The following is a 72089-nucleotide window of genomic DNA, read 5'->3' as shown; positions in this document are numbered from 1 at the left end:
TTAGTTATAAATCATCATATAATCAAGTATTGAGTTCAAACATCTTACCTTCAAGTGTTACCCCTTGAATCCCTCTTCAAATCCTCTCAAAAAGCTCCAAACCCGTCTAAAAATGGAGGAAATAAGCTGAAAATCGTGAAGGAATGCTTATATAATTTTTGCCCAGGCATTACCATTGTGACGACCCGGCCAGTTGTCTCATGAGTTGTCGCTTTGTTTCCCCCTGCTTCTTATTGCTTTATCTATCGGTTCTATATGTGATCGGGTTGGTTGGCTCGGGTTCGGAAAGGATTTGGTAAGGTTTGAGACACTTAGTCTCTTTTGAGGAAGCTTAAGTTAGAAAAGTCAACTGGATGTTGCCTTATGCATTAGAGAGCTCAGACGTAAATTTCGATGGTTCGGATAGCTTCGAGAGGTGACTTGGGGCTTAGGAGCATGGTCAAAATGTGTTTTGGCGGTCCGGAGTAGATTTAGGCTTGAATTGGCAAAATTGGATTTTTGGCGTTTTCCGGTTGATAGGTGAGATTTTGATATAGGGGTCAGAATAAAATTCTGAGAGTTTCAGTAGTTCCATTGTGTCATTTGGGATGTGTGTGCAATATTTCAGGTCATTTGGACGTGGATTGGTTGGGTTTTTTATCAAAAGCGTAATTTAGAAGATTTTGGAATTCTTAGGCTTGAATCCGATGCGAATTTGGTGTTTCGATGTTGTTTTGAGTGTTCTGAATGTTGGAACAAGTTTGAATGAGGTTATGGGATATGTTGGCATGTTTGGTTGAGGTCTCGAGGGCCTCGGGTGAGTTTCAGTGGTCAATCGGACCATTTCATGTTGTTTGGAATTGCAAACAAACTGCTTTGTGTTGTAGAGAATTTAGACATTCGTGTTCGTGAGTAGGTTCTCGCGTTTGCGAAGGGTTAGCTGGTGAAGGCTAAATCTTAGCCTTCGCGTTCGCGAGGAACGCTCCGCGTTCGCGAAGGGCTGGGTGATTGGTCATCGCGTTCGCATAGAGGAAATTGAGCAGCTAGGTTGGAAGGTGTTTGTTCATCGCGTTCGCGATATAGGCAGTGCGTTCGCGAAGGGTTAAGAGGAGGAGCCATCGCGTTCGCGAGTGGCTGGTCGCAATCGCGAAGAGGAGATTTTGGTCAAAGTTGATTTGTGCTTCGCGAACGCGAGGCGTTGAACGCGTTCGCGAAGAAGGAAATGAGGCATGGGCAGAATGTTTAAATAGTTGTCTTGTCCGCGATTTTGGGGTTTATTTCCACCATTTTTTAGCGTTTTTGGAGCTTTTTGAAGAGGATTGAAGAGGGATTCAAGGGGAATCACTTGCAGGTAAGATTCATGGACCTAAAACTCGATTCTAATGTGAAATCTACCTAATTAATCATGAAAATTAAGCCTCAAATTGAAGAACTAGGGCTTGAAATTGGAGACCTAGAATTTGGGATTTGAGGAATCATTTGTGGTTGTATTTTGATGTTTTTGGTATGAATAAACTCGGGGAGTGATAAGGAATCCATTGATGTGAATTTTATCGGAATCCGAGGCATGGACCCGGGGGTTAGATTTTTGTAATCTCAGGATTTATGCTATAAATTGATTATCTTCGCTTGAGGATTCGTTCCCTTAGCATATTTTGACGCTGTAATTCTGATTTTGGATAGATTCGATGCGAGTGGAGGCTGATTCGAGGGGAAAAGGCATCGCGGACTAGAGTTTGGACTGGATTGAGGTGAGTAATGATTGAAAATGATGTTCTAAGGGTATGAAACCCCGGATTTGCACATCGTTGTGCTATATTGAGGTGACGCACACACTTGATGACGAGCGTGGGGTCGTTCACTATTGGGGATTGTGACTTAGTCCGTCCCGAATGACTATTTTATCGCGTATCTAACTGAAATCTATTTGCTATCATCATGTTTTGGGCTGAATGCCATATTTAGGCCTCGTGCCAACTATTTGAACCCTTAGGGGATTTTTATTGATATTTCCTCATTGTTTTGACTTTATACTTGAACTCAGTCAAGCTATATTCTACTGTTTTCATAACTCAGCCATGTCTACTCTACTTTAACACTTAAAGGATATTTTAAATGATCTTTTGGGCTGAGCATCATGTTTTACTGTTGCCCGAGTGGCTTGTGAGAATTTTGACTGAGTAAGGCCGATGGCCTATGTTGTCAGGAAACACCTGATTTTGATTATGAGGCCGAGGGCTTGCGATTTGTACGCCACGAGGTAGTTTGTTGATATGAGGACAAGAGCCTAATGATGATCCCACGATATAACCTGATATTGCGCTTAGGTCGTAAGGGGCCCCTCCAGGAGTTTGCACATCCCAAGTGAGCGCGGGTACCCATTGTGATGTGAGATATAGCATGAGGGGCTAGTATTGTTCTAAGATATTGCCGAGGGGCAGATTTGTTGACATTGTGCCCGAGAGGCGAACCTTTATGTGTTTATCTTCCTTATTTCCTGTCATTTACCTGCTTAATTGTTAAAAAGGCCTTTTATGACGTTTAAACTGAACTGAAATGATTTTTACATATCTTTACTGATTCACTATTTTACGGGTTTTTACTGCTTCATTATAGCCTATAATGTGCCTTACATGATTTCTTGCTTTCAGTCTTTATTTATGATTATTACTCACTGAGTTAGAGTACTCACTTTACTTCCTACACCCCGTGTGCAGATTCAGGTATTGCTGATCCTGGTAGTGAGAGTTGAGAGCTCCCGCTAAACTTCGGAGTTCATGAGGTAGCTGCTTAGCATCCGCAGTCCCGTGTTTCTCCCCCTTATCTCATTTCTTTTCCCTTATTAGTGACTTTGTAATAGCTTGGTAGGCATTTCAGACTTGTAGTGTATTGATAGATACTCATGACTGGTGAAACCCCGATATCGGGTTGTGTTGGGTTTATTTTCCGCAAATTGTTCTGTTAACTGCTTACTTTTGAATTATTTATTACGTTTTAGACTAAATTCTTATTGTTTAATTGTTTAAAACTGAAATGGGAAAGTGTCGGTTGGCCTTGTCTGCATGAGAGGCACCATCACGATCGGGTCCGGGTTTGGGGTCGTGACAACCGCACCTGCGGCCCCAAACTCGCACATGTGCGACCGCACCTGCAATCAAATAGGTCTGTTAGTTTATATGAGTCCATCAAATGATAGAGTACCTGGTCCTCTCTGAGACTGATACATAGAATGCAGTAAAGACTGAATGTAAAGAAGACAAGAGATTTTCTATGTGGAAAAATCCCATACAAGGGGATCAAAAAACCACGACCTACTCTTGTAGGTTTTTAACTCTACTAACTTGTAATCTACATATTACAAGCCACTTTGCAAACACCCTATTGCAAAGACTTCAAACTAACTTGTGATACAACCATCACAATCCACTCTATAACTCTCCTAGTTACAAAGGATTTAACTTATGACTATCCCTAGTCACAACATAAACTCTGAAGTTTACGAAGTTGGTATGTACCTAAGACAACGCTTCTAAGAAAGAAAACCAGGAATTACAATGATGAACAAATAACAAGATTACAACTCAACTATGGATGTACATAAAACTCATTTGGAAACTGACCTTAGTGGAGTTGTCTTCTTGTTCTTGACACACCAGTGACTTCCATGCTGGATGAATGCTTTTTCGTCTTGAGAGAATATCACTGAATGCACAAGTAGTGGTGTGTCTTGCACCAGGTTGTTTTATCACAAAAGATATCACAATGGATAGTGATGCCAACTCTTGGTGTACTTCTTCCCAGTGAGAAGTGACTGTTGCGCTGTCTGCACAACCACTTCTGGGCAGTTGCATTCCAGCTGGATAGTGGACTTTGTACTTCTGTCAGGACACAGCAACGGACCAGGTCCTAGTTGTGTTCCTCTTCTGTAAAGGTCCTAGTTATGTTCCTCTTCGGTAACAGTTGCCAGATGGTCACTTTCTTCTGCTACATTCCAGTTGTGCACTTGACTTGTACTTCTGTCAGAGAACCCTAAGGGAGCAAGTCCCTGTTGTGTTTCTCTTTATATTAATTGTGTACAGTCACTAACTTGTGCTTTTGTCGGAGAACCCTAAGAGACTAGGGTATCGGGTCCCTATTGTGTTCCTCCCTGTGGTTGTTCATCCATTCACTGATTTTCAGACTTCGACCAGTTCACATGAGATGTGTATCCTATGGGACAAGGTTCTCTATTTAGTTCTTCACGACAAGTTTGTTAGATCATCAAAACATAAGAAGCATAAGGTTAAGACATCAAAAACCCATCAAGGTCGCACCTGCGGAAATCACTTATCCTTCCAAAATCGCTTTTGTGGTCACTAACCCGCACATGCGCCCTCGCAGGTGCGCTCACCTCACCGCAATTGCAGTTTCTGCCCTTCTCAACCTTTGACGCATTTGCGGCCGTTTCTTTACTTCTGCGGGCCCGCACCTACGGTCCTTAATTCGCAGGTGCAGTTATGACAGGAACAACAGCTGAAGCTGCTCAAACTCAATTCCAATCTTTCCGACAACCTTCCGAAATCATTCCGAGGCCCCCTGATCCTCAACCCAAAATACGAACAAGTCGCATATCACCATTCAAACTCATACAAACCCTTGGAACACTCAAAACAATATCGAAACACCAAATCACTCTCAGATTCAAGCCTAAGGATTCCAAACTTCCGAATTCCGCAATCGATCCAAAAACCTATCAAACCTCATCCGAATGCCCTGACATTTTTCACACACGTCACAAATGACACAACGGGCCTACTACAATTTTCAGAATTACCAATCTGACCCCAATATCAAAATTTTCACTACCAACCGGAAAATGCCAAAATTGCAATTCCGCCAATTCAAGCCTAAATCTACCACAGACCTCCAAAATACATTCCGATCATGCTCCTAAGTCCCAAATCATCTCACGAAGCTATCCGAACCATAAAATCTAAGTTCTGAGATAATTTACTAACAAGTCAACTTCCGATTGACTTTTCCAACTAAAGCTTCCCAAAAAAAGACTAAGTGTCTCATTCCACCCTAAGTCAACTCCGAACACAACGCCACCAATACGATATGATGAAATACAACTGAACAACACACAAGGAAGCAGAAATGGGAAAGTCGGGGATGTAACTCATGAAACGACCGGTCGGGTCGTTACACCTCTGAATTTATAGCTAACTCTGGAAATGTCTATTCAATTTTTTGTTTAGGACCATTTTGGATAACATACTGCTATGACCGCGAAATTTAAATCAAAATGTCGCATAAAAATTATCAGAAAAGGAAAAATAAATAAAGGAAAAGAAAAATAATTTTATCAATCAAATCATTTGACCAAATCCGAAGGCGAAGGAGTGATGACGGCAACCTCCATTTTAAAAGGCAGAATTAGGATTTGCCCGGAGCTCACCCAGGGAGAAGCACTCGTAAAACACCCCTAGACTTATGTGTGGGGCTTAGTTCCGTGAGATTTATGCCTCGGCCATCAGGTCTTACGCCCCAGACGCACCCAACGTTCAGTGTACTAGGCTCGCTTAATAGAACTTTATGTAATTGTGTATAACTAACCTTGTAAATCCTCGATTTTTCTTAATAAATCATTGACGATTCAAAATTCCTTTTTTGAAATCATAAATCATTAAGTTGAGAGTATTTTATGTCATAATTAAAATAAAAATTATTGCACGTTATCCACTAAGACTGCTATGATAGTAAATTTTAAATAAATCATTCATTTAAAAAGTATTTATTTATTAACTTTTTTTATGTCTTTATTATATAATAGTCCATAATTGTTTTTTATAATCATTTTTCTAAATATTAGTTTTTTCATGTTTACGAGATACAATACTTATTAATTTAATAGCTCAGTATTAGCTAGTAACTATTTACAAATAATTAGTTATCATGGTATTGTATGGTGTATTATGTGTCACTTTATTAACTTGTTGAAACTTATTAAAAATAAATGATGCTAGAGAATCATATTTAAGTTGTGAATTCTGTTTTTATATAACTTTTATTTCAAATAGAAACCATATTAAATAAAATGAGTATTTAGAAGAAAAAAATCAAATCATAATATCGAAATTCTTTCAAGATTCATTACTCCTTAAGAGATACATATAAGATTTCGTATCTAATACATTACTTTTGATTTTTGAGTTGTAACGACATTGCACCTAATTTGCATATTATGATATATGTCATACTTTTCGTATTATTCATAGTTGAATTATAATTCATAAATATTTTAAATAGATTATTTGTTATAATTTTGTGATTTTAATGTAATTTTTATAATTATTTTTATTTTATACTATCTTAAAATTCGTAAAATTAATAAAATTTAAGGATCCGTGGGACTTACGCCCTATGTCTCAGGGCTTACGCCTCGCTTCACGCCTCCTCCTTTGAAAACATTAACGGCAACGATGTGAGGCTTGCTCTCTTCTCAACTTTTTAAGAGCCGGAAAAAGTGTTTCTCTGTATAAGCATATAGATTTTCTTTCTATTTTTCGACGAGGGATAAATGAGCTTTTTCAAACTTTTCATTCCTCCATACGGAGTAACTGATTTTTCTAAATAAAAAAACCAAAATGAACATCCTCTGAGTTTCTAAAGCTCTTCCAAAATCATCCAACTTAAACACTCGATCATTTTTAGGTCCTTTGGACATTTAAACTTTTTCATAGTTGGCGCATGAATCATTTTTGGCAACTTTTCATATAAAGCTTAAACTCTAGTATTTGAACTTGAAATCAAATCATATACTTCAAAACCAAGCAATACATGAAGACTTGAATCATTAACGTAAACGCATTCATCATATTCATAAAATAGTTATAAATCACTTAATTAACACATGGTAAACATTATCTTCATTTTAAGGCATAATTTAACCAAATAAGCATATGTATGTCATTACTCAAAAGATATTTTATTTGTCATGACTTGGTTGATATTTATTTTTAGGTTGATATAGTTGATCCTAAAGAGCCCCTCTGGTGTATCCCAACTAATACAATACTTCAAAGCAGCAAAACTCAGTGGCGGAAGCAAGATTTTCGCTAAGGGGTTTCAAAAAAAATTAAAAAAATTAAAAGAAAACTATGGTCAATGGGAATTGAACCAGCGACCTTACAAAAGTTTTGAACCCCGGCCTTGACCACTAAACTATTCTTTCAAGCTATGTCAAGGAGATTCAAAATATAATATATAGAGGCACAAACCAAATTTTATCTTATCTACACAATATAATTTTTCGGCGAAAGAACAACCTTCCGTCCCCTAAATCCGCCCTTGGCAAAGCTAGCTTGCCCGACTAATAAACAAAGCATGAAATAAGTATTCCCTAATATTGTAGATAACGACATACTCCCCCTTATCCCGATATATGTGGCTGAGCTAGAATTTCGAAAGTGAAATTTTCTAATTTTGACCGTGAATTTGAATATAGAATTTTTAAATTTTTAAAAGTAAAATTAACATGTTTGGAAACTAAGTAAATAGTATTATAAGTCACAATATTTAACAATTAAAACATATAAAAGGCATATAAAAAGATCACGATAAAAAAAACCTCATTTGGCTCTCAAAATCCGAACTCCATCACGTAAATTGTACGTAAGGAGTACCTTATATCTTCATGGATTTGATATATGGATACACTTTGCTGGTAGATGGATTTGGTAAGTTCTTAGTTTCTTGCTTAACCAGTATTAATAATACCTTCTAGTTCTTAATTTTTTGTTGTTGATGAACATGCACTAATTGTTACCAAAAGATCACAATGGTGCATGAAGTTAATTGCAAAGATCACCTTGTTGAAGTAGCTTGGCCGTTGGGCTCTGCTATTGATGTTGTTTCATCCTCAACTTGAGAATACATATGTTGTTACGACTTGGAATTCTCACCTTCGAAATCGTGGTGGCGCCTAACATTTCACTCCCTAGGCAAGCCAACGTTAGAGAAATTTCTTTTGCCAATTTTAAACACTTTGAACAATTTAACCAATTAACAGAAACGAAACCAAAATAAAGTATGAAATAACATAATAACTCAAATATCTAGTACAATCCGGATCTGGAGTCACAAGTACACGGGCTTCTAGAGGTTCTACAAATAGAGTCTGAAATAGGTACAACTGTCTCGAATAAAATGAACAGTAAATAGGGAAAGAGGAAGGGGACTTCAAGGTCTGCGGACGCCAGCAGATCTACCTCGAGTCTCCAAATAAGCTAATCTGAGCTGATGCATCTCACGAACAGCTGAGATCAGTACCAAAATATGTACAAGAAGTGCACAGTGTAGTATGAGTACAACTAACCCAATGTACTTCGTAAGTGTCGAGCCTAACTCGACGAGGTAGTGACGAGGCTCTGATAGGACACCCACGTAATTAAACCTGTACAAACGAAAATATATGTACAACATAAAACAAATAAAGATGTAACATGTACTATTGGGAGGGAACATGCGAAATGGGATACAAGATACAGTAACTACCATATGAAATGACAACAAGAAACAATCAATAAACCTTCAACCAATAAAACGAATAAACAAAATGAATAACGACTGCACGGTATCACCCTTCGTGCTTTTACTCTCAATCTCTTCATAAAATGTTAAATACAACACGACATAACCCTTCGTGATTTTACTCTCAATTTCATCATGAAATGATATATACGGCACGACATCACCCTTCGTGTTTTAACTCTCTTTCTCACTATGTATAAATCAATAAATGATATAATAATCGGCACGACATCACCCTTCGTGCTTTAATACTCTCTCCCTTACCATGAAGCAATGAATATATAACCTTTGGGACAATGAATAATCAAGAATAAACCTTACGTCAACAACAGTTCCACAATACCGAGCCTCAACTTCCACTAATACTCAATTATCACAAATAATTCGTAAATGTGGAAAGAACGATCTATTAAGTAATAAACTAGTCTAAGCATGAATATCATAATCAAAGAAGCAAATAAATTACAAGAAATAAATCCCAACCGTATGCCTTAATCCAACAACAACGCGTAAGTACTTGCCACCTCATATATACGTTGTACCCAACATTTAAACATGTAGAAAATAGGCAAACAAGTCCTAATCGCTCAAGTCAAGGCTAACCACGACACTTACTGTAGCGACTCGACCAGTCGTTTTGAGCTCTAGCACGTCGTTCAACAGTTTGAGTCCATGAGCAGCTTCACTTCATGTATTATAACTTGTACGCATGGTCGGAATTGAATTTCGGGAAGTTCGGAGTTGATTTGGAAAGAGAATTCTCATTTCGGAAGCTTTAAGTTGAAAGAATTGACTAAGATTGGATTTTTGAGTAAATGAACTCGGAATCAGGATTCGAAGGATCAAGCAGGTTCGTATGATGATTTTGGACTTGGGCATATGTCCGGATCGGGTTTTGGAAGACCCGGGAACGTTTCGGCACCTATTGTGGAAGTTAGCATTTTTGGAAGAATTTCATAAGTTTGGGTTGAAGTGCTTCAATGTTATCAATGTCTGTTTGGGATTCCGAGTCTGGGAATAGCTCTGTATGATGATTCTGGTGTTGGGAGCGCTGTCACAACCCCGGTTCGCCCTCCATAAACCATTATGATGTCACCTAGTCTCTACGACTAGGTAAGCCTAAACTTGCGGAAGATAACCAAAATTTGCGAAAGATAACCAATTTAAAAACAGAAATAAGGCAATAACAGCGTTAAATGTGCCGCTCGCCATACACCATATTCATATAGATCTCAAAACCAATATCTAAATCCAAGATCCGGAAACCCACGAATCACAAGCTAAGATCAATACTACATGGCTCTAACTCCGGAATGTCTAATAAGAACAGAAAAATACAGAAGGGCTAAAATACTAAAACCAGGAATAGAAAGGGACTTATCGGTCTGTGGACGCGACATGTGTACCTCGAAGTTTCTCGAGCAATCGCCTCTTCAAGGATGATAGGCCTGAGTAGAAATACCTGGAACTGCACATGAAAAATATGCGTAGAAGAGGCATGAGTACACCATAGCGGTACTCAGTAACTGCCAAGCGTAACCTCAGTTGTATAGTGACAATGAAGGTTAGGGCCCTACTGAGATTAAATAAATATAAAAATGACAGGATAAGATAATCAATGCAATTAAAAATCTACAGTAAGAATATACACATGATTATAAGAGTACAATAACGGAAACAGAGATGAAGACAAACCACAAGGAAGTACCACTTATAACAAGGATGATAACCGGGGATCTCTTGGTATCCTCAATATGTGCTAGGGATCTCTTGGTATCCTCAATATATGATAGGGATCTCTCGGTATCCCGAGAATCTCTTAGTATCCTCAATATATACTAGGGATCTCTTGGTATCCTCAATATATGCTAGGGATCTCTTGGTACCCCGAGGATCTCTTGGTATCCTCAATATACGTGCCAGGAAACTCTTGATATCCCGCACCTCAGTCTAGATCATAAATACATACAGGGGATCTCCTGGATGTCGTCCTGTAGTCCCAAAGTAAAACACACAGCAGCAACACAAGAGTACCCAATTAAGCTAAATTTCGTACCAAGTAAACAGTTAATCATAGCCTAACATACTTCACGTAATGCAATTAAGGCAGTTTAAGCAAATAGGCAATTAAGTCAACTAAACATGCTTTTCTAAACTAGCAACAGGCTAAATTCACAAGTAGAATAAAATAGGAAAAAGAACTCAATTGAAATACTTAAGGAAAAACCGGATTTTCAACAATTAGCTCAAGTACGCGCTCGTCACCTCACATACAAGGCATTTCAATTATCAGATATATCATATCCTAAGGGAAAGGTCCCCCACACAAGGTTAGACAAGCCACTTACCTCGAACAATCTCAAAATCAATCCGACACCACTTCTTTGCCACGAGTACTCGACTCCAAATGGCCCAAATCTATCCAATTCAATTTCATAATGTAAATAACACTTCAAATAATTGATTCTACAATTAAAGTCTAAGCTAATGCGCGAAATTATGTAAAATGACCAAAACGCCCCTTGATCCCACATCTCTGAATCGGGTGAAATTTATATTTTTAGAAACCTTGTACTCTCATGAGTCTATACATAATAAGAACACTGAAATCGGAGTCCAAATGGCCCCTCAAATCCTCAATTAAAGGCCTTTTAAACTCAAGCCCTAATTACCATTTTTCCCAAATTGCTCAACACTAATTAGATCTTTAATCACATAAAAACGAGTTATGAAGTCAAGGACGTTACCTCCAAGCGATTTGCCTTTGTTTTCCTCAAAAATCTCTCTCAATAGCTTCAAACCCGGATGAAAATGGTGAAAGAATCCCTCAAATTCGCGAAGGCAACTATTTATATGTTCTGCCCAGCGATTTTCGCCTTTGCGACCCTGGGACCGCATCTATGGTCCCGCTTCTACGGAGACTTAGTCGCATCTGCGACTTTTTATTAAATGGACAATTTCCGCACCTGCGGTCTCCAACTCGCAGGTGTGATTCCGCTTCGGCGGAAATATCCCTTGGAACCTGCTAACCTCCCTCAATTTTGCTTCTGCAGCCTCTTAGCCGCTTCTGCGGTGCCGCATTTGTGATCCCCAAACCGCAGATGCAAAAATACCAGAAGCAGCAAAAAATATAGCAGCTGCAACAATTTCTCAAACTTCCCGTCAACCATCCGAAATCACCCCGAGGCCCCCGGGACCTCAACCAAAAGCACCAACATCACCTAATACCTCATTCAAACTTGTACCAATCCTTAAAAGACCTAAATCAACATCGAAATCTCAAATTAATCAAGGATTTGAGCCTAAGAACTCCAATTTTCCTCAAAATACGCTTTCGATCAAAAAGTCTATCCAACCTCGTCCGAATGACCTGAAATTTTTCACACACATCCCAAATGACACAACGAAACTACTGCAACTCTCGGAATTTCATTCCAACCTACGGATCAAAATCTCGCTATCAAACTGGAAACTTCAAAAATTCAAACTTCGACGTTTCAAGCCTAAATTAGCTACGGACCTCCAAAACACAATCCGAACACGCTCCTAACCTGAAAATCACCCAACGGAGCTAACAAAACCATCATATTTCTATATCGAGTCCGTCTTCACACTGTTCCGACTACGGTCAACTTTCCAATACTTAAGCTCTCATTTAGGGACTAAGTGTCCCAAAACTCCGCGAAACTCAAAACCGAACATCCCGACAAATCACATTAGCAGAAATAAACTTGGGAAAAGCAGTTAATAAGGGATTGGGGCATTAATTCTTAAGACGACCGTCTGGGTCGTCATATCCTCCTACACTTAAACATTTGTTCGCCCTCGAACGAGCATAGAGACATACTTGAAGTAGTGAAAAGATGAGGGTAACGGCTGCGCATATCCTGCTCGGTGTCCTAGGTCGCCTCCTCAACCGGCTGGTCCCACCACTGAACCTTTACTGATGCAATGTTCTTTGACCTCAGCTTTCTAACATGCCTGTCCAATATTGCCGCTGGCTCCTCAATATAAGATAGATCCTTGTCCAACTGGACTGAACTAAAATCCAACACGTGCGACTGTGAGCACGTGATTTTTTTCCTATATGAATTGCTCCTATAAAATCAAAGAAAATATATTTTTACAATTATTTGCCATTTTATAGGATTTTGTAGGATTTTTGTTTAATTATTTGCATTTTGTGCATGTTTAAGTTTTATTTAAATCATGAAAAATATCAAAAAATATCATGCACTGCATTTAGGATTTGTTTCTATATTTTTAGAATTAATCAGTAATTATTTGTTTTATAAAAATTTAAAAATCACAAAAAATAGCTCATTGTTACATTTTTATCTTTCAATTTTTAGCTTATTGATTTTTCTCTTTTAATTTAGATTTAAGTGATGTTTATAATTTTTTATAATTAGTTAATTACTTAAATTTCACATTTTAGATGATTTAGAATTTTTAATCCATAAGGATTTTTAATTAAAAAAAAAGGAAAGGAAATTAGAAACAATTGAGAAATTTGAAAGGAGTCCATTTTTCAGAATTGGGCCATCCTCTAATACACCCAAATTTGGCCCAATATTTTGTCTTTAAATTAATTCCCAGCCCACTTCCCTCTCTATAGACCCAGCCCAAAACCGGATCAGACCCAACAAAATAAACTGACCCTCCCCGTTTCCCTCTTAATATAAAATCCCTCTTATAATTTTTCCCCATCTCAAACCCTAAATCTAGAGAACCTCAGACATGGCGCACCCCACTGCTCCTTCATCGTCTTCCTCTTTGACTCGCCATAACTCGTTTCCGAGTTCACCCAAAATGGTCCCCCCCCTCCACGTCATTTGATTCCCAAAGATTTTTGTCAGAAGGAATTCGAATATTCTCTCCTAAATCGCACGATTTCTGTACAAAAAGGACAATTTGTTGGATGAATGGGAGCCGTGGATAGATATAAATCGATCCACGCCCTCCATTTGTCCCAAAAATTGTTCAAATATTTGAAAGATTTTCGGATTTTTGGGCAGATTTTGGAGTTCGAAGGCTATATATATGAGGTAAGTTCTATGTGCAAAAAAAGGAGAAGAAACAAAAAATTGAAAAATGATCTTCAGAAAAAAAATTTAGTAGTAAATTTCTAGGGTTATGAAGTTTTTCTTCTTCTGAATCCTTCTCTTCTCTGATTCGACACCCTTTGTTCGAAAACGAAAAAAAATGGTATGAGTTTGTTTCTTCATTCGAGTTTCATTTTCAAAAGAAAAATCAGAGAAAAGCACAAAAACGTTTTTTTTGCATTCTTTGTTGATTCTGGTTTTGTCAAAAAAATGAGTTTGGATTGAGTTGATTTCTGGTCCTCGAGGTTGGGGATTTTCCGTTTGATTCCTGTAGATTTTTGCAGTCGATTTTGCGATTGGCTGGGCTCGATTCATATCTTCTCTGTCGTTATTTGGTTGCTGCAACTTCCTTTCAAGTATTAGAAGTCTATTATCTTCTGTACGATTGATGTGACCAGGTATCTCGCTAATCAAATAAAAATGATGTAAAACTCGGTTCTGTTTAAATGAGAGCAGTATAATAGGCATGATGTTCTTGTTTCTTTTTCTTTCTTTGTTTCGAAATTGTTCAAAGTTCATCGTATTACATTATGGTCAATCTTTAGGTATAAGTATGATTCTGTGATTATCTTTGTCGAAATGTACATGACTTCTTTTAGATTAATGTGTTAGTGTACTGAAATGGACATACTGCTAAATGAAAATTAGAGTTCAATCTAGAGATTTTCGAGTGGTTTTCTTGAAATTTCAAAAGGCTTTTACACCAAAGCCATGAACCAAACCAGTAGATCTGGAAAATAATTGAAGTCAGTGCTTAGCGTACTAGTTTAATCTAACTAATCACCCGTCCAGTTTAGAATTTTCTGTAAATTGATAATTGGTATGATGATGCATCTGAGGTCAAGTCTATAACAACTAGTGACTACATTAGTGTTGAATTGGCAAAGAAAGCTAGTTGTAATTCATGGAATATGCAGAAATGTTGTGGAAGACAGCTTTAGAACAGCAAGTTAAATTACTGACAACGCTAACTGGTGCTATTGATTTGTTGATTTTGTGCCGTGTACATGTTTCAGCATCATAATGGTATTCGACTCGGTGAAAAATTTACCGGGGACATCACATAATAAAACTGACCTCATCACTTGAATGGCCATCTTTGATAAATTGTGACCCTACTAACTCGAGAAAGTTTAGAATACTACTATTGGGTGCGAGGAGTTGTTTGTTTGTCAAAGTGTCTTGGGTTTCATTGCATCCAGTTAAGCTTCTGATGGATCCTAAATGTGAAAGCTGATTCTCTCGTGCTAAGTATAGCAATGAAATAGCTTAGCTTTTCTGAATTTAATGTGGCAAAATATGCACTATGTTCATATATGGTGTATGTTAAGTACCTGATATCAAAACGAAAGTGGCAAGGTCTTATATTGTCTAACATAGGCTCATTCGATTGCAAAGATTATGCTGATGGGAAGTTTTTGGCCTTTCATTGATGTGTCGCCCCCCTCCCCTAACTTCTACTATCAATTTTTTCCCCGTAATGGTTAAATTCGTTATTTTTTCCTGAAGTTTTGATGGTTTATTTGGGGGAATTGATGACCTGGGTTTTCATAAAAATGTTAAATTGACAACCTATGTTCTGGTCTTGAAGCAATTCTCTTAGAAGCAATTATCTGTTTCTTTTCGGGAGTGTTAATGGAATGAGTATAGCAATATAGAGACATGTTGTTTTGACTAATTTCTCTTCATGTTCTACTAATCTTTCCCTCCTACTTCATATCAATGCTTCTGCTGTAAGAGTAGTTTCTGCGCTAAGCCAAAGGCTAATCCAATATTTCCATAATCAAGTCCAAATAATAATTCCAGTGATGTTGCTAGCATGTAGTGATCGCTGTTATTTTTTTACAACCATTTCGCCTATAATATGATGCTCTCATATAATCCAAAATTAATTTAGGAAATAATTGATTAAATATCGTAGTTTGCTTTAAGTATGCGATTTTCTAAACTTATTACGATTACGGGTACGACTCCCGTGACGTGGTTGTGATGATTAGTTTTAAATTAGTTTAAACTAGGAATATCTTTGGTTTGCCTTTAAAATATATATAACTTTTGTTTCTTTTTTTTTTTTAAAAAAACAAAACCTTGAGGTGTGCCATACTTTAAATCTATAACACTTGGCCCTCACAAATTTAATTCAAGAATTAATTCTTCTTAAAATAATTTGGGGCGTGTCATACACAAATAAAATCCTTTAATCTATGGCCTTCACATAAGTAAAAAATTTTGGTGTAGAAAATGCCTTGAACTTTCGTAGTTTACTTTAGGCGCGTTAATTAAATAATTGTCATAGCTACGGGTACGGTTCCCGTGACGTAGTCGTGACGCTTAATCACTAAAATTCGGGGGTACATTTATGTGACCCGGTCACAATTTAATTTTTAAAATTAAACATATTGTAGATCGTGGGTACGGTTCCCGTGACGTAATTTGCAATATGTAACAATAATTATTAAAGGCGGTTAATACGTTAAAAATGCACCATAGGCTTAAACATGTATTCAAATTAGATAATAGGCCAATTATAATAGTTTAAGCGACCGTGCTAGAACCACGGAATCCGGGAATGCCTAACACCTTCTACCGGGTTAGTAGAATTCCTTATTTAGAATTTCTGGTTCGCAGACTTCAAAAGGAAAGTCGAATTTTCTTGATTTGGGATTTTAAAATAAACCGGTGACTTGGAACACCAAATAAATTATTCCAAGTGGCGACTTTGATTAAATAAAATAATCTCATTTCAATTAATGTTACTTTAATTGGAAAAAAACCCCATATACCCTCTCGGGTGGTAAAAGGGAGGTGTGACAGCTCTGACGACTCCGCTGGAGATCCAAACCCAGAACTTCGGTTCAGGGTTCAAGAATTCGAGCTTGGAATAACTTTTATAATTGGTTTTTATTTATTATCTGATTTTTATTGTATGTTTGAGTCTAATGTGCTAAATGTCGTTTTTTACCGCTTTGATATTATTTGAAATGTATATAAACTGTTATGAAACCCTTCTCTTCTCATCTTCGAGGATGTGCACGCTGGCGTGACTCCTCTTCTGTTAGTGTCATACCTTAAATTAGAAAGAGGCTCGGACAAGTTACAAAGCCGGATGGCCTTTTGGTTCCCGGTACGTAGCGCCCCTCCCCCTCGGCTCGAGTTGTCCGCTCGGGTACACCAAGTCTAGAACAATATACCTAGGTTTTTAAACTTAGAATAACTCAGCCTCATGCCGGATCCCTAGTAGGAACGCTTGTTTGCATCATGTGCATTTGACTTTGGGGACTCAACATAGGGGTTGTGTCCGTCTAGGACATGTGCACCCGAAATAAAGGCCATCTTGATGCATCTTTCGTGCTACATGTGCATCTGCTTGGTTCGGCTTGCATGCTGACTGACTTCTAGAATAGGGAAAGAAAATAAAAAAAAAGAGTAAGGTAGATATTTAGAAAATTTTGAAACTCTGCCGAAATTTTGAAGAAAAAAGATAAAGAAAAAGAAAAGTCATTTCAAATTGAGCCAAAATTTTCAAAGTCATGTTTCCCCTGTTCCGTCAAAACTGACCGAACTAGCGGGTCTGATTCTCACCGGATGTGAGATACGTAGGCAAACCTTATCGGTTCCGACTCCAATTTTCAAAAAATCCAAAAAAAATATTCTCCTTTAGTTCCTTCTTTAGAAATCTTTTCTTAGAAAATTCAAAAAAAAAGAAGAAGCTTTTAAAACTAAAAAAAAATAAATAGTTTCCTTCTTTCTAAAGTCTTTCATAAGAAAAAAGAAATAAAAAAAATCAAAAAGAATAAAAATCCGAAATACGAGTTTCCTTTATTTTGAAGTATTTTTCCAAATTTTTAAAAAAAAAAACGAAAAAAGAAGAAAATATTTTTTTTCCTTCTTTAAAAGTATTTCTTTCGTAAATGTCAACAAAAAAAATTAGAAAAAATTGAAGTCCAAAAATAGTTTTCCTTTTCTTTAGAAGTGCTTTCGTAAATAAATAAAAGCTCAGAAATTCAAAACATTTTCTTAAAAGTATCTCTTTCGAAATTAAGAGGCAACATCCAAAATTCAAAAAATATTTTTTTTCTTTCTTCTTTAGAAAAAGAGATAACAAATGGAAATTCAAACAAAAATATTTTCTTTTTCCTTTTAAAAATCTCAAAGTTCCAATCAAAAGAAGAGAAATTTTTAGAAGTCTTTCTTTCGAAAATAAAAGAAAAATCAAACTCAAAATCAAAACTCCCAAAAAAATCCCTTCTTTTAAAGCATTTTTTTAGAAAAATCCAAAAAAAAAAGATCAAAAATCAAATATGTTTTTCTTTTGCTTAAAGCTTTCAAGGTCTGAGTTTTATAAAAAGTAAAAAAAAAAGAGTTAGCTTATTTACTCCATTTTTGATTTTTTCGAACTAAGCAAGATCTGATTCATGCAGCGTCATGATACGTAGGCAATCCCCATCGGATTCGATCATAGCCATAAATAAATTGAGTGAAAAATAAACTGAAAAAAAAAGAAAAAAAAATTGGAGTGAAAAAGAAAAAGTGAAAAAAAAAGAGCGAAAAGAAATAAAAGAGTGACAAACAAAAGAGAAAAAGAAAGTGCCAAAAATAAAAGAGTGCAAAAACGAGATAAAAGAAAAAATCAAGAGTGATTAAGGAGAGACAGGAATGAAGAAAACATGTATAGAGTGAAAAGGGCTAGTTAAGGCCTAGATGAAGCATGCAACCGTTCAAACACATGGTAGAAGCGTTTAACTGTTAGATGCATTGCATCCCAACATGCGATTTCCTATATGTTAATTGTTTTAAAACTAACAAGATTGTTGGATGTGCAAACTAGCCAGGTTTTGGTGGTTGGTTTTGTTGGTAGTCTAGCTTCCCTTCCTTCACATAATCCAAATGCATAGATAGCCTCCGCAAGCAATCTACCAATCATCGGTCCTGAGGATAGCCCAGCATCGGCTATTCTACAGCTAGAATCAGCAGCTGCTGAAGAGAATAAGATGTTGCGTCTCCGCATATTGGAAATATGGGACGCCTGGTCTAATGATAGGGAACTGCCAAGTGCAATCCCTGGGTTTCCTGAGTTGATCACCAGATCAAGTGAGGTTACCAATGCCCATGTGCCAAACCCACGCATTCCATGCAGGCACCTTCCAATGCCCACCAATGATCTTGGCATGCCTTATGTGGCTCACCCCCAGGCACCGGCTTCAAAGGCACCGCCTCCAATATTCACCTTGCAGGGTCCACAGTTTCAATCAGAAATAACACATGTGAACCCATACTCTTTCATTCAACCTCCATAATATGATCTCTCGGGGAAGCAAGAAAAGGTTGTTAAAAGTCCCGAGTAAGAAGAGATGGCTCGGAAAATGAAGAGCCTAGAACAAAGCCCGAAAAACATGCAAGGTCTGAGTGGCCAAAAGAGCATCTCATACTTTGACCTCTGTATGTTTCCCCATGTCCACTTGCCAGTTGGTTTCAATATGCCAAAATTTGAAAAGTACAACGGGCACAGAGACCCGGTCGCTCATCTGAAACGATATTGTAACCAATTAAGGGGTGCTGGTAGAAAAAAGGAGCTGCTAATGGCCTATTTTAGGGAAAGCCTCACCGGAATCGCTTCTGAGTGGTATATAGATCAAGAAATTACTCATTGGCATGTGTGGGACGATATGGCTCGAGATTTTGTCCGCCAGTTCCAATATAATGTGGACATTGCTCCCGACAGAAACACTTTGTTCAATTTAAAAAAGAAAACCACGGAAAGCTTCCACGAGTATGCTGTCAAAAGGCATGAGCAAACAGCAAGGGTAAAGCCTCCAATAGACGAAGTTGAAATGGTCACGATCTTTCTGCAGGCCCAAGAGGCTGACTACTTCCAAAACATGATGGCTGTTGTGGGTAAGCAGTTCGCTGAGGCTATCAAAATTGGGGAAATGATTGAAAACGGTTTAAAAACGGGCCGAATCTTGAGTCGTGCTGCCTTTAAGGCCACATCACAGGCTGCTTAGAATGGTTTGGAGGGTTTGATGAACAGAAATGGGTTTGAAGAGGGAGCCATGATGGTGTCAAGCTCGAGGGGGGCCCGTAGGTCATTCAGCTAATCATATGTGCCTCCTATTGTCCCACCACACTATTATCCCCTTCAAGATAATGCTTATGCGGTGACACTGCGCCCCCTATGCGGTGATGAGCACGCAATCTCACCCGTGACCACAACATTATACACAAAACCGAACTCCACCTCTCAGAAATGCCCATCCTTACCAAGCTCCATATAATCCTCAACCAAATGATTCCCAATAAAATCCTCGCCCAAGAGAGCCTTTCAGAAAGAATCAATTCACACCAATTGGTGAATCATATTCAAGCTTGTTCTAAAAGCTAATCAGGCTAGATCTATTGCAGCCAGTGGCCCCGAACTGGACAAACCCCGAGTCCCCCTCGCACCGAGCTAACGCTATATGTGAATACCACTCTGGAGCAGTGGGACACAGTACAAAGGACTATTGGACCCTCAAAAGGGCAGTTTAAGATTTGATTGAAGCTGAAAGAATTATTTTTCGGGACGAAAAAGCTCCTGATGTGATGAACAATCTGTTGCCTGCCCACAACATCGGGCCAATAGTCGGAATGATTTGTGAAGATGAGGAATTTGATCCGGCACTGAAGGCCATTGCAGCTATTGTCGAGACAAAGGCAAAGCCAAAAAACGGTCACCAAGCCTGAAGGTTCCCTATCAGACGAGAGTCTCGGTAGCCAGTCTTGCTATCCTTTCTGCATCCGGATTATCTCAGGGTGTGATCCGGATGTTTTTATTTTATTGTCTTACTTTCTGATTTAAACCCTTCTATATTCAAAAAATTGAAAAAAAAATCAAAAAATCAAAAAACAATTTAAAAAAATCAAATGAAATTAATATTTCATTGTCTAGGAATGTCTCTTTTTTTAATCTTGTCATTTCTCTTATGCTCTTTTTAGTTCTCTATAATGTAGATTTCAATAACATGACATACTTGTGGACTTCATGCCCAGATCCTAAAACGATGTCAAACTTCGAAACAATGAATCAAGAATTATATCGTAATGAAGATAAATTTGAGGAAATAAAACAATGAGTTGGAACAATTGAAGGAAAATGGGTTCCAGATTGGAAAACTCCATACATTGCAACAAGAGTACTACCAAAAGAGTGTGTTGTATTTGGGACACATCGAAGGAAATGTCCCTCAAATAATTGTCAATGCAAATGCAGTCAAAAGGTACTATGTTGGATCCTCCTTACAATACTAATATTCTCCGATTGGGATGACGAAGGCTTTCATTCTCGCTACCCAAACATTATAAACCCTTTGCAAGCCCTTTGAGCCAGCTCCCATTCTTTGATTAGCATCTTTGGAACTTGAAAGTGTTATTGAAAAATGGAATGAAAAAAAAGAAAAAGAAGGAAAAGAAAAAAAATATATACAAAAAAAAGAGGAAGAAAAGACAAAGAAAATGAAAAAAAACGAAAAAGAGAAAAAAAAGGAAAAGAAAGAGAAAACAAAACAAAACAGAAAAATAAAAGAAAATCAAAAACAAAGTTCCCTGAACTACGTTTGACTTGATTCCGAAAGGATACGTAGACAGCCTCTCTCTGGGGTTCAGTCACACCAAAACAAAAATCCAAAGTCCTCCAAAAATGAAACTGGGGCAGATGTTATAATGGTTCGGCGATGATCCCGCCCAAAAGGTTCCAAAGTTGCAACTCAATCGAAATCATTTTTACCCAAAACCTGTTCAAATCCTTCCTATCAATCGGTGAGAATGTTCAAGGATCAGAAAATACAGCTACTTGGATCCGGTACAGTCAAAATGAGAAAAATAAAATGAGAGAGTCTTATTGGTGAAAACCCACACTGGCACAGTGAGGCGACAGTAAGCAAAGAAATCAAAATTACAGAGCCTTGTTAGTGAAAACCCACACGGGCACTATAAAGCGATGGTGAGAAGAGAAATGAGAGAGGTCGATTGGCGAAAACCCGCAAAGGGCGCCATTGATCGAAAAGAAGAAACCCTTCACTACCATCAGTACTGAAAGAGTCCTGACAAGGTTTCTCGGTTTTAAAACATGGATCGCAATGGGTTTATGAGAAGGTGGATAGTTGTGCAGATTGGGTATCCAGTCCAAAAGGCATGTCATGTCTATTGAAGTCTGCATGCACTCCAGATAAGTCCTTCTTTCCTCCCCGAAAGGGACACTTCTCGTTTTAAATTCATTCTCCATTCCATTATTTGTTTTCTTTGAATCCTTTTCTATCTAACTCTATTCCGAAACTAAGACAAAGAAAGGATAGTAAGACTGATTTACAGGGGTCTCATTTGATACAAGACAATAGGCAAAAATGCACCCAGCCTCGGCAAAGGCATCAAGTCGACTTCGACTGGCCATGTTGGCTGATGTTTTGAAATTGAAAACTCTTAGAAGGAGAAAATCAAATTGAAGTGCCTATAAAGGCAAATGAAGTTGAAAAGGTTGAGTCCTACGTGGCTAACCATCTCGGCAAAGGTTTGAAAAAGCCAAGGTACCCCAAATGCTTTGAAATTGAAATTGGAAGAAGAAGCCAAAAATGAAAGGCATATAAAGGCGAAATAAAGTTGGAAAAGGTTAAGTCCCACGTGACTAGCCGTTGTAGCAAGTTTGAGGAGCCAAAAGTTTAACAATGCTCCGAATGGTTATAAAAAAAAGAAAAAAAAAAGAGGAAAAGAAAAACAACAAGTCAAAAGTTAAAGGCCTACGAAGGAAAAATAAAGTCGAAAAGGTTGAGTTCCACCGACTAACCATCATGGCAAAATCTGGAAAAAACTAGAGGTTCTCATGGCCTGAAATGAAATCGATCCTCAGGGAACAAGTAGTTGCAATTGAGATCTTCATCAAAGAAGTTCGGACGAGATAAAGTGATTGAGACAATCAAGGCCACAAAACCAACCACCATTTCAAACTAACAATTGTCCTTTGTTTGAAAATTTTAAAACAGGTACAATCCAAAGCAACCGTGCAAGAAACAGGTGCAACCAAAAAAGAGGAAAAAGAAATGTGCAAGTGCTAGAAACAGCTTTGCAGCAACAATCCATAAAAAGGGAAGTCCCTTCCAAGTTTTTTCCCGCATTTACTCATTCCTTGAAATAAAATAAAAGAAGTGAAAGGAAAACAAGATGAAAAAAGCGATGAAAGAAAATTCAAACAAAAATGGTAGTTTAGAATTCCCAATCTCAATCTTCTACGTTTTTCCAACATAGGGCCTCCAACCCCTAGTTGGGATTTTTAGACATAGGGTCTCCATCCCCCAGTCGCCTTTTGCCAACATAGGGATCCAATCCCTAGTTGAGATTTTAGACATAGGGCCTCCATTCCCTAGTCGCCTTTTGCCAACATAGGACTTCAATCCCTAGTTGAGATTTAGACATAGGGCCTCCAATCCCTAGTCGCCTTTTGGGAACATAGGGCTCCAATCCCTAATTGAGATTTTAGCCATAGGGCCTCCATAACCTAGTCGTCTTTTGCCAACATAAGGCTCCAATCCCTAGTTGAGATTTTAAACATAGGGTCTTCATTCCTTAGTTGCCTTTTTGCCAACATAGGGCTCCAATCCCTAGTTGAGATTTTTAGACATAGGGCCTCCATTCCCTAGTCGCCTTTTGCCAACATAGGGCTCCAATACCTAGTTGAAATTTTAGACATTGGGCTTCCATTCCTTAGTAACCTTTTGCCAACATAGGGCTCCAATCCATAGTTGAGATTTTAGACATTGGGCCTCCATTCCCTAGTTGACTTTTGCCAACATAGGGCTCCAATCCCGAGTTGAGATTTTAAACATAGGGCCTCCATTCCCTAGTCTCCTTTTTGCCAACATAGGGCTCCAATCCCTAGTTGAGATTTTTAGACATAGGGCCTTCATTCTCTAATCGCCTTTTGCTAACATTGGGCTCCAATCCCTAGTTTAGATTTTTAGATAAAAGACCTCCATTCCCTAGTCGCCTTTTGCCAACATAGGGTTCCAATCCCTAGTTTAGATTTTAGACAGACCGCCTTCATTCCCTAGTCACCTTTTACCAACATAGGGCTCCAATCCCTAGTTTAGATTTTTAGACATAGGGCCTCCATTCCCTAGTCGCCATTTGCCAGCATAGGGCTTCAATCCCTAGTTGAGATTTTAAACATAGGGCCACCATTCCCTAGTCGCCTTTTTGCCAACATAGGGCTCCAATCCCTAGTTGAGATATTTAGAGATAAGACCTCCATTCCCTAGTCGCCTTTTGCCAACATAGGGCTCCAATCCCTAGTTGAGATTTTAGACAGAGGGCCTCCATTCCCTAGTTGCCTTTTGCCAACATAGGGATCCAATCCCTCGTTGAGATTATTTTTAGATATAGGGCCTCCATTCCCTAGTCTCCTTTTGCCAACATAGAGCTCCAATCCCTAGTTAAGATTTTAGACATAGGTTCTCCATCCCCTAGTCGCCTTTTGCCAACATAGGGCTCCAATCCCTAGTTGAGATTTTTGACATAGGGCCTCCATTCCCTACTCGCCTTTATCCCAACATAGGGCTCCTATCCTTAGTTGAGATTTTAGACAGAGGGCCTCCATTCCCTAGTCGCCTTTTGCCAACATAGTGCTCCAATCCCTCTTTGAGATTATTTTTAGATATAGGGCCTCCATTCCCTAGTCTCCTTTTGCCAACATAGAGCTCCAATCCCTAGTTAAAATTTTAGACATAGGTTCTCCATCCCCTAGTCGCCTTTTGCCAACATAGGGCTCCAATACCTAGTTGAGATTTTTAAACATATGGCCTCCAATCCCTACTCGCCTTATCACAACATAGGGCTCCAATCCCTAATTGAGATATTAGACATAGGGCCTCCATTACCTAGTCGCCTTTTGCCAACATAAGGCTCCAATCCCTAGTTGAGATTTTAAACATAGGGCCTCCATTCCCTAGTCGCCTTTTGCCAACATAAGGCTCCAATCCCTAATTGAGATTTTTAGACATAGGGCCTCCATTCCCTAGTCGCCTTTTGCCAACAAAGGGCTCCAATCCCTAGTTGAGATTTTAGACAGAGGGCCTCCACTCCCTAGTCGCCTTTTGCCAACATAGGACTCCAATCCCTAGTTGAGATTTTTAGACATACGGCCTCCATTCCCTAGTCGTCTTTTGCCAACATAGGACTCCAATCCCTAGTTGAGATTTTTAGACATCGGGCCTCCATTCCCTAGCTGTTTTTTGCCAACATAGGGCTCCAATCCCTAGTTGAGATTTTTAGACGTAGGGCCTCCATTCCCTAGTCGCCTTTTGCCAACATAGGGCTCCATACCTAGTTGAAATTTTTAGACATAGGGCCTCCATTCCCTAGTCGCCTTTTGCCAACATAGGGCTCCAATCCCTAGTTGGGATTTTAGACGTAGGGCCTCCATTCCCTAGTTGCCTTTTGCCAACATAGGGCTCCAATCCCTAGTTGGGATTTTAGACGTAGGGCCTCCATTCCCTAATTGCCTTTTGCCAACATAGGGCTCCAATCCCTAGTTGAGAATTTTACGCATAGGGCCTCCATTCCCTAGTCTCCTTTTTGCCAACATAGGGCTCCAATCCCTAGTTGAGATTTTTATACATAGGGCCTCCATTCCCTAGTCGCCTTTTGCCAACTTAGGGCTCCAATCCCTAGTTGAGATTTTTTAGACATAGGGCCTCCATCCCCTAGTCGTTTTTTGCGAACATAGGGCTCCAATCCCTAGTTGATATTTTTAGACATAGGGCCTCCATTCCCTAGTCGCCTTTTGCCAACATAGGGCTCCAATCCCTAGTTGAGATTTTAAACATAGAGCCTCCATTCCCTAGTCGCCTTTTGCTAACATAGGGCTCCAATCCCTAGTTTAGATTTTTAGACATAGGACCTCCATTCCCTAGTTGCCTTTTGCCAACATAGGGCTCCAATCCCTAGTTGAGATTTTAGACAGAGGGCCTCCATTCCCTAATCGCCTTTTGCCAACATAGGGCTCTAATCCCTCGTTGAGATTATTTTTAGATATAAGTCCTCCATTTCCTAGTATCCTTTTGCCAACATAGAGCTCCAATCCATAGTTAAAATTTTAGACATAGGTTCTCCATCCCCTAGTCGCCTTTTGCCAACATAGGGCTCCAATCCCTAGTTGAGATTTTTGACATAGAGTCTCCATCCCCTAGTCGCCTTTTTCCAACATAGGGCTCCAATCCTTAGTTGAGATTTTTAGATATAGGGCTCCATTCCCTAATCTCTTCCTCTTAAAGACACACAATCCTTATTTTACCGCTTTCAAAAAAAAATATAGTTTAGTTCTTAGTTACAAATAACTCACGAAATTTTCCTAGTTAAAACTGGGGTATAAAAATTTCGTTCATTTGTTTGTTTTGGTGTCCGAGCAGGTTTGACCTCAGGGCACAGGGTTCGAGAAAACCAAAAGAATGAGTCTCAATCCAAAATAAAGAAAAGAAGAAAAAGAGCAAAAAGAAATGAACTCAAAGTGCTGAAGTGGAGAAAGATGCAGACTGCTCAAGATATGATTGAAGTCAGAGGCTTCGTGTGTCCCACCTTGATCCAAAGCTGAAAAGTGAACCAGTGGTTATAGATGATGAACATCAAGATTCATATCGGAGTCTGCAACAAGAACTAGCCAAGACTCAAGATCAAACCTCAAGAGATTTATAGATATGAATCTTGTAACTCGTAGTTGATAGGCTTAGCTAGTTAGTTTTTATTTTTCATTTTGGTGTAATAAGGAGTTCAGCAAGCAGTAGCAGCAGCAACAACAGTAAAATCACAGCTTCCCGGTAGTCCCAGCTACCAAAACTTCCAGAACTACACTGACTTGATTCCTTTAAAGCCAAGGATATGTAGGCAACCTCTGAAGCAAGGTTCGGTCAGACTCTTTCAAAAATACTTCTCATGGAATTTCAAACGTGCAAAAAATGCTCGTAATTGCTCACTTTATCTTTGCCCGAAAATCCTTCGTGTTTGCGAGCAAAGAGGGGCAGCTATGAGCACGTGATTTTTGCCCTATATGAGTTGCTCCTATAAAATCAAAGAAAATAGATTTTTACAATTATTTGTCATTTTATAGGATTTTGTAGGATTTTTTTATTTAATTATTTGTATTTTGTGCATGTTTAAGTTCTATTTAAATCATGAAAAATACCAAAAATATCATGCATTGAATTTAGGATTTGTTTCTACATTTTTAGAATTAATCAGTAATTATTTGTTTTATAAAAATTTAAAAATCACAAAAAAATAGCTCGTTGTTACATTTTTGTCTTTCAATTTTTAGCTTATTGATTTTTCTCTTTTAATTTAGATTTAAGTGATGTTTATAATTTTATAATTAGTTAATTATTTCACTTTCACTTTTTTATATGATTTAGGATTTTTAATCCATAGAATTTTTAATTAAAAAAAGAAAGAAAATGACATTAGAAATAATTGAGAAATTGGAAAGGAGTCCATTTTTTAAAATTGGGCCATCCTCCAATACACCCAAATTTGGCCCAATATTTTGTCTTTAAATTAATTCCCAGCCCACTTCCCTCTCTATAGCCCCAGTCCAAAATCGGATCAGACTAACAAAATAAACTGACCCGCCCCGTTTCCCTCTTAATATAAAACCCCTCTTATAATTTTTCCACATCTCAAACCCTAAATCTAGAGAACCTCAGAAACGGCGCACCCTACTGCTCCTTCATCGTCTTCCTCTTTGACTCGCCATAACTCATTTCTGAGTTCACCCAAAAGGGCCCCCCTCCACGTTATTTGATTCCTAATGGTTTTTGTCAGAAGGAATTCGAATATTCTCTCCCAAATTGCATGATTTCCGTACAACAAGACCAATTTGTTGGATGAATGGAGCCGTGGATAGATGTAAATCGATTATAGCTATCCAGCGGGACGGGACAGGATGGGACGACATTTAAGCAGGACGAAACGATACGGGACAAACGGGACAAAACGTTTGTCTCATCCCGTCCCACACAAACGGGACAAAACGTTTGTCCCATCCCGTCCCACTAACAAACAGGATGGGACGGGATGGGACGGGACGGAACGGGACGGGACGGGTTCGTGGGCCTTAAGTGTATTTTTGTTTTAAAAAACGTCTAGTTTTTTGAAAATTACTTTGTTTTTAAAGTTAGCAACGGCTAGATTTTTGACTAATTATTTAATAAACTTAAATGTTACTATATTAAAATAAAAATTAGAAAACTAAGTAAAGAATTATAAAATATTAAAACAACAGACTTGTAATGAAATATTCTAGTAATTATAAATTTATAATAGAGTTATAATTTATTTAATATAATTTCAAAGTATTAACTATTAAGTAACTAAAACAATTCATAAATAAAATTCAATGCTTAGAGCCTTTTATTTTATTAGTAGAACTTTCAAATCTCAAATATAATTCTTTTGAAGAGCACCTAAGCTACGCATCCACCTTCTAGGAAGGGTTCTGTTTGAACTAGGCCTCTTAATAGCCAATTACAAATTATCATACTAATATTTGTAAGCTCCTATATAGCTTCTTTGTAACTTATCAATAATATCTCTCGGACATTCTGTTGGAATTGACAATGTTGATTGGTGTTCCATGAGCTCTATGCCGTCATCGCTCCCAGTGGTTAGTATCTCATTGTATTCTTCTTCTTCTTCTTCCTTAGTGGTTCATTTTTCAAAACCAAGATTTCTCTTTCTGAATTAATCCAATCTATGAATAATATGGAAATCTCTAGACTGTCTTCCGCTAATGAATGTCTATGATCTCCAATTTGAAATCTTGTCGCGCTAAAAGCACTCTCCGATGCTACTGATGATGCTTGAATAGCCAGGATATCTTGGGCCATAATTGAAAGTATTGGAAAAGCCTTGCCACGCTCCCTCCACCATGATAAAAATTGTTCCTTGCCTTCTTCGTCTTTAATATTTTCCAATCCTTGATTAAGATAAGAATCAAGTTCATCATCAATAGTGGAATCAAAATCTGTTATATTATCCATATCTTCCCATAAAACTTCTGCTCTAGACTTAGAAGTAGAAGGAGCAGTTTCACAACTATTTGTATCCATAGATTTATATTTATCAAACATTGATCTAGCATAAGAATATATGCTAGCTTGGCAGTTTTCGAGAGATGTTTATTTTTTCTTGAATTTCTAAATTCTCAAAATTTTTACGAACAAGTCTCTTTGCATCTCTTAGTTTTAAAGATGGGTTAAGTAGAGTATAAATTAAATAAACTTCGGGAATAGGGAAAAAATACTTTTTAAATTTTAAAATTATTTCTTTAATGGTCGGTGCATAAGTTGGATATGTTTTATACTTACCAAATACAATAGAAATTTCACAAATATACCATAATATTTGTGTAACAGTAGGATAATATATATAGAAAATTGTTTTGTAGCATAATAAATTTTTTCTAAAAATTAAGTAAGCTCTCTGATCGCATCCCAATCAGAATCAACAATTTGATCAACATGGTGAGCATTCTGCATATCAAATACCTTTTGGATAGGCACCCGATAATCATAAGCAACTTTAAGCATTTTATAAATAGAATTCCACCTAGTACAAACATCTTTTGGAACTTTTCTAAATGGAAGGCTAGCCCTAGCACATTGTTGAGCAAATTCACGAATTCTACTTTATTTATGAACACGAAAAATATAGCCACAAGTATGTTGTATTTTACTACAAGCATCAAAAAATAAATTAAGACCATCTTTTACTACCAAGTTAAAAATATGGCATGCACATCTAACATGAAAAATTATTGGATTAATTGGACAAAGTCTAGATTTTAAGCTATTCGCCGTGGTTGTGTTAGCAGAAACATTATCTAAGGTGATAGTTAAAATTTTATTAATGAGTCCATAAAAATCAAGTATTTGTAGAACATTAGTTGCAATATATGCTCCAGTGTGTTTTGAATCAATAAATTTATAACCAATAATACATTTTTGCAAGTTCCAGTGATGATCAACCCAATGACATGTAATAGTTAAATAATCACAACCATTAGGACTACGACCTATATCAGATGTGATAGACACTTTACAATCTAAGTGAAAAAATACACAACGAATATATTGAAGATATTCGGTTTGAAATTTAAAAACATCATTTCTAACTGTGGTCTTAGGAAAACCTTGAAAAGCAGGGTTATAAGTTTCTTGTATATAATGCATAAAAGCAGGGTGAGAAGAAAAAGTAAAAGGTAAGCCACAAACAACCACCATTTTTGCTAAGTTCTCATGATCTCTATCTTTGTTATATTTGCGTAAAACATGACTAGAAGCAGGGTCAAGTTGTTGTTGAATTTGATTAGAACCAGATCCACTAGGAGTGCCAGAACTGATGGTAGGATGTATAATTTTTCCGGCTTCTATGTTAGCTTGTATCCATAAAGATTTGTGATCCTTTCTTAAGTGTCTAGTTAACCCTCCCGTCCCACCACTTGTTGAGTGTGCAAATACTTGCTTACATTTTTCACATATAACACGATGATTGACTTTATCATGTTTAAAAAATTTCCATACAAGTGATGTTTTGGGACGTTCAGCCTTAGGCTTACCCCTTACAGGGGGTACGAGGGGTAAAGCTCCAGACTGAGATTGACTCTGAGTTGGAGCTTGTGTTGCGGGACTAGTGGGTGTTTCATCTAATTCTTCTTCCTCGTTTTCTTCATCCTCTAAAAAATATCATTGCCAAATTGTCTTTGTAAAGTTTCATGATCTAGTTGTTCTCCGACATGAACATCATAAAATGTGGGGGGTTGGGAAAATGAAGTTTCATCAACATGAGTCATTTCATCAATATGCTTTCTAACTCTAGGTCTAGGAGAAGGGTTAGGATTAGGATTACTACTACTTGCACCTTTACTATTTGCTTTACTTCTTTTTTTAAAAATACCAAATATATTTTTAGGTGCCATAATTTAAATATGAAATTAAATTAAAAAAGCGAACACAAATATTAAACACACAAATGAAATACGAAAACATAACACGTAAAGTAAACACAAAAATTAAGCACTAAAATGATACGTAAAAATTATATATTAAAATTAGGAGATGGAACAAGTGCACCGTGATTAAATATTGAAACTTGAAAAATTGCCCAAAATATTGCTCCAAATACTTGACAAATTAATTTTAAGCTTGAAAGTTGCTCCAAAAAATTTGCCCAAATACTTGAAAGTTAAAACTTGAAAGATATCACTTGATACTTGGTAGTTAATACTTGATAGTAACAAAATTGAGAGAATAATATAGAATATAGTTAGAATATTAGAATATAAGAGATTTGAAAGAGAAGATTGATTTTTTGTGGAAAAATATGAAGAAGAATGGAGGGTATTTATAGTAGAAAATAGGGCCAAAGTATAATTTAATAAACTTAGGGGTTATATAAAAAGCTTGGGGGAGGGAGGTAGGGGTGTTTTGGGGGGTGTAGGGGCTGTTTAGACCGTTGGCAATGGCTATTTTTGCCATTTAAGCCGTTGCCCAACGACTAGTTTTTTAAAAAAAAAAATTAATTTCTGGCGAGACGGAGGACGGGACGGGACAAAACTGGACGGGACAAACGGGACGAAATGGTTGTCCCGTCCCATCCTGTGTCCCGTTTAACATTGGCCCATCCCATTTAACTTGAAGCGAGACGGGACGGGACCGGGACGGGATGCGGGACGGGACGGGTCGTCCCGTTGGACAGCCTTAAAATCGATCCACGCCCTCCATTTGTCCCAAAAATTGTTCAAATATTTGAAGGATTTTCGGATTTTTGGGAAGATTTTGGAGATTTTTTGAAGGCTATATATATGAGGTAAGCTCTATGTGCAAAAAAAGGAGAAGAAACAAAAAATTGGAAAAAGATCTTCAGAAAACATTTAGTAGTAAATTTATAGGGTTGTAAAGTTTTTCTTCTTCTGAGACCTTCTCTTCTCTGATTCGACACCCTTTGTTCGAAAACGGAAAAAAAATGGTCTAAGTTTGTTTCTTCATTCGAGTTTCATTTTAAAAAAGAAAAATCTGAGAAAAGCACAAAAACGTTTTTTTAGCATTCTTTGTTGATTATGGTTTTCTCAAAAAAATGAGTTTGGATTGAGTTGATTTCTGGTCCTCAAGGCTGGGGATTTTCCATTTGATTCCTGTAGATTTTTGCAGTCGATTTTGCGATTGACTGGGCTCGATTCATATCTTCTCTGTCGTTATTTGATTGCTGCAACTTCCTTTCAAGTATTAGAAGTCTATTATCTTTTGTACGATTGATGTGACCAGGTATCTCGCTAATCAAATAAAAATGATGTAAAACTCGGTTCTGTTTGAATGAGAGCAGTATAATAGGCATGATGTTCTTGTTACTTTTTCTTTCTTTGTTTCGAAATTGTTCATAGTTCATTGTATTACATTATGGTCAATCTTTAAGTATAAGTATGATTCTGTGATTATCTTTGTCGAAATGTACATGACTTCTTTTAGATTAATGTGTTAGTATACTGAAATGGACATACTGCTAAATAAAAATTAGAGTTCAAGCTAGAGATTTTCGAGTGGTTTTTTTGAAGTTCAAAAGGCTTTTACACCAAGCCATGAACCAAACCAGTAGATCTGGAAAATAATTGATGTCGGTGCTTAGCGTAATAGTTTAATTTAACTAATCACCCGTCCAGATTAGACTTTTCTGTAAATTGATAATTGGTATGATGATGCATTTGAGGTTAAGTCTATAACAACTAGTGACTACATTAGTGTTGAATTGGCAAAGAAAGCTAGTTGTAATTCATGGAATATGCAGAAATGTTGTGGAAGACAGCTTTAGAACAGCAAGTTAAATTACTGACAACGCTAACTGGTGCTATCGATTTGTTGATTTTGTGCCGTATACATGTTTCAGCATCATAATGGTATTCGATTCGGTGAAAATTTTACCGGGGACATCACATAATAGAACTGACCTCATCACTTGAATGACCATCTTTGATAAATTGTGACTCTACTAACTCGAGAAAGTTTAGAATACTACTATTGGGTGCGAGGAGTTGTTTGTTTGTCAAAGTGTCTTCGGTTTCATTGCATCCAGTTAAGCTTCTGATGGATCCTAAATGTGAAAGCTGATTCTCTCGTGCTAAGTATAGCAATGAAATAACTTAGCTTTTCTGAATTTAATGTGGCAAAATATGCACTATATTCACATATGGTGTATGTTAAGTACCTGATATCAAAACGAAAGTGACAAGGTCTTATATTGTCTAACATAGGCTCATTCGATAGCAAAGGTTATGCTGATGGGAAGTTTTTGGCCTTTCATTGATGTGTCGCCCCCCTCCCCTAACTTCTACTATCAATATTTTCCCCGTAATGGTTATATTCGTTTTTTTTTCCTGAAGTTTTGATGGTTTATTTGGGGGAATTGATGACCTGAGTTTTCATAAAATTGTTAAATGGACAACCTATGTTCTGGTCTTGAAGCAATTCTCTTAGAAGCAATTATCTGTTTCTTTTCGGGAGTGTTAATGGAATGAGTATAGCAATATAGAGACATGTTGTTTTGACTAATTTCTCTTCATGTTCTACTAATCTTTCCCTCCTACTTCATATCAATGCTTCTGCTGTAAGAGTAGTTTCTGCGCTAAGCCAAAGGCTAATCCAATATTTCCATAATCAAGTCCAAATAATAATTCCAGTGATGTTGCTAGCATGTAGTGATCGCTGTTATTTTTTTTTTACAACCATTTCGCCTATAATATGATGCTCTCATATAATCCAAAATTAATTTAGGAAATAATTGATTAAATATCGTAGTTTGCTTTAGGCATGCGATTTTCTAAACTTATTACGACTACGGGTACGGCTCCCGTGACGTGGTTGTGATGATTAGTTTTAAATTAGTTTAAATTAGGAATATCTTTAGTTTGCCTTTAAAATATATATAACTTTTTTTTTTTTTTTAAATAACTTGAGGTGTGCCATGCTTTAAATCTATAACACATGGCCCTCACAAATTTAGTTCAAGAATTAATTCTTCTTAAAATAATTTGGGTGTGCCATACACAAATAAAATCCTTTAATCTATGGCCCTCACATAAGTAAAAAATTTTAGTGTAGAAAATGCCTTGAACATTCGTAGTTTGCTTTAGGCGCGTTAATTAAATAATTGTCATAGCTACGTGTATGATTTCTGTGACGTAGTCGTGACGCTTAATCACTAAAATTCGGGGGTACATTTATGTGACCCGGTCACAATTTAATCTTTAAAATTAAACATGTTGTAGATCATGGGTACGGTTCCCGTGATGTGTTTTGCAATATGTAACAATAATTAAAGCGGTTAATAAGTTAAAAATGCACCATAGGCTAAAACATGTATTCGAATCAGATAATAGGTCAATTATAATAGTTTAAGCGACCGTGCTAGAACCACGGAATTCGGGAATGCCTCACACCTTCCTCCGGGTTAATAGAATTTCTTACTTAGAATTTCTGGTTCGCAGACTTCAAAAGGAAAGTCGAATTTACTCGATTTGGGATTTTAAAATAAACCGGTGACTTGGAACACCAAATAAATTATTCCAAGTGGCGACTTTGATTAAATAAAATAATCTCATTTCGATTAATGTCACTTTAATTGGAAAAACTCCCCATATACCCTCTCGGGTGGTAAAAGGGAGGTGTGACAGTGACGGATTGTCGTAATACCTCCGGAGCATCGAAACATGAAATACCGGATGAACTCCTGCCAAGCTGGGAGGTAAGGCAAGCTCATAAGCAACCTCCCCCATACGCCTCAATATCTCAAAAGGGCCAATAAACATCGGACTCAACTTGCCTTTCTTCCCAAATCTCATAACGCCCTTCATAGGCGATACCCGAAGCAGAACCCGCTCTCCAACCATATAGCAAACATCACGAACCTTTCGGTCCGCGTAACTCTTCTGTCTGGGCTGGGCTGTACGAAGTCTATCCTGAATCACCTTAACCTTCTCCAAAGTATCCTGAACCAAATCTGTGCTCAATAGTATAGCCTCACCCGACTCAAACCAACCCACCAGGGATCTACACCATCTCCCATATAAAGCCTCATACAGTTCCATCTGAATGCTGGACTGATAGTTGTTGTTGTAAGAAAACTCCGCCAATGGCAAAAATTGATCCCAAGACCCTCCAAACTCAATCACACACGTACGGAGCATATCCTCAAGATTCTGAATAGTGCACTTGGACTGTCCGTCCGTCTGAGGGTGAAATGTTGTACTCAACTCCACCCGAGTACACAACTTATGCTGAACGACCCTCCAAAACCGTGATGTAAACTGAGTACCCCTATCTGAGATGATGGACACCGGAATACCATGCAAACGAACAATCTCCTGGATATAAATCTCCGCCAACCGCTCCGAAGAATAAGTAGTGCACACAGGAACAAAATGAGCGGACTTGATCAGCCGATCCACAATCACCCAAATAGCATCAAACTTCCTCAAAGTCCGTGGGAGCCCAACTACAAAGTCCATGGTGATCCACTCCCACTTCCACTCCGGAATCTCTATCTGCTGAAGCAACCCACCTGGTCTCTGGTGCTCATACTTCACCTGCTGACAGTTGAGACACCAAGCTATGAATCCAACTATATCTTTCTTCATCCGCCTCTACGAATAGTGTTGTCCCAAATCCTGATACATCTTCGCGACACCTGGATGAATGGAATACCGCGAGCTATGGGCCTCCTCTAGAATCAACTCTAGAAGCCCATCAACATTGGGTACACAAATCCGACCCTGCATCCTCAATACCCCATCATCACCAATAGTCACCTCTCTGGCATTACTGTGCTGAACCTTGTCCTTGAGGACAAGCAAATAAGGGTCATCATACTGCCGCTCCCTAATACGATCAAATAAGGAAGACCAAGAAACCACGCAAGCTAGAACCCGATTGGGCTCCGAAAGATCCAATCTCACAAACAGGCTAGCTAAGGCCTGAACATCCATCTCCATAGGCATCTCTGATGCTGGTAAATAAGCCAAACTCCCTAAACTCTCTGCCTGGCAACTCAAAGCATCGGCCACCACATTGGCCTTGCCCATGTGATACAACATAGTGATATCATAGTCCTTTAGCAACTCTAATAACCTCCTCTGGCGCAAATTTATATCCTTTTGCTTGAACAAATACTGCAAGCTTCGATGGTCAGTATAAATCTCACAAGGAACCCGTATAAATAATGGCGCCAAATCTTCAGGGCGTGAACAATGGAAGCTAACTCAAGGTCATGAACATGATAGTTCTTCTCATGCATTTTCAATTGTTTGGACGCATAGGCAATCACCCTACCGTCCTGCATCAACACTACTCCAAGGCCAATCCTCGAGGCATCACAATAGACAGTATAAGACCCCGAACCTGTAGGCAATATCAAAATTGGGGCTGTGGTCAAAGCTGTCTTGAGCTTCTGAAAGCTCGCCTCACACTCCTCCGTCCACTGAAACAAAGCACCCTTCTGGGTCAACCTGGTCATAGGGGCTATAATCAATGAAAATCCCTCCACAAAGCAATAGTAATAACTGCCAAACCAAGGAAACTACAGATCTCTGTAGCTGAGGATGGTCTGGGCCAACTCTGCATGGACTCTATCTTCTTCGAATCCACCTGAATACCCTCACTCGACACCATGTGGCCTAATAATGCCACTGAATCAAACCAAAACTCACATTTCGAGAACTTAGCATATAACTTCTTATCTCTCATAGTCTGAAGCACAGTCCTCAGGTGCTGCTCCTGATCTTCCCGACTCTGGGAATATACCAGAATATCATCAATAAAGACAATGACAAACGAGTCAAGATACGGCCGGAATACAATATGAATCAAATGCATAAAAGCTGCTGGGGCATTGGTCAGCCCAAATGACATAACAAGGAACTCGTAATGACCATACCGAGTCCTGAAATAGTCTTCGGGATATCTGGCTCTCGAATTTTCAACTGATGGTAACCTGAGCGCAAATCAATCTTAGAGAACACTCGTGCGCCCTGAATCTGGTCAAACAGATCATCAATACGAGGCAAAGGATAACTTTTCTTCACTGTAACCTTGTTCAACTGGCGATAATTAATACACATACGCATAGAACCATCCTTTTTCTTTACAAACAAGACAGGAGCACCCTAGGGTGATACACTGGGCCGAATAAAACCCTTATCAAGCAATTCATGTAATCGATCCTTCAACTCAGGAGGAGCCATACGATACAGAGGAATAGAAATGAGCTGAGTGCTCGGAAACAGATCAATGCCAAAATCAATATCTCTATCAGGTGGTATGCCTGGAAGATCAGCTGAAAATACATCGGAAAAATCCCGTACTACTAGAACTGAATCAACTGAAGTAGTATCAATACTGACATCTCTCACATAAGATAAATACGCGTCACACCCCTTCTCAACCATACGTTGAGCTTTAAGAAAAGAAATAACTCTACTGGGAGTGTAATCTAAAGTACCTCTCCACTCAACACGTGGTACACCTGGTGTAGCCAGCATCATGGTTTTGGCGTGACAATCAAGAATAGCATAATGAGGCAACAACCACTCCATGCCCAAGATAATATCAAAATCAACCATGCTAAGTAATAATAGATCAGCTCTGGTCTCAAAACCACTAAGATCAACCAAACACGACCGATAAACGCGGTCCACAACAAGAGAATCTCCCATAGGAGTAGAAACATAAATAGAGGAACACAAAGAATTCTGAGGTACACCCAAATACAGAGAAAAATAAGAAGACACATAAGAGTAAGTAGAGCCTGAATCGAATAGAACTGATGCATCTCTGTGGCAAACCAATATAATACCTGTGATAACAGAATCGGAGGCAACAACCTTGGTACGAGCAGGAAGGGAATAGTATCTGGCCTAGCCTCCCTCTCTAGGGTGACCTCTACCTCCCCAAACTCCACCTCTAGCTGGCTGAGCAGGTGGGGTAGCAACCATAGTTATAATCATAGCCTGAGAACTCTGCGGGGCACGCTGTGGCAGAGAAGTCTGTGGAGGTGCACTCCTCCCAAGTCTAGGGCAACCCCTCACCACGTGGCGTGTGTCACCACACTCAAAACAAGCTCTGGGAGGATGTGGTAGCTGCGACTGGCTAGGTCCAGGTCTGCTAGACTGACCTCTGAAAGCACCCCGCGTAGGAGGTGCGTTAGATATCGGTGGTGCATAATAAGGCTCTTGAGGTCTAGGAGGTACTGAAGCACTATTGGCTGCTAGAAGAGCTGAATGAACTGGGCGACTCATATAACCCCTACCATGCTGACCTGCAGCTGGGGTATGGGCTCCAGAATAATGGCCCAACTCACGAGACCTCTTGGCCTCCCTCTTCTCTCTCTCCATAGCATGCATACCCTCAATACTCCTAGCAATGCTCACCACCTGCTGATAAGAAATATCCATCTCCAACTTACGAGCCATGCTAGATCTAATGTTGGGAATAAGGCCCTCAATAAATCGGCGAACTCTCTCACGAAAAGTAGAAACCAAGGCTGGTGCATGCCTAGCCAAACTGGTGTAACGGACAACATACTCTGAAATAGTCATAGCACCCTGGCGCAAATACTAAAACTCTGCGCGCCATGTGTCCCTGAGGCTATGAGGAACATACTCCCTCATAAACAGATCCGAAAACTGAGCCCAAGTCAGTGAAGCACCCTCATCTGGACTGTCTAAATCATAGGTGCGCCACCACTCATAGGCGGCTCCTCGAAGCTGGAAGGTAGCGAAAGAAACCTCGCTCGATCCTGAGATACCCATGGTACGGAGAATGCAATAACACTCATCAAGAAATCCCAGAGCATTCTCCAATGATAGACCACTAAATACAGGAGGCTTGTACTTCTTTAACCTCTCAAGCCTTAGCAACTCATCCTCGGAAGCAGCTGCCCAGTCCTCGGGCTGAGCTAGCACTACAGGTGGTACAAGGATAATCTCAGGGACCTGCTCGACATGCACTCACTACTCAAAAATGCGGGCGGCGGGAGTGTGTGCTCCTCCCCCGGCCTGGGATGTGGCTGCAGCAAGGGGAAGCAATCCTGCCTGAGCCAAGGTGGTGTACATGCTCATGAACTGTGTCAGAGTCTCCTAAAGAGCTAGAGTAGTAGTAGTAGTAGACGCGTCAGGTGCCTGGACTCCGGCTGGATCCACTAGTGGTACCTCGGCAGCAGCTCGCGCAGGTGCTCTGGCTGCACCACGTGCGCGTCCCCAGCCTCTACCCCGGCCCCGGCCTCTAACAGCTATAGTAGGGGGTGCGGGTGCCTGATTGTCTCGGGTAGCACATGTACTCACCATTTGTAAGAGAATAGAAGATATAATTTTAGAATTGTGATGTCAAAGTATCGCACGACAAGGAATCAAATGAAGTGGAAATTTTTCCTAACAATTATATAGCCTCTCGTAGATAAGTACAGACGTCTCCGTACCAATCAACGAGACTCTAATAAACCGGCTTGTGATCCATGACTCCTATGAACCTATAGCTCTGATACCAACATGTCACGACCCCGGTTCGCCCTCCGTGAACATCGTGACGGCACCTAGTCTCTACGACTAGGTAAGCCTAAACTTGCGGAAGATAACCAAAACTTGCGAAAGATAACCAATTTAAAAACAGAAATAAGGCAATAATAGTATTAAATGTGCCGCTCAGTATACACCATATTCATATATATACCAAAACCAATATCTAAATCCAAGACCCGGAAACCCACGTATCACAAGATAAGATCAATACTACATGGCTCTAACTCCGGAATGTCTAATAAGAACAGAAAAATACAGAAGGGCTAAAATACTAAAAGCAAGAATAGAAAGGGACTTCTCAATCTGCGGACGTGGTAGATGTACCTCGAAGTCTCTCAGGCAGTCGCCTCCTCAAGGATGATAGGCCGGAGTAGAAGTACATGGATCTACACATGAAAAACATGCGCAGAAGAGGCATGAGTACAACACAACGATACTTAGTAAGTGCAAAGCCTAACCTCGGTTGGGTAGTAACGAGGAAGGTCAGGGCCCTACTGAGATTAAATAAATATAAAGATAACGGGATAAGATAAGCAGTGCAATTGAAAATCTATAGTAAGAATATACACAGGACAATAAGAGTACAATAACGGAAACAAAGATGAAGGCAAACCACAAGGAAGTACTACTCATAACAAGGATGATAATCAGGAATCTCTTGGTATCCTGAGGATCTCTTGGTATCCTCAATATGTGCTAGGATATCTTAGTATCACGAGGATCTCTTGGAATCCTCAATATATACTAGGGATCTCTCGGTATCCCGAGGATCTCTTGGTATCCTCAATATATGCTAGGGATCTCTTGGTATCCTCAGTATACATGCCAGGGATCTCTTGGTATACCGCACCTCAGTCCAGATCATAAATACAGCAGATGTGAAAATACCAGAAGCAGCAAAAATATAACAGCTGCAACAATTTCTCAAACACTTCCCGTCAACCATACGAAATCACCCCGAGGCCCCCGGGACCTCAACCAAAAGCACAAAAATCACCTAATACCTCATTCAAACTTGTACCAATCCTTAAAACACCTAAAACAACATCGAAACCTCGAATTAATCAAGGATTTAAGCCTAAGAACTCCAATTTTCCTCAAAATCGCTTTCAATCAAAAAGTCTATCAAACCTCATCTGAATGACCTGAAAGTTTGCACACACATCCCAAATGACGCAATGGAACTACTGCAATTCTTGGAATTCCATTCTGACCCTCGGATCAAAATCTAGCTATCAAACCGGAAACTTCAAAAATTCAACCTTCGGCGTTTCAAGCCTAAATTATCTACGGACCTCCAAAACACAATCCAAACATGCTCCTAACCCCGAAATCAACAAACAGAGCTAACAGAACCATCGAATTTCCATTCTGAGGTTGTCTTTACAATGTTTCGACTACGGTCAACTTTCCAACACTTAAGCTCTTATTTAGGGACTAAGTGTCTCAAAACTCCCCGAAACTCAAAACCGAACATCCCGACAAATCACATTAGAAGAAATAAATTTTGGGAAAGCAGTTAATAGGGGATTAGGACATTATTTCTTAAGACGACCGGTCGGGTCGTGACAAGCGCGTTCAGAAGTGAATTCGGAGGTTAGTGGGTCATTTTGGAGTCATTTGGCTAAAAATAAAAATTTGAAAGTTTTTGAGGAGTTTGACCGGAAGTGGAATTTTTGATATCGGGGTCAGAATCCAATTCTAGAAGTTGGAGTAGGTCCGTAATGTTGAATGTGACTTGCATCCAAAATTTGAGATCAATCGGATGTGATTTGATATGTTTCAACATCGAATGCAGAAGTTTGAAGTTCTAAAGTTCATTAAACTTGAATTGGGGTGAGATTGATGATTTCGATGTTGTTTAATGTGATTTGAGGCCTCGAGCAGGTCCATGTTATGTTAACTATTTTGTGTGATTGGACGGGGCCTCGAGGGTCTCGGGTGTGTTTCAGATCATTTCGGGCTGCTTTGCAATAGCTGTTGCTAGTGTCTGGTGCTGTTTTTCGCGTTCGCAAGGATCCTCTCGCGTTCACGAAAAAGGGTTTGGCTTCAGGGACTCTGTTCTTCGCGTTCGCGAAGAAGGAAATCTCTGTTGCATAGGTCTGACTTCGGAGGATCATAGCTCGCAATCTATAAAGAATTTGGAGATTATTCAAAAATGAAAGTTGTAGCCCTTTGTGTCTAGTATGCAGAAAGGTAAACCATTTAGCATTTGGATTTGTGTACCAAAAGTTATGGCTGGTACACTACAGGCTATTCAGGAAGATAAAGAAGAAATTTGTGTTGCATAGGGCTAACTTTGGCAGCTTGTATGTCACAATCTTTAAGGAAATGGGATTACAAAAACATGTAAGTGATAGATCTTGGTGTGTAGTTTTCAAAACATTAAACCATTTGTCAATTGGAGTTTTTTACAAAACTTTATGGCCATTATACTAGAGGCTGTCTGAGAAGAGTTTGGAAAATGGTTTTTGGGAATTTTCTTCTTCGCGAACGCAATGGGGGTCTCGCAAACGTAAAGAAGAGTCGCCTGGGCAGTGTATAAGTGTAAAGAGATGTGTTTGGCTCATTTCATCTCATTTCCTCTATGTTAGCTGACCTAGGAGCGATTTTGGAGCTCCATTTTCATCATCTATGTCAAGGTAAGTGATTCTCACCTATTGCAAGTTAATTACTTGGATTATATCTAGATCTTAACATGGAAAATCATGTAAATTAGTAGAAATTTTGGGATTTTGAAGGAAACCTAGAAAATTTGTATTCTTGGAATTTGACCGCGATTTTGGGTATGAAATTAAGAGAAAATCATATATTTAAGTTCGGGAGTTCATGGGTAAACTTTATCTTCGAAATATTTCGGAGTTCGAGCATGTGGGCCCGAGGGCAATTTTGTCAATTTTTAGATCGGGGTTAGGAATTGCTATAAATTGGATTGTAATTATTAATTGAACATATATTAATGGATTTGCATAATTATTGGCTAGTTTTGGAGCATTGTGCATCGATTCGAGTCTTCGGAAGGGCGTGGAATGCCGGTTATGGAAATTCGGAGCGAGGTGAGTCTCCTTTCTAACCTTGTAAGAGGGAATTATCCCCATAGGTGAAATAATTGGTTATGTGCTCCTATTTGTGGGGGTTACGTATGCATAAAATTATGAAAGTCCGTGCGTAGCTACTGTTATGTTTGAGTTTGGGTAGTCTAGGACCCAAAAGCATGCTATAATTGGAATATTTGTAATCTTATTGACAATTTGAATTGCTTAAATCACGTCGAATTAGTAAATGAATTTCTAAAAAGGTTAAACTTCATTTTCTTAAATTGTTATAAGAGGATTGGCTTTCTTTGGATAATTGTTCCATGTTGACTCCTTGGTTGACTATCTGTGTGTGTTTAATTTCGGAATGGGCCGAATGCCTCGGTAGATTAAATAGATGCATCTATGGTTCGCGTCATTCGACCATCTAGCAGTGCGCAATTTAAATATTGTTGGATCGGGCCATACGTCCTCGGCATGATTTGCGCATGCTTGTATTGCTCGCCTTGAGATTTATCGATATTGATATTTGCCCTCCCTAGCTTGAGATAATTGGAAATTAATAGATTATGAATCCAGAGATTTTTAATATAAAAAGAAACTTTTACATGTTCGTGACTTATTTGAAATTACTGTCGTTCTTAATAACTCCATGATTACTCGCATTAATAATATATTACTATTGGACCACTAGTAAGTGTCGAAGTCGACCTCTCGTCTCTACTTCTTCTAGATTAGACGGGATACTCATTGGGTACATGTTATTTTCGTACTCATACTACACTTGTTGTACATTTTTGTTGCACAGGTTTATGTGTGGCTAGTGACATGGTTGATACAGAGACTTAGGTGAGTTACATTTATCGAGACAACCATAGCCAGCAGATTCTCCTTCAGAGTATTGTACTGTATTTTCATTTCTGTCCACTTGTATTCCGGACAATTATTGTATTTTATTCCTTCCCTAATAAATACTCATTCACTTGTGACACCGGGTTCTGGGATGTCTATAGAAGTAGTCAGTATTTCGAAATTGTTAAAGATATCATTATTTATTCAGTGGAAATTTATTCCTTATTGTTTAAACTTATAAAAGAAGTGAAATCAAAAATATGTAAAACGAGAAACTACTAGTTATTTAGTATTGGCTTGCCTGACAATAGTGTCCGGCGCCATCGCGACCCTTAGTGGATTTTAGGTCATGACACTTACCTCACTCTGCAGTCAACTCAGAGCTCTACCGAGGCCTTTCCTCTAGAATTCGTCTCTAAACCGCTCGTATCTAACCACAATCGACTCGATAACGTCAAATAATGTTAAGAAAATAAATTACAATACGTAAAAATAGGATTTTTATACCTTTCCCAAAAAATATAAAAAAGTCAACCCCGGGGTCGCTTAGTCATACGCGAGATTCAGACCAAAATCCATTTATCCACTCACCCCCAAGCTCAATTATGCAATCAGTTTCAGAATCCGACCTCAAATTGAGGTCTAAATCCCTAATTTGCAAACCCCCCACCCCCAATTCTTCCTAAATCTCTAGTTTTCTACCATGGAAAAATAAAGATTAGGGATAGAAATTAATGGGTTATGAAATGGAAGAAAATGAGTTAAAGTGTACAAACTTATGAATTGGTGTTGAGTTTTCCCTTCAAAATCGCCTCTAGGCCGAGCTCTAATAGACAATTCATTAAAAATGGGAGAAATCTCATTTTTTGAAACATTTAAATCACTGGGCGCCAGGCCTTCTTCGCATTAGCAAAAGGCATGACGCGATTGCGAAGCACAACAACTCATTGGCCTACACGTTCGCGAGTTACCCTTCATGTTTGTGAAGGCTTACACCTACCTGCCCTCGCGTTGGCGATCCCAGAGTCGCTTTCACAAAGAGTAATGGTCTTATCCCCCTCCTAGGCCCATACCCCTATGCCTTCGCAAAAAGCTGGTCGCGTTTGCAAAGGGTAAAACCCCCAACACTCCGCGTTTGCGACCTAACCATCGCATTCGCGATGAAAAAAATCGTCCCCTGTCCTAGACTCCTCTTTGTGGTTGCGAGAAAGGCTTCGCGATTATGAAGCACATGAACCCTGATATAGCAGAAGCTCAAGAAACCAAAAAATTTCTAAGTTCAAATGGTCTGTAGGCTATCCGAAACTCACCCGATCCATCGCGGCTCCAAACCACATATGCACAGAAGTCCAAAAACCTCATACAAACTCGCTCGCGCTATCAAAGTACCAAAAATAACACCTAGAACTACAAATCGAACTCCAAATCAAACGAAATTTCCAATAAAACTTAAGAATTTCTATTTTAACAACCAGACGTCCAAATCACCTCAAGTTATTTCTGTTTTGCACCAAATTATCCAGACAAGTCACAAAAATAGTAACGAACCTATACCAAGCTCCGAAACTAAAATCCGTACCCCGTAGCAACAAAAGTCAAACTTTGGTCAAACCTTTAAATTCTTTTAACCTTTAAACTTCAAATTTTCAACAAATTGCGATAACTCGAGATAGGGACCTTAGAATTCAATTCCGGGCATACGCCCGAGTCCCAAATCACGATGCAGACCCAGTATGATAGTCAAAACATGGATCCGGTGCTTAATACTTTGACCGAAGTAAACTCAAATGGATTTTTAGGCATGAATTCTCATTTTAATCAATTTTCACATAAAGGCTCTCAGAAAAAAGGCGCGGACTATGCACATAAATCGAGGAAGGCTAAAAGAAGTTATTTGAGGTTTCAAAATACAGAATTAAGATTTAAAACTCTCGATGACCTATGGAGTCATCACATTCTACTCCTCTAAAATAACCGCTCATCCTAGAATAGACATAGAAAAGTACCTGGACTGGTGAAAAGGTGTGGATATCTACTCCACATAACCAGCTCAGACTCCAAAATAGCTTCCTCGACTGACTGACCTCTCCACTACACTCGAACTGAAGGATAACTCTTAGACCTCAATTGTCGGACTTGCCGGGCTAAAATAGCCACTGGCTCCTCCTTATAAGTCAAATCCTTGTCTAATTGGACTAAGCTGAAATCTAACAAATATGAAGGATTGCTGTCATACTTCCAAAGCATGAACACATGGAACACCGGATGAATTGCTGACAAACAGGTGGCAATGTGAGCTTGTAGGCCACCTCACCCACTCTCTGAAGAATATCAAAGAGTATGATATACCTAGGGCTCAACTTGCCCTTCTTCCCAAACCTCATCACACCATTCATGGGTGAAACTCAGAGCAATACTCTCTCTCCAACCATGTATGCAACTTCACAAACTCTATGGTCAACATAACTCTTCTGCCTGGACTGAGCTGTGCGAAGTCGATCCTGAATAATCTTGACCTTATCCAAAGCATCTTGTACCAAATCTGTACCAAACATCCGAGCCTCCCCCAGCTCAAACCATCCAACTGGTGAACGGCAGCGCCTCCCGCATAATGCCTCACAGGGAGCCATCTGAATGCTCGACTGTAGCTGTTGTTATAGGCAAAATCCTTAAGCAGGAAAGAACTGACCCCAAGAACTCCCCCGAAATCTCTAAGACAAGCGCAAAGCATATCCTCCATTATCTAAATAGTGCGCTCGGACTGTCCGTGCATCTGGGGATAAAATGCTATGCTCAACTCCACATCTGTACCCAACTCCCACTGTATTGCCTTCCAGAAGTGCAAGGTGAACTGCGTACCTCAATTAGAAATAATAGACACTGGCACACTACAAAGACAGACGATCTCACGGATGTAAATCTTAGCCAACCGCTCTGAAGAATAGGTAACTACCACGGGAATGAAATGCATTGACTTGGTCAACCTGTCCATAATAACCCATACCGCGTTGAACTTCCTCTAAGTCCGTGGAAGTCCAACAACAAAATCCATAGTGATATGCTCCCACTTCCACTCAGCAATCTCTAACTTCTGAAGAAAACTACCAGGTCTCTGATGCTCGTACTTAACTTGCTGACAATTTAGACACCAAGCTACATATGAAACTATGTACTTCTTCATCCTTCTCCACCAATAGTGCCGTCGCAAGTCCTGATACATCTTAACAGAACCCGGATGAATAAAATATTACTAACGGTGGGCCTCCTCAAGAATCAACTCACGAAGTCTATCTTCACTAAGCACACAAATACGACCCTACATCCTTAAAACCCATCATCCCCAACTGTAACCTGTTTGGCACTACCGTGCCGCACTGTGTCCCCGAGGACAAGCAATTAATGGTCATCATACTACCACTCTCTGATGCACTCATACAAGGAAGACTGAGCAAATGTGCAATCTTGAACACGACTGGGCTCCGAAATGTCTAAAGTCACGAACTGATTGGTCAAAGTCTGAACATCTGATGCAAGCTCTCACTAACTGGAATGTACGCAAGGCTTCCCATACTCATTGCCTTTCTATTCAAGGCATCAACCACCACATTAGCCTTCCCCGATGATAGAAAATGGTGATATCATAATCTTTCAACAACTCCAACCACCTCTTATACCTCAAGTTGACATACTTCTTCTTGAACAAATACTGTATACTCTGATGATCCGTGAAGAATACCTTGCACGGCACACCGTAAAGATGGTGCCTCCAAATCTTTAGCGCATGAATAATGGCTGCCAACTCTAAGTCATGAACAGGGTAATTCTTCTCATGAAGCTTCAACTACCGCGACACATATGCTATCATCCTGCCATCCTGCATCAATACTCCACTAAGCCCAATACGAGATGCATCATAATACAACGTGTAAGATCCTGAACATGTGGGCAACACCAACACCGGCGTCGTAGTTAAAGCAGTCTTGAGCTTCTGAAAGCACGACTCATACTCGTCTGACTATCTGAACGGGACACCCTTTTGGGTCAATCTGGTTAGTGGGGCTGCAATAGATGAAAACCCCTCCATGAACCGATAGTAATAACCCACCAAACCCAGGAAACTTTGGTTCTCCATAGCTGAAGTGGGTCTAGTTCAGTTCTGAATTGCCTCAATCTTCTTAGGATGCACCTGTATGCCCTCTATAGATACGCCATTCCCCAAAAAAGTGATTGAGTCCAACCAAAACTCGCACTTTGAGAACTTGGCATATAATTAGCTATCTCTTAGAGTGTGAGGTACAATCTAAAGATGCTGCTCGTGCTCCTCTCGACTGCAGGAGTTGATCAAGATATCATGAATAAATACAATCACAAAGGAATCCTGATAGGGCTTGAACACCTGATTCATCAAATACATGAATGCTGCTGGGGCATTTATCATCCCAAGTGGCATCACTATAAATTCATAATTCCTATACCTAGTACGAAAAACTGTCTTAGGGACATCAGATTTCTAATATTTAACTGATGGTAGCCAGACCTTAAATCAATCTTCGAAAACACTTTGGCACCCTGAAGCTGATCAAATAAGTCATCAATCCTCGGCAATGGATATTTGTTCTTGATGGTGACTTTGTTCAACTGTCGATAATCTATGCACATCCTCATCGATCCGTCCTTTTTCTTTATGAACTACACAAGTGCACCCCAGGGCGAGACACTAGGTCTAATAAAGCCCTTATCAAGTAAATCTTGCAACTGCTTCTTTAATTCTTTCAACTCTAGAGGGTCCATACGGTATGATGGAATAGAAATGGGCTGAGTGCCCAGAGCTAAATCAATATAGAAGTCAATATCTCTGTTGGGTGGAATCCCCAGCAGATCTGTAGGAAATACCTCTAGGAACTCACAAACAACTAGTACTGAATCCATGGAAGGAACCTCCGCACTAGAATAGCAGACATAAGCCAAATAATCTAGACACCCCTTCTCGACCATACGTCGAGCCTTCATATAAGAGATAACCCTGCTAGTAGAGTGTCCAAGAGTCCCCCCACTCTAATCTAGGCAACCCTGGCAAGGCTAAGGTCACCATCTTGGCGTGGCAATCCAATATAACATGATAAGGTGATAGCCAATCCATACCCAAGATGACATCAAAATCTACCATATCTAGAAGTAGAAGATCTACGCTAGTCTCAAGACTCCCAATAATAACCACACATGAATGATAGACACGATTTACTATAATAAAATCTCCTACAGGTGTGGACACATACATAGGAGCACTCAAAGAATCACGAGTCACAACCAGATATGAAACAAAATAGGATGACACATAGGAATAAGTAGAGCCCGGATCAAATAGAACTGAAGCATCTCTATGGAAAACCGGAATAATACCTATGACGATAGCGTTAAATGACTCAACTTCAAGCCTAGCTAGAAAAGCATAAAATCAGGCCGAGGCCCATCCACTCTAAACGACGTCTCTAGGACGGGACCTAGCTGGCTAGCCTCCACATCTAACTGACTGACCTCCACCTTTAGCTGCCAGACCCTTACCTCTAGCTAGCTAAGAAAGCAATGAAACAACCGTGCTGGAACCATGGTACTAGAACCCTACTACTGTGAGCTATCTGGTGCTCGAGGGAAAAATCTAGCAATGTGCCTCGGATCACCACAAGTATAACAAGACCTCGGCTATTGTGACTGCTGATCCAGAAACTGACCTTGTCAACCTGAATAACCACTTTGAGAACTCTGGAGTGGAGGTGCACTAATAGGAGCTGGTGGTGCACTGTAGGATAGGTGGTCAAGATGATACATATAAGGGAGGATGGCCTCTACCAAAAGTACCCCTACCTCCAAATGAGGCACCACTGAACCCATCGAAATGATGAGGTCTCTTATCAGACCCATGCCCTCTCTTATGTGCAAGAACCATCTCGATCCGCCTAGCAACATCAACTACCGCATGAAAGGAAATCTTACCCCTAGTCTCCTTAGCCATCTGTATCCTGATAGGGTGAGTGAGTCCATCAATAAACCTCATCACCCTCTCTCTCTCTCTCTCAGTAGGAAGTAAAATAAGAGCATGCCGGGCCAGATCCACAAAATAGGTTTCGTACTGAGTAACAATTATACTGCCCTGCTGGAGACGCTCAAACTACCTGTGGTAATCCTCTCTCAGTCTGATAGGGAGGAACTTCTCTAAAAAGCGGAGAGAACTGGTCCAAGTAAGAGCAGGTGCCCCAGCTGGTCTGGTCAACACATAATCTTTCCACCACCTCTTAGCGGAACCCGTCACCTCAAACACAACAAAATCGACACCATTGGTCTCAACTATCCCCATGTTCTGCAGCACCTTATGGCAGCAGTCAAGATAATCCTGTGGGTCCTCAGAAGGTGCACTACTTAAGTCAATTGGGAAGAGCTTTGTAAACTTGTTCGATCAAAATAAGCCCTCAGAAGACATGGCGGGCCTATCACCAACCTGTGTTGCAACAACCAACTGAACTACCCCAGCTGGCGGGACTACTGGAGTCTGATACTAGGAGCCATTTGCTCTAGAGTGTGAGTAGAGAGAGTTTGTGCTCCTCCCCCAGCCTGGGAGACGGTTGGTGCCATCAAAAATGTACCGGCCTGGGCCACACTTTTCATAAGGCCCACCAGACGAACTAGAGCATCTTGAAGCACTGGAGTGACGATGAATCCCTCCAAGACCTAAGTGGTTCCAACAGGTACAGTCTGAGGCGGAACCTCATCATCAAAATCCACCTAAGGCTGCATTGCTGGTGTTATTGCTCGAGCTCAAGGCAGAGCTCTGTCTGTGCCTCGACCTCGACCTCTTCCCCTCGTAGGAGATGCCACTGGAGGCTCCGGCAGTTGTCCAGTTAAAGATATAGTACGAGTTCTCGCCATCTACAAGAGAACAAGATTAGAATAGTTCAATTATTAATGATAGAATAAAATCGCACGATAGAGAATAATAGAAGTGAAGTTTATCCTAAACTTCATAGCCTCTGGAATATAAGTACAGACGTATCCACATCGATCCTCCAGACTTTACTAAGCTTGCTCATGACTCGTGAGACCTAAGTAACCTAGTGCTCTGATACCAACTTGTCACGACCCAGAATTCCCACCTTCGGGACCGTGATGGTGCCTAACATTTCACTCGCTGGGTAAGCCTATGTTAGAGAAATTTCTTTTGCCAATTTTAAAAACTTTGAAAAATTTAACCAATTAACATAAATGAAACAAAAATAAAGTACAAAGTAGCATAATAACCCAAATATCTAGTACAATTGGGATCTGGAGTCACAAGTACACGAGCTTCTAGAGGTTCTACAAATAGAGTCTGAAATAGGTACACTTGTCTCGAATGAAATGAACAATATATAGGGAAAGAGGAAGGGGACTTCAAGGTCTGCAGACACCAACAGATCCACCTCGAGTCTCTAAATAAGATAATCCGAGCTGATCAACCTCACAGATAGCTAGGACCAGTACCCAAATCTACACAAGAAGTGTAGAGTGTAGTATGAGTACAACCGACCCAATGTACTGCGTAAGTGTCAAGCTGTAACGACCCGACTGGTCATTTTGAGCATTTGCAATTCTCTCGCCAGTTCTCGGGCATGACTAGCCCCATATGATGTACTATGACTTATGTAAATCATCGGTTTTGGTTTTCAGGGTTATTAGAATAGATTTGGAAGAACAATTCTCAGTTTGAAGCTTTAAATTTGAAAGGTTTGACTAATTTTTGAATTTTTAGTATTTGATCTCAGATTTAAATTTTTATGATTTGGTTAGCTTCGTTAGGTGATTTTTGACTTGGGAGCGCGTCCGGAATGTGATTTGGAGGTCCGTGGTAGATTTAGGCTTGAATTGGCAAAATTGGAAATTTGGAGTTTCCGGTTGGCAGTGGAAATCTTGATATAGAGGTTGGAATAGAATTATGGAAGTTGGAGAAGGTTCGTAGTGTCATTTGTAAAGTCTGTGCAAAATTTCAGGTCATTCAAATGAGGTTTGATAAGTTTCGGCGTTGTTTGTGGAATTTGGAAATTTAGATGTTCTTAAGCTTGAATCCGAGGTTGATTTGGTGTTTTGATGTTGTTTTGAGTGATTCAAAGGTTCCACTAAGTTTGAATGATGTTATGGGATGTGTTGGCATGTTTGGTTGAGGTCCCGAGGGCTCCGGATGTGTTTCGGGTGGTTATCGGAGTATGTTTGGCTTTGAAGAGACTGTTGTTACTGCTGTATTTTTCTTCTGCTGGTTTCCTTATACGCGATCACAAGAGAGGGGCCACGATCGCATAGGTCTGTTGAGGGCAGCTGAGGAAAATTTTTCTATGCGATCGCCAATTGGGGTCTACGATCACAAAGGTATGTTGAATTGGCTAACGCGAACGCGTGGCTGAGGTCGCATTCACGAAGAAGGATTTGGAGCAGTCGTAAGGTGAAGGAATTTCTCTATGCGATCGCGTAGTGAAGGTCCTGTTCGCGATGGTTGATGAGTTTGTTATTCGCGATCGCGTATGTGTTTCTATGATCGCATAAGGAAAGTTGAGGGGCAATCCATTTTTGTGCTTCGCGATCGCAAGGCAAATTCCGCGATTGCGATGAAGGAAATAACTGGGCAGAATGTTTAAGTTAAAAAATGAGAGTTTTGGTCCATAATCTCAAATTTCATTAGAGAGATCGGGAGGAGGCGATTTTGGAGGGGATTTTCAGATAATTGATTGGGGTAGGTGTTCTTCACTTAAATTTGGTTAAATTCCATGATTATGTCTTGGTTTTATCATTTAATTTTGGAATTTGGGGTAAAAATTGGGGAAAATAGAAGAAAATTTGGAGAGTTGATTTTGGGGTTTTGGATGGCCATTTGATGTCGGATATTTGTAAATTTGATATGGGTGGACTCGTTAGCAAATGGATTTTCCAGTTTTATAATTTTTATCGGATTCTGAGACGTGGGCCCAGGGGTCGGGTTTGAGCCAATTTCGGGATTTTTGAGTTTAATTTGATTATTTTTGCTTGTTCTTTGTTCCTTTAGCGCGTATTAATGGTATGAGTCTGGTTTTGGTTAGATTCGGAGCATTTGGAGGTCGATTCGAAAGGCAAGAGCATCACGGGCTAGAGTTAGGACCGGATTGAGATAAGTAATAATTGTAAATGTTGTTCTAAGGGTATGAAACCCCGGATTTCACATCGTTGTGCTACTTTGAGGTGATGTACACGCTAGATGACGAGCGTGGGGTCATGCACCATTGGGGATTATGACTTGGTCCATCCCATACGACTATTAAGTTACGTATTTGATTGAGTGAGGCCAAGGGACTGTGTTGTGAGGATATTATTGGATTGGGTTGCACACCGCAGTAGGTTGTTACTGATTCATGATATTGTAAGGCCGAGACCTGATTGTTTTATGCCACAAGGTGGATTGTTGTTATGTGAGGCCGAGTGCCCGATTGATTATGCCACAAGATGGCTTGTTATAACACTTGGGCTGTAAGAGCCCCTCCAGAGTCTAAACACCCCCAGTGAGCGCGGGTACCCAATGTACAAGATGTGATGTATCTCGGGGGCTGTTGTTGTTTCCAATTGTTGCCCGAGGGGCTGTTCTTGATCCATGTTTTGCCCGAGGGGAAGTTCTTGATTCATGTTATTCCCGAGGAGTTAATTACGAGTGATTATGAGGTAGCGCGAGGGGCTGGTTCTTTTGATATTATGCCAGATGGGCAGTTTATGGTACATATTTTGCCCGAGAGGTTGTTTATGTTTCTATCATTTTTACTCACTGTTTTATCACTCGTTTGAAACTATTGGAAGATGTTTTAAAAAAGGAAAGGGTTTTTGCTGAAACTGAGTTTGATTTACGAAATAAATGATTTCTATACTATTTTGGAAATGTACTGTATTTGTTGTAGCGTTATGACATGGTTTAAGTGTTTTCTTACTACTTATTCTTCATTTACTTTTATTACTTAATGAGTTGGTGTACTCACATTACTCCCTGCACCTTGTGTCCAGATTTAGGTATTTCTGAACTCGGTGGCGGGTGTTGATCACTCAATCGCAGGTTCATCGGGGTTAGCAAGGTAGTTGTCTGGTGATCGCGACCCTACTTTCTCCCTACTTTATTCTTCCTTAGTGTATTGTTTTGTGATTTTCCTGGCAGTGTTGGCCTTGATGTCATCAGAACAGTGGTAGTAGATGCTTATGACTTGTAACACCCTGATGTCGGGCTTGTGTATTCATTCCACACTGCTTATTTTAACTTATAGTAAGGAATTTTGGTTAATTAATGGCTTAAAAATGACTTCTTATGATTTTCTGGTTGGTTTGAGTTTGTGTCAGCTGGCCTAGTTTCATGATCGGCGCCATCACGATCGGGTCAGTTTTAGGGTCGTGACAAGTTGGTATCATAGCCTAGGCTACATACGTCTCACGAGTCATGAGCAGGTTTAGTAGAGTCTCGCGGATCAGTACAGAGACATCTGTACTTATCCTCGGAAGGCTGCATAACCTTTAGGAAATCCCACATTCTTGAATTATGATCGTGCGTCCTTGATTCAGCTTGAAATGTAACTCTTTGAATTCCTTTCAAGCATCCGTATGCGCGCATGAGCGCTTGATATTAGCTGTGCATCGATGACTTATGATTGCCTGATCGAAGGGTGAGATGTGATTTCTGTATGTTGATGTTGGGCCAGTCTGGAGGCCTTGAGGCCGGGTTTTTCCTATAGTTTGAGCATTGAGGCATTAATTGTGTGAGCAGGTGCTTCTAGATTTATATGTTCGGCAGTGTCCCTGTTAGTGGAAGTGAGGACCGGATGGCTATGTGATGAGTATGATGTGACTGCGAGATGTGTTCATATGATTGGAATGTGACGAGAAGGGTCTGCTTGAGGATAGCAAGCACTATTTGGTGCTTGATTTCCATCTTGATTTGATGTATAGCCCCGAGTTATGGGTGTGTGAAGGATCTTTTCATGTTGTTTAGTTAGGGAGTAAAGTAGATTTTATGTCGTGATATGAGTTCAGACTCAGGAAGATTAAGTGATAGCGTGATGTTTATGACGGTGGAAGGGTATGAAGAGATGTTATTTTGAGGCAAAGCAGGTGAGTTATCTCCTGCAGGGTGTTCTGAGGTTTGTGTGATCCCTATGTTGTTTGTTGGGATCCCTCTTTTACTAGTGAAATATGTGTGTTACAATTTGAGTTTGGAACGCTTATAAGAGTGGGCATGACTGTTACAAGGGTGAATATGAGATTTGTAGATGATTTGAAGTACTAAATGGTTTGTGTTGCATGAGCTTATGAAAGATTTAGTTTAATCTCACCATGGTATTATGGCAGTAGTAGAGTATGGGTATTGTGAGTCTTGTGTGTTTTGACCTATGGCTTTGAGCCAAGTAGGGGAGTATGCTATTGATTAGTTGATTGCACGATTATGTGTTGTATTAGTTTCAGTTTGAGGTATATTAGTGAACCAGTGTGGCTTACAGAGGTTGAGGTCGAGGATGACTCGATTAAAGAAATATTTTTAATAAAGGTTGTGTTATTGTCACGACACAATTTAGGATTGTGACCGGAGCTTAGGAGCAAGTGCTCCCAAGTAAGCCTCATCGGTAATTTTACAGAAAATCGGACAGAGTTTCCCCTGTTTTTGGACTATCCCAAATTTTTTCCCTGTCACAAATCTGCAACCAAACATCCTAATAGCAATTCAACAATTGACAACTTGTCAATTAACCAATATAAGTCTCCACCATAACTAAATCACCAACTAACCACTAGAAATACTAATTTATCTCCAACTTTGATAAATGAGAACAATACTCTACATAAGACTATAATAACAAAAGAATACTCATGACACTAAAATAGTGACTATGGAGCAACTCTAAGAGTTCAATGAAAAGACCATAACAATAAATAAAATCTCTGCCCACGCGAACAAGTGCGAGGCTCACCAAGAATTCTCAACCTGCGCGCTCTAATTAACGAGATCCTCGCCTGTGTCAGCTGTTGTCTCTGTAAAAAAAATTAGCGGGGAATGAGTCGCTAGCTCAGTGAGTAATAACGCTTAACCACAACCGTTTTAATTTGGAGACAAGTTAGAAGCATGCTAGTATTTCAAAGAGAAAATAACGTTTTTTAGAAACAATAAATAAATTTTCAGTCTCATCACGCTTTTCTTGTAGTAAAACATAATTAACCATTCAGTAATAAGCTCGGTAACCACTGTATAATATCAGTATTCACATTTTAGGAGGTTTCAATGAATGGATCATGTAATCGGTATAACTGTGGACTTCTTTGCAAGAAGTTATATATAACGGTAGTCCCTACTCGAGGGAAATCGATAACAGTATGCTAGTTCTACCTTCCCACTAGCGAGGGCTATAACGGTAATTTGTAATTACAAGGTGCACCAGGTCTAACGAACCCGCCGTTAGCTACGGGATCCTTCAATGTCTACTCCCATTTATACTTGTCTCTGTAATCCGTATATACTCGTAGAAACTATTCTAAAACAATATAGGGCATTTCGGTTTTTATCAAATCATATAATGTTCTTTCGATAACAGTAAATTCAAGCAACAGTCAAACAGATCTAGTGACAACGAAAATATTTAAAACCACGGTATTTATTTCAAATAATTATTTCGGTATCATATCGATTAAAAGACTTGTCACATATGCAACTCAAAATAATCGGTAACATATTCATATTAAAAATCATGTGTAAATCATGCAAGTTATGAAAACACAAATTGCGGTAAGATTACTACTCACTGTACTCATGCCGAAATACCAAATGCTTCACCTCGAGCAATTCGTACAAATTCCTCCAATCAATCTATAATTATATAATATCAATCTCATGTTAATTTCCTTCTTTAGGCTAATTCATAGCTAATTTAGAATACCCAATCATCGGGGTTCATGTTTGGATCCTAATTTGTGGATTTCTATTTACCCTTATATGAGTAATTACTAATTTATCAACTCCAACCTATTCATATAATTTATTACTCCAAATTTCATAAAGTTCTATTGGTTCTTTAGGAAGAAAATTCTCAATTGTGTGAATGAACTAGTGTAATTTCTATTACTCTGTAGAATCTTCCAATCAAGAGAATCAAAATTAAAATCCACCAGAAGAAAAAGTTCAAGTAATACCCGTAAGAGACAATTTGTGCTTAAGATTCCTCAACAGTTATAGATATGGCTCCAATACGTTGCACCCACTTTTTCCTCCTTCTTTTCTCGTTTCCTTCTTTCTTCCTCTGCTCTTTTTCTTTTCGTTTTTACGCTGTTTTGAAGCTTTCTGCTTCGTTTCCTTCAGAAGCAATTTGCTTCTAACCCTTTTCACCTTTTATTAGCAGATGTGCCAATGGGCTTTGGCCCTTTGGTTTAAATGCTTATCTTTTTTCTTTTTTATTTTATTTTTATAGTTAGCTGATTTTCTCTTTCTTTCTTTTTTTTAAAAGAAAACTTAAATTATTTACTAAATACCCCATTTGACCTCATTTAAAACATTGGGGTATTACACTCTCCCCACCTTATGAAATTCGGTCCCCGAATTTAACTCAAGTACGTACCTCTAAACTGAAACAAATGGGGATATTTCACTTGCATATCTTTTTCTACCTCCCAAGTAGCTTCTTCAACGGTATGATTTCTCCATAAAACTTTAACGAACACAATTTCTTTTGACCGTAGCTTTCTTACTTGCCTATCAACAATTACCATCGGCTCCTCCTCGTAAGACATCTTTTCATCGAGCGGTATTGTCGGTGCTTCAATCACCTGAGATGAGTCTGATATACATTTTCTTAGTATTGAGACATGAAACACTGGATGAATAACATAACTCAGGAGGAAGTGCCAAAAGATAAGCCACCGCTCCCACTCGGTCTACTATCTCATACGGTCCTATAAACCTGTGGCTCAACTTGACTCTTTTCCCAAACCGCATTACACCTTTCATAGGGGAGACTCGTAGGAACACTTTGTCTCCAATTGTGAACACTAAATCTCTTCTTCTCTTATCAGCATAAGACTTTTGTCTGCTTTGAGCTGCAAGCAATCTCTATATGATCAATTGGACCTTGTCCATAGCTTTTTGTACTAGGTCGGGTCCCAATAAGTTAGTCTCACCAGCTTCAAACCATCCGATAGGAGAACGACACCTTCTACCATACAATGCTTCGTACGGTGCCATTTGAATACTGGACTGGAAGCTATTGTTGTAAGAAAATTAAGCTAATGGTAGATAAGTGTCCCAACTACCTCCAAACTCAAGAATGCAAGCTCTCAACATATCCTCCAAGATCTGAATAGTACGTTCAGACTGCCCGTCTGTCTGTTGATGAAATGCAGTACTAAGATCTACTCGTGTACCCAATGCTTCTTGAAAAGATTTCCAAAAGCGTGAAGTGAACTGTGATCCTCTATCAGAGATGATGAATACTGGAACTCCGTGAAGTCGGACAATTTCGTTCATAAATATCTGTGCATACCTGACTCCACCATATGTAGTCTTCACCGGCAAAAAGTGTGCTAATTTCGTCAGCCGATCTACAATCACCCATACCGAGTCATAACCTCTAAGGGTTCGTGGTAGCCCAGTGACAAAATCCATAGTAATTCCTTCCCATTTCCACTCTGGAATCTCAATTTGTTGTAGTAATCCTGCGGGTCGCTGATGCTCAGCCTTGACCTGCTGACAAGTCAAACAACTAGAAACAAAGTTAGCCACATCTTTCTTCCTACCTTCCCACCAATAAAATTGCTTTAGGTCATGGTACATTTTTGTGGATCCAGGATGTATGGTGTATTTAGTGTTGTGAGCTTCTTTAAGAATAGCATGTCTCAACCCATCTACGTATGCTACACATAGCCTCTCACACATTCGAAGAACACCATCACTTTCAACAGTCATATCCTTGCTTTTGCCATCTAGGACCTTATCTCTGTATTTACATAATCGTTCATCCTCATATTGGGTGGCCTTAATGCGCTCAACAAATGAAGACTTAGCCTGAGCACAAGCCAACAATGCCTCTGAATTTCTGACACAAAATCTGATACCTGTATCTTCTAGTCTCTGAATATCTTTAGCTAAAAGTCTCCTTGTAGGGGCTATATGTGCCAAACTCCCCATTGATTTTCTACTCAATGCATCAACCACCACATTGACTTTTCCAGGATGATACAAAATAGAACAATCATAGTCTTTGAGTAGTTCCATCCAACGACGCTGCCGAAGATTTAAATCTCTTTGCTGAAATATATACTTCAGACTTTTATGGTCAGTATAAATCTCACAAGTTTCGCCGTATAGATAATGCCTCCAAATCTTTAGAGCAAATACCACTGCAGCCATCTCTAAATCATGTGTAGGATGGTTTTTCTCGTGCTTTTTCAATTGTCTCGAAGCATAAGCTACAACACGACCATTTTGCATGAGAACACATCCTAATCCCACCCTCGAGGCATCACAGAATACTGTAAATCCTCCAGAACCTGATGGTAAGGCTAATATTGGTGCAATTGTCAGACACATTTTGAGTTTCTGAAAGCTTTGCCCACATTCCTCCGTCCACTAAAACTTTGCATTTTTCTGTGTTAGCTTGGTCAGCGGCGATGCTATTCTGGAGAAATCCTGCACAAAACGCCTGTAATAGCCTACTAAGCCTAAAAAGCTACGTATCTCTGTAGGAGAAGTAGGTCTGGGCCATTTCTACATAGCTTCGGTCTTCTTAGGATCTACTATAATTCCATCTTAAGATATAACATGTCCTAGAAATGATACCGACTTTAGCCAGAATCCACACTTCGAGAACTTAGCATAAAGCCGATGTTCTCGCAATGTCTGCAACACAGTCCTGAGATGATTCTAGTGTTCTCCTTGGCTACGAGAATATATCAGGATATTATCAATAAATACTATTACAAAGCTATCCAAAAACGGCTTGAACACTCTATTCATTAAATCCATGAATGCAGCTGGAGCATTTGTCAGTCCGAAAGGCATCACAAGAAACTCATAGTGCCCGTATCGAGTTCTGAAAGCAGTCTTAGAAATATCTTCATCTTTGATTCTAAGTTGATGATAATCAGAACAGAGTTCAATCTTTGAAAAGTGGAAAGATCCTTGTAACTGGTCAAACATGTCATCTATACGAGGCAAAGGATATTTATTGCGTATTGTTATCTTGTTCAACTGCCTGTAGTCAATACACATTCTCATGGATCCATCTTTCTTCTTTACGAACAGTACTGGTGCACCCCATGGTGATACACTAGGTCTAATAAAACCCTTATCTAACAAATCTTGTAACTGTTGCTTTAGCTCTCTCAACTCTGCTAGTGTCATTCAATATGGGGGTATCGATATGGGCTATGTGTCAGGTAGCAAATCAATATCGAAGTCTATTTCTCGTACTGGAGGCAATCCTGGTAAATCCTTAGGAAATACATCAGAAAATTCTCTCACTATGGGTACATTTTCTATACTAACTGTTTCCTTTCTTGTGTCATTTACAATAGCTAAGAGACACAAGCAACCTTTCTTCAGAAGTCGTTGAGCCTTCATAAAAGATACAATTTTGCAAGTCTCTAGAACCTGACTCCCTCTTAGAATAAAACTGGGTTCATTTGGTATCTCAAACTTAACTATCTTTGCATGACAATCGACTATAGCATAGCAAGAATATAGCCAATCCATTCCCATCAGCATGTCAAAGTCAATCATATCAAGTACAATAAGGTCAGCTAGGGTATCTCTACCCTCGACCCAAATCTGACAAGCATGATACACGTATTCAGCTAATAGAGACTCTCCAACAAGAGTAGCAACTAGAAAAGGATCATTCAATAGCTCGGGCTGTCTACTAAATCTCAAGGCAAAGTACGAGGACACATAGGAGTGGGTAGATCCCAGATCAATCAACGCAAGTGCATCAAATGAACAGACAGAAAGAATACCTGTAACCACTGCATTCGAGGCCTGAGCATCCTGTCTAGTAAATGCAAAAAATCTCGCCTGACCTCTTGTAGCATTGCCTTGTCCTTGATTCACATTAGTACGGTCTCAAACACCTCGACCTCTATTTCCTGTACCTGTAGCACCTGAAGTATTATGAGTAGTCTGAGTCGGTGCAGCTGACTGAATAGAAGCCTGGTTGAAATTTCTCGGAGGCTGAGGGCAATCCCTCAAGGGATGTCCCAACTAGCCACACCGAAAGCACTCTCTAGTTAGAACACGACATTGGCCCAAATGTGATCTACCACAAGTCTGGCAGACTGGAGGAGTGGCATATATCTGCCCAGAATTATGATGTCCAGAAGATAAAGGTCCCCTATTACCCTGTCTGTAAGGTGGTCTGTATGTGGACTATGAAGACATGTGTGTCCCTGTCTGAGAACACTGTTGTTGTTGTTGTTGTCCCTGATTTCCCGCTCTTCTATTTTCACTAAAACCACCACTGAAGGCCCCTCCTATCTTGTCCTTCTTACATAAATCACTAGCTACACGATCCTCACGTCCCTTGTTTTCAATCTTTCTAGCAAGGTCGACTACATCAGAGTAGGATAAAGTCTTCATCTGTGGGGCTACTGCAGTGTATAGACGACAAACCAATCCATCAACAAACCTCTGAACTCGAGCTTCTTCGGCAGGCACTAAGTGAGGAGCATATATAGCCAGCTTACAGAACTTAGTATTATATGTTGACACATCCATATCAGGAGTCTGAACCAATCTCTCAAAGTCTCTAGCATGTTGTTGCATCAGATTGTCTAGAAGAAAATGATTCTTGAACAATTTAGTGAACTCGTCCCATGTCAGTGGTGCTGCTCCTACTGGCCTTCTTAGCAATACAGTTTCATACCATGTGTTGGCCATATCCTCTAGTCTGTATGCTGCGAGCTCCACGGCTCTCTCACTAGAACATCCAAGAGCACGTAATGCCTTGAGTGTCCCATCCAAGAAACCTTGAGGATCTGCTGAACTATTGGAACCTGTGAATTTTGGTGATTTCAATTTCAGGAACTCGTGTAGGGATACTTCCTTATTCCCGAAAGGCTGAGTCTGTGTAGGTGCTTGTGTCTGTAAAGTAGCCTGAGGAGCTAAACTTCCGCCCGGAGTAGGCACCAATGCCTCTAGCACATTCAATAACCTTTCCACTGCATCTGCAGGTAAGGCAACAATAGGTACAATAGTTGACACTGGTGGTGGAGCGTTCTGAACTCCCTGCCCTTGCACTTGATCTGGCATAATAGCTTGGTTTTGACCCATGTTCCCAATTTGGGGTTGAGGAGCAGTCTGTCTTCTAGTTTTATGAACCCCCAACTTGACCGCCATCCCGGGTAGCACCACGTCCAGAAGATGAGGGTGTGCGTGTCCTAGCCATCTGAGAAGGAAATATTCGAAAGTCAATCTCAAGTTATCTCAACGTACGATCAAAGAATGAAAGAAGGGAAAACATTCCTAAATGTTCAGTAGCCTCGAGATCATAAGTATGGGCGCCTACATACCCATGAACAAGACTTTACTAAATATTGCTCCATGTCTCGGGACTTAAAGCCTAAGCTTTGATACGAACTTTATCACGACCCAATTTAGGATTGTGACCGACGCTTAGGAGCATGTGCTCCCAAGTAAGCCTCATTGGTAATTTTACAGAAAATCGGACAGAGTTTCCCCTGTTTTTGGACTATCCCAAATTTTTTCCCCATCTCAAATCAGCAACCAAACATCCTAATAGTAATTCAACAATTGACATCTTGTCAATTAACCAATACAAGTCTCCACCATAACTAAATCACCAACTAACCACTAGAAATACTAATTTATCTCCAACTTTGATAAAAGAGAACAATACTCAACATAAGACTATAATAACAAAAGAATACTCATGACACTAAAATAGTGACTATGGAGCGACTCTAAGAGTTCAATGAAAAGACCATAACAATAAATAAAATCTCTGTCCACGCGAACAAGTGCGAGGCTCACCAAGAATTCTCAACCTGTGCACTCTAATTAACGAGATCCTCGCCTGCGTCAGCTGTTGTCTCTGTAAAAAAAATTAGCGGGGAATGAGTCGCTAGCTCAGTGAGTAATAACTCTTAACCATAACCGTTTTGGTTTGGGGACAAGTTAGAAGCATGCTAGTAATTCAAAGAGAAAATAACGTAAAAATGCCCTTTCAGAAACAATAAATAAATTTTCCGTCTCATCACGCTTTTCTTGTAGTAAAACATAATTAATCATTCAGTAATAAGCTCGGTAACCACTGTATAATATCAGTATTCACATTTTAGGAGGTTTCAATGAACGGATCATGTAATCGGTATAACTGTGGATTTCTTTGCAAGAAGTCATATATAACGGTAGTTCCTACTAGAGGAAAATTGGTAACGGTATGCTAGTTCTACCTTCCCACTAGCGAGGGCTATAACGATAATTTGTAATTATAAGGTTCACCAGTTCTAACGAACCCGCCGTTAGCTACGGTATCCTTCAATGTCTACTCCCATTTATACTTGTCTCTGTAATCCGTATATACTCGTAGAAACTATTCTAAAACAATATAGGGCATTTCGGTTCTTATCAAATCATATAATTTTCTTTCGATAACAGTAAATTCAATCAACAGTCAAACAGATCTAGTGACAACGAAAATATTTAAAACCACGGTATTCATCTCAAATAACTATTTCGGTATCATATCGAGTAAAAGACTTGTCCCACATGCAACTCAAAATAATTGGTAACATATTCATATTAAAAATCATGTGTAAATCATGCAAGTTATGAAAACACAAATTACGGTAAGATTACTACTCACTGTACTCGTGACGAAATACCAAATGCTTCACCTCGAGCAATTCGTACAAATTCCTCCAATTAATCTATAATTACATAATATCAATCTCATGTTAATTTCTTTGTTTAGGCTAATTCATAGCTAATTTAGAATACCCAATCATCGGGGTTCATGTTTGGATCTTAATTTGTGGATTTCTATTTACTCTCATATGAGTAATTACTAATTTATCAACTCCAACCTATTCATATAACTTATTACTCCAAATTTCATAAAGTTCTATTGGTTCTTTAGGAAGAAAATTCGCAATTGTGTGAATGAACTAGTGTAATTTCTATTACTCTGTAGAATCTTCCAATCAAGAGAATCGAAATTAAAATCCACCAGAAGAAAAAGTTCAAGTAATACCCATAAGAGACAATTTGTGCTTAAGATTCCACAACAGTTATAGTTATGGCTCCAATACGCTGCACCCACTTCTTCCTCCTTCTTTTCTCTTTTCCTTCTTTCTTCCTCTGCTCTTTTTCTTTTCATTTTTACGCTGTTTCGAAGCTTTCTGCTTCGTTTCCTTCAGAAGCAATTTGCTTCTAACCCTTTTCACCTTTTATTGGCAGATGTACCAATGGGCTTTGGCCCTTTGGTTTAAATGCTTATCTTTTTTCTTTTTTCTTTTTTTTTAGTTAGCTAATTTTCTCTTTCTTTCTTTTTTTTTAAAAGAAAACTTAAATTATTTACTAAATACCCCATATGACCTCATTTAAAATATTGGGGGTATTACAGTTATGCTTATGGGTATATGAGAAACCTTGGATGGATTAGTTATTATTGTAAGGGATGTAATATGTATGGAGTAAGGGATTACTCGACTGCTTAGAAGGATGGGTTTCTTCCATACGTGTTGCTGTTCTAATGGGGTACAGGTCGTTCGGTTCATTTGATCAGTCTAATTGAAACCTGAGTAGAGTGGATGACTCCTGAGAATGGTTTTGAAGGATTCAAGATTTACATGTGGTAATTGGAGATCTTCAGGATGTATATTTGGCTAGGAATGGGGGTTTACATTAGATGGTATCAAGACTTGTGGTATTTTTATATCAATTATGGGATTTTGTATATCAGTATTAGGAAGGTGAAGGTAATGGCTTTGGATTTGCAGGAAGTCTTTTCAGGGTATGTATTTTGAATGTGATGTTTTTGGGGATATTTAAGAGAGTATTCAGTGGCTTATGAGCCTTAGTGTGGTGTAGTCTTATGCTTGGGTCTTGTGTGGTGAGTCTAGGTCGAGGCTTGTGGTGTTATAGCGAGAAGAAGTATCAATTTGAAGGTAATTTAGAATGAGCTTGGATAAATAGAACAACTTGGTAGTAGGTCGGATTGACATGGTAAGGGATATGATTAGTTCTTTGGGTGCTTATGAGGTAATGAGTTCCTACAGGTGTTTCATAGCAATGCTCTTAGGATTTTGGTGATTTGCGTAACTTGGTTTAGTTAAAAGGATTCAGTTTTGACAGTTTGGTTTTGTGCAAATAGAATTCGGAGAGTTCTTGATGGTTCCTACCACGGTTAGAGATGTATTATTTCTACTGGCATGAGGAGCATGTAATGAATAGTGATTTTCTTCTAGATGGGATCAAATAGAAGGTGCTCGGCTAGTTGAGTACGTAGCTGCTTGTGGCTTGGAATAGATATAAAGTTCTTATGTTTAACCTAGGATGGTATGGTATATGCGGTATGTTGTGTAGGGTTGAGATTTGCATGTGTAAGGTCACGATTCAGTTCTGAAAGGAAGGTCATAAATTCTTAGACAACATGCGTCGTTTCAGACGACTAGGTAAATAATATCACTAATTGGTACGGCTTGATGAGGGTATACATTTCAGAAAGGGCAATGTGTTTGAGTTAAGGGTACTTCATTGGTATTGCGGTGCTCTCTTGTTGGATCGATTGCTGATATTCAAGTTTTCTTGGTTACATAGAAGAATTATAGTAGTATCCCTCATGGTACGATTTAGTATTAGAGGTGTGTTACATATTCGAGCAGTGCAGTTGGGATCGGATATGGTGATATGTACATTTTACGGATTGGGGAATAGGAGTTATCCTAAACAGGTTATGTCGTGGTTGTAGACCATGTATATCGGTCTTGTGTGGCAACTATTGGGGGTATGGAGACCCAAGTGGATCTTTGTTGCTTAGTATGGTTGATTTTGATATGATATTGGGTATGGATTAGTGGTCTCCGCATCACGCTATTCTGGACTGTCACGCTAAGATGGCGACGTTGGCTATGCCAGAGATGCCACAGATTTGAGTGGCGAGGTTCGACGGATTATGTTCCTAGTAAGGTGAGTTCATTTTTGAAGAGCCAGTGGATGGTTGGGAAGGGTTGTCTTTCTTATTTGGCCTTCGTGAGGGATGTTAGTGCAGAGGCTCCTACCATTGATTCATTTATGGTGGTGAGGAATTTTCCGGATATGTTTCCTACTGTCAGGCATGTCGCCAGACAAGGTTGTTGATTTGGTATAGGGAACCGTATCGCATGGCACCGACGGAGTTAAAGAAGTTGAAGGAGCAACTTTAGGAACTCCTTAATGAGGGATTTATTGGTAGGCCTATATAGATATGTGTTCTGCATCGAGTCAGTTTTGTTGACTCCGAGTTGCTATTGTCGAGGGATGTGTTGATTCGATTTTTATGGAGCTCATTAGTGTTTTGGGAGTGATCTATGAGTTACATTTCCGTGTTGTGAGGCATTATGAGTTGTTGGTTATAGGCACATATGGTACGGTTCTATTGGGGTCTCATAGTGGAATTCGAGCGGGAAGAGTATTGGGTATTGCTCGGTGGATGGCATATCGGTTGTGTCCTTTCGGGTTTATGTAGTGTTATGTCAATTGCTTCGCCGTGGTTATAATAATTTGTTTTCGGTACTAGATATCAAACTGCGCGTGGTTGTTGATTTTAGGCATAGTGACTTGAGGTGTTTCATGTGGACCAGTGTTTGGATAAGGTCGCGCATTGTAGCGAAGTTATGTAGAGGTATGATATTTCGGGTTAGATTCGTGTGTTCTGGTTCTACGATGTGTGAAGGGTTCTCAGCATTAGAAATTTACCATAGTTCTTGCCAAAGGAGGGGGAGCTTAATGAATGGTTGATCTGAGGAATGATTATGATTTTTCGTGTTTCTTTCGTCATTGGCAGTATACGAAAGTGTTGGAATGAGACTTTAAATGTTAAGAGGTTTATTATCGGTATTCGGATATTGTGTGCAGTTGTCATGATTAGAAGTTATCGCTACGAGTGTCTGAGTTATGGGGTATATCATGTAATTGCATCTAGGGTTGCAGATATGGTTTGTTACAACTTTTTCGAACTTATTCAGAGTATGGATGTGAGGTTCTAATCTTATAGATAATTTTGGGAGTGGAAATTAGGTTCTAAGGTTAATGGACTAGGTTGGATTGTGAAATTTCATTTATGTTGTGTTATCAGACCTATATTGGATAGGGTGACGTGGGATCACCCCTGGCTATGTGCATGGTAAGGCTACATAGCGATTTGATGGTTTCGGAACAACTCTGGGCACGTTCGAGGACGAACGTATGTTTAAGTGGGAGAGGATGTAATGACCCGACTGGTCGTTTTGAGCATTTGCACTTTGCTCGCCAGTTCTTGGGCATGACTAGTCCCGTATGATGTACTATGAATTATGTAAATCGTCGCTTTTGGTTTTCAGGGTAATCAGAATAGATTTGGAAGAATAATTCTCAATTTGAAGCTTTAAATTTGAAAGGTTTGACCAAGTTTTTACTTTTTAGTATTCGATCTCGAATTTGGATTTTTATGATTAGGTTAGCTTCGTTAGTTGATTTTGGACTTGGGAGCGCGTACGGAATGTGATTTGGAGGTCTATGGTAGATTTAGGCTTGAATTGGCAAAATTGAAAATTTGGAGTTTACGGTCGGCAGTGAAAATCTTGATATCGAGGTCAGAATGGAATTCCGGAAGTTGTAGTAGGTTCGTAGTGTCATTTGTGAAGTGTGTGCAAAATTTCAGGTTATTCGGACGAGGTTTGATAGGTTGCGGCGTTGTTTGTGCTATTTGGAAATTTGGATGTTCAAGCTTGAATCCGAGGTTGATTTGGTGTTTTGATGTTATTTTTAGTGATTCAAAGGTTCGACTAATTATGAATGATGTTATGGGATGTTTTGGCATATATGGTTGAGGTCTTGAGGGCCCCAGCTATGTTCCGAGTGGTTGTCAGAGTATGTTTGGCTTTGAAGAGACTGATGTTACTACTATATTTTTCTTTTGCTGGTTTCCTTATATGCGATCACAAGAGAGGGGCCGCGATCGCATAGGTCTGTTGAGGGCAGCTGGGAAGTTGTTCTACGCAATTGCCAGTTGGTCTCTACGATCACGAAGGTATGTTGAGTTGGCTAACGTGAATGCGTGGTTGAGGTCACGTTTGCGAAGAAGGATTTGGAGTGGTCGTGAGGTGAAGAAATTTCTCTAAACGATCGCGTAGTGAGGGTCGCGTTCGCGATGGTTGATGAGTTTGTTATCTGCAATTGCGTGTGTGTTTCTGCGATCGCGTAAGGTAAGTTGAGGGGCAGTCCATTTCTGTGCTTCGCGATCACGAGGCAAATTCCGCGATCGCGATGAAGGAAATAACTGGGCAGAATGTTTAAGTTAAAAAATAAGGGTTTTGGTCCATAATCTCAAATTTCATTAGAGAGCTCGGGGGAAGGCGATTTTGCCGGGGATTTTCAGATAATTGATTGGGGTAAGTGTTCTTCACTCAAATTTGGTTAAATTCCATGATTATGTCTTGATTTTATCATTTAATTTGGAAATTTGGGATGAAAATTGGGGAAAATGGAAGAAAATTTGGAGAGTTGATTTTGGGGTTTTGAATGGCCATTTGATGTCGGATTTTGGTGAATTTGATATGGGTGGACTCGTTAGCGAATGGGTTTTCCAGTTTTATGATTTTTATCGGATTCCGAGACGTGGGCCCAAGGGCTAGGTTTGAGCCTATTTCGGGATTTTTGAGTTAATTTGATTATTTTGCTTGTTCATTGTTCCTTTAGCGTATATTAATGGTATGAATCTGGTTTCAGTTAGATTCGTCACACTTGGAGGCGATTCGAGAGGAAAGGGCATCACGGGCTAGAGTTTGGACCGGATTAAGGTAAGTAATGATTTTAAATGTTGTTCTGAGGGTATGAAACCCCCGATTTCACATCGTTGTCCTACTTTGAGGTGATGTACACGTTAGATGACGAGCGTAGGGTCGTGCACCATTGGGGATTGTGACTTGGTCCGTCCCGTATGACTATTAAGTCGCGTATTTGATTGAGAAAATGTTTGATATCATTGTGTTTTGGAAAGTATTACTATGTTTGGGCGCAATGATATTTGGGCCTCGTGCCAACGGTTTTGGACCCTTAGGGGCTTGTTACTACTATTCCTCACTGTTTTGACTTATTATCTGTACTCAGTCATGCTGTATTTTACTGATTTCATAACTCAGTCGTATTTACTCCATTTTGATACTTTAAATGATATTTTGGGCTGAGTTTCCTATTTTTACTGTTACCCGAGTGGCTTGAGAGGTTTCTGACTGAGTGAGGCCGAGGGCCTGTGTTGTGAGGATATTATGGGATCGGGATGCACGTCGCAGCATGTTGTTACTGATTCATGATCCCCCTTCTAAGTTCGCGAAGAGTAACTATCAGATCCCCCTTCTAAGTTCAAATGGTCTGTAGGCTATTCAAAACTCATGCCCTCGAAGCTCCAAACTACATATGCACACAAGTCCAAAACCTCATACGAAATCGCTCGCGCAATCAAAACACCAAAATAACACCTAGAACAACGAATCAGATACCAAATCAAATAATTTTTTAATGAAACTTAAGAATTTTTATTTTAATAACCAGACGTCTGAATCATGTCAAATTAACTCCATTTTGCACCAAATTTTACATACAAGTCATAAATATAGTAACGATACTATACCAAGATCCAGAACTAAACTTCGGACCTAGTAGCAATAAACTCAAACTTTGGTCAAACTTTTTAAATTCTTTTAACCTTTAAACTTTAAATTTTCAACAAATTGCGATAACTCGAGCTAGGGACCTTCGAATTCGATTCTGGGCATACGCCCGTGTCCCAGATCATGATTAGGATCTACGGAGACCGTCAAATAGGGATTCAAATCTGTTTGCTCAAAACATTGACTAAAGTCAACTCAAATAGATTTTAAAGGCACAAATTCTTATTTCAATCAACTTTTCACATAAAGGCTTTTCTAAAAAGGCATGAACTGTGCACGCCAATCGAGGAAGGCTAAGAAGCTATTTGAGGTTTCTGTAACGACCCAACCGATCGTTTTGAGCTTTTGCACTTCACTTGCTAGTTCTTGGGCATGACCAGCCCCGTGTGATATATTATGACTTATGTAAATCATCGGTTTTGATTTTCAGGGTAATCAGAATGAATTTGGAAGAACAGTTCTCAGTTTGAAGCTAAAAATTTGAAAGGTTTGACCAAGTTTTGACTTTTTAGTATTCAATCTCGAATTTGTATTTTTATGATTTGATTAGCTTTGTTAGGCGATTTTGGACTTGGGAGCGCATTCAGAATGTATTTTGGAGGTCCATGGTAGATTTATGCTTGAATTGGTGAAATTGGAATTTTGGCATTTTCCGGTTGGTAGCGGAGATTTTGATATAGGGGTCAGAATGAAATTTCGGAAGTTGGAGTAGGTCCGTTGTATAATTTGGGACGTGTGAAAAATTTCAGGTCATTCGGGCGATGTTTGATAGACATTTTGATCGAAATCGGAATTTTGAAGTTTTTGGAGTTCTTAGGCTTGAATCGGTGGTTGATTTGATATTTTGATGTTGTTTTGAGGGTTCTGAAGGTTGGAACAAGTTTGAATGATGATATGGGATATGTTGGCATATTTGGTTGAGGTCCTGAGCGCCTCGGGTGAGTTTCGGGTTGTTAACGGACCAATTCTTGGTTTGGAAAGTTGTAGATTTTGCTGGCAGAAGAATTGTTCTTCGTGTTCGCGTAGATTATCCCGCGTTCGCGAAGAGGAGTTAGGCTTGGAGGAAAATATGTTCTTCGCGTTTGCGAGTCAAGGGTTGCATTCGCGTGGGTTTGATTTCCAGTGAATCGCGAACTCTTGAGAGGAGTCGCATTCGCGTAGGGTAAAGTGGAGCAAATGGGATCCCATGGGTTTATACATCGCGTTCGCATAGAAATGGTCACATTCACGATGGCTTGGTTAGCGGAGGCTTCACGTTCTCATGATGGAAGTCGCATTCGCGAAAGAGGAATAATTGGTCAAAGATTTTTGTGCTTCGCGAACGCGGTATAATCCATAGGCAGAATGTTTTAAAAGTGGTTTTCGCGATTTTTGGTCTATTTCCTCCATTGTTAAGCGATTTTGGAGCTTTTTGAGAAGGATTGAAGAGGGAATGGAAGGGAAACACTTGGATAGCAAGGTAGTTGCCCGACATTCGCAGCCGCAGATTGTTTTTAGTTTATTTTCAGACTCTTCGTTGTATTCATACCTTAGTAGATGCTCGTGACTTGTGACACCCCGATGTCAGGCTTGTGTATTTATTATGCACTATTCATTTAGACGTACATTATGAGACATTTGATTAATTAAAGGCTTAAAAATGACTTTTATTGAATAATGATTAATTCGGAAATTGTGTCGGCTGGCCTAGTTTCACGATAGATGTTATCATGACCGGATCGATTTTAGGGTCGTGACAGTTTTGAAACACAGAATTAAGATTTTAAACTCTAGAATTTCTATTTGTTCAATTTGGAGTCATCCCTAGAAAACCACATGGATCAACAACACTATCAACAACGACTTGCAATATTCGAACAGACAATTCAGAGTAAGCAACACAGTTGCCGTTGAAGAAGGTTTCTCCAATCTTGTATACCAAACGATCTTACGCAACTTTGGCAACTTTGTTGTAATCCGGCTCCTTGATATAAACATATGCTTCTCCCAAGTTTTTGCAAGCTTGAGTTGTAACACGCCACTCGTCCTCCCAACGATTATGATTTCTGCTATGAGGTTACTGATTCAACCAATAACTAGTTTTCCATATTAATTACTAAGTTACTGGCAGAATACTCTTTATTTGGACATGATTTTACTATTGCTACTTCTTATCGGCCGTATTACTGTCTCTGTTATACTATTTATAATAATTTTATTACTTGAATACTTTATTTGGATGATTGCGGCAAGAATGAGTAAATTTTCAGGCAATTTTACATAAGTACTTCATTTAGATATTAATTTTTATAAAAAGTAGAAACATCTCAACTTATACGCTCAAAATCAACAATCCATCTTATCCAAACTGATTAATCCGAAACTGAACTTATAAATTGCGATCCAATCTGAAATATTTTGGATAGGTTATGGATTGTCATTTCTTCAATCTGAAAATCGTATATGCAAACTGAAATTCTCATATCCAATCCAAACCGCCCAAACGCCCACCCCTACTCCTATTTTCCTTTTTCCTTTTTAGGAAATTTTGAACTTTGATTTAGATTTGAAGTAGGAAACCTTAATTAACAAAAACGAAAACTATCTACTCTGGATTTTTCATAGTGAGAGAGTAAATAAGCCCATTCATTACAATATCAAAGTAGATTTGTCTGGGAAATCTTACCTCTTATAGCAAAGGTTTACATCTTATATATTATAAATAAAAATTCTTTTAAAATATTATTTTCTATAGCTACCTTTCATTTTTTATAGCAAAATATGTATTAATGGTATACACTACCGTTAAGGCATGAAATACACTATGTATCGTTTTTCTCTCTCATTCTTTCAGTTATTCTCTCCTACAATCACAACAAAATATTTCTTACTCTCTCCAGTATCTCTATCTCTCACAGCAAGATTGTATTCGCCATTGTTGAAGCATGATTTTAGCACAACACGTTTCTCTCTCTCACTTCCAATGTTTTTGCTCCAAAAATTCGTGGTATA

General features: G+C 39.3%; 3 protein-coding genes across 3 annotated transcripts; 1 reads left to right on the top strand and 2 right to left on the bottom strand.

Annotated features, from left to right (window-relative positions):
• Window positions 1-19009: 19009 nt before the first annotated feature.
• LOC138885479 (uncharacterized) lies at window positions 19010-19663 on the top strand. The gene has a single exon (XM_070166433.1). It carries the CDS (start codon window positions 19010-19012, stop codon window positions 19661-19663), a length of 654 nt encoding a protein of 217 aa, XP_070022534.1.
• A 16786-nt stretch (window positions 19664-36449) lies between these two features.
• On the bottom strand, window positions 36450-38010 carry LOC138885478 (uncharacterized). Its single transcript, XM_070166432.1, has 3 exons — window positions 37659-38010; window positions 37215-37520; window positions 36450-36505 (listed from the first exon to the last, which is right to left on the bottom strand). Exons 1-3 carry the CDS (start codon window positions 38008-38010, stop codon window positions 36450-36452), a joined length of 714 nt encoding a protein of 237 aa, XP_070022533.1.
• Window positions 38011-59601: 21591 nt separating this feature from the next.
• Window positions 59602-61500, bottom strand: LOC138885477 (uncharacterized). Its single transcript, XM_070166430.1, has 2 exons — window positions 60608-61500; window positions 59602-60223 (listed from the first exon to the last, which is right to left on the bottom strand). Exons 1-2 carry the CDS (start codon window positions 61498-61500, stop codon window positions 59602-59604), a joined length of 1515 nt encoding a protein of 504 aa, XP_070022531.1.
• Window positions 61501-72089: the final 10589 nt, after the last annotated feature.

Source organism: Nicotiana sylvestris, chromosome 2 (genome assembly GCF_000393655.2).
Source record: "Nicotiana sylvestris chromosome 2, ASM39365v2, whole genome shotgun sequence".
NCBI classification, from domain to species: Eukaryota; Viridiplantae; Streptophyta; class Magnoliopsida; order Solanales; family Solanaceae; genus Nicotiana; species Nicotiana sylvestris.
Note: the sequence above shows the minus strand (reverse complement) of the source record. Positions and strands in the feature narration are given on the sequence as shown.

Bases quoted from the DNA above. Each gene is read 5' to 3' on its own strand.
- LOC138885477 (XM_070166430.1), bottom strand. From the start codon at position 61,500: ATGGGTCAAAACCAAGCTATTATGCCAGATCAAGTGCAAGGGCAGGGA. The intron at 60,224-60,607 runs GTCTTCATAGTC...TGCATTTACTAG, and splicing joins TCTCAGACAGGGACACACAT to ACAGGATGCTCAGGCCTCGA.
- LOC138885478 (XM_070166432.1), bottom strand. From the start codon at position 38,010: ATGAGTCGCCCAGTTCATTCAGCTCTTCTAGCAGCCAATAGTGCTTCA. The intron at 37,521-37,658 runs GTAGAGGTCACC...TATTCGATTCAG, and splicing joins TAGAGGTGGAGTTTGGGGAG to GCTCTACTTACTCTTATGTG. The intron at 36,506-37,214 runs GTACTTTAGATT...GTATATTCCCAG, and splicing joins ACCACGTGTTGAGTGGAGAG to AGTCGGGAAGATCAGGAGCA.
- LOC138885479 (XM_070166433.1), top strand. From the start codon at position 19,010: ATGGCTCGGAAAATGAAGAGCCTAGAACAAAGCCCGAAAAACATGCAA.